We start from the raw sequence: 65,680 nt of genomic DNA, 5'->3' as shown, positions 1-65,680 counted from the left end.
CAAAATATATTTTAGATTTGAGATTCTTCAAAGTAGCCACCCTTTGCCTTGATGACAGCTTTGCACACTATTGGCATTCTCTCAACCAGGTTCACCTTGAATGCTTTTCCAACAGTCTTGAAGGAGATCCCACATATGCTGAGCTCTTGTTGGCTGCTTTTTCTTCACTCTGCGGTCCAACTCATCCCAAACCATTTCAATTGGATTGAGGTCGGGTGATTGTGGAGGCCAGATCATCTGATGCAGCACTCCATCATTCTCCTTCTTGGTCATATAGCCCTTACACAGTCTGGAGGTGTGTTGGGTCAATGTCCTGTTGAAAAACAAATGATAGTCCCACTAAGCGCAAAACGGATGGGATGGCGTATCGCTGAAGAATGCTGTAGTAGCCATGCTGGTTAAGTGTGCCTTGAATTCTAAATAAATAACAAACAGTGTCACCAGCAAAGCACCCCCACCCCATCACACCTCCTCCTCCATGCTTTACGGTGGGAACCACACATGCGGAGATAATCCGTTCACCTACTATGCGTCTCACAAAGGCACGGCAGTAGGAACCCAAAATGGATGTTGAGATGTGTCTGTTACTTGAACTCTGTGAAGCATTTATTTGGGCTGGAGTTTCTGAGGCTTGTAACTCTAATGAACTTATCCTCTGCAGCAGATGTAACTCTGGGTCTTCCTTTCCTGTGGCGGTCTTCATGAGAGCCAGTTTTATCATAGCGCCTGATGGTTTTTGTGACTGCACTTGAAGAAACTTCCGCATTGACTGACCTTCATGCCTTAAAGTAATGATGGACTGTCATTTCTCTTTGCTTATTTGAGCTGTTTTTGCCATAGTATGGACTTGGTATTTTACCAAATAGGGCTATCTTCTGAATACCACCCCTACCATGTCACAACACAACTGACTGGCTCAAATGCATTAAGAAGGAAAGAAATTCCACAAATTAACTTTTAACAAGGCACACCTGTTAATTGGAACATATTCCAGGTGACTACCTCATGAAGCTGGTTGAGAGAATGCCAAGAGTGTGCAAAGCTGTCATCAAGGCACAGGGCAGCTACTTTGAAAAAATCTCAAATTAAAATATATTTAGATTTGTTTAGCATTTTTTTGGGTTACTACATGATTCCTACATGTGTTATTTCATAGTTTTGATGTCTTCACTATTACTCTACAATGTAGAAAATAGTGAAAATAAAGAAAAACCCTTGAATGAGTTGGTGTGTGCAAACTTTTGACTGGTACTGTATATGTGTTTAATAATTGTACACACAAGTAAGGTGACTCAGCCCACAACAGACGCTTTTCTCTTTCTCTAAATCGTCCTTCTCTCTGTTTCTCCTCTGCTTTTCCAATTCTCTTATATTTCTCTTTCTGTCTCATCCTCCTCTTTAATCATCTACCTGTGTCTCCCTATCCATCTCTTCCTTCCATTAGCTCTCTGCCTGTTACCTTGTTTCCCTTTCCTAGGACCCTTCTCCAGTCCAGACAGATGGATGTGGTCAGGCAAAGGCTTTGTGTTTGATCATTTCTCCTCTTCATTAATCTACAGTGGCCTGCCATACTAGAAAAGCTACTGAGGCATTTCAACTGTAGCCATTGTGAGAGGATCCAAATCAAATCAAATGTATAGCCCTTCATACATCAGCTGATATCTCAAAGTGCTGCACAGAAACACAGCCTAAAACCCCAAACATCAAGCAATGCAGGTGTTGAAGCACGTTGGCGAGGAAAAATGCCCTAGAAAGGCCAAAACCTAGGAAGAAACCTAGAGAGGAACCAGGCTATGAGGGGTGGCCAGTCCTCTTCTGGCTGTGCCGGGTGGAGATTATAACAGAACATGGCCAAGATGTTCAAATGTTCATAAATGACCAGCATGGTCAAATAATAGTTCTGGGACAGGTAGCACATCCAGTGAACAGGTCAGGGTTCCATAGCCGCAGGCAGAACAGTTGGAACTGGAGCAGCAGCACGGCCAGGTGGACTGGGGAGAACAAGGAGTCATCATGCCAGGTAGTCCTGAGGCATGGTCCTAGGGCTCAGGTCCTCTGAGAGAGAGAAAGAAAGAGAGAAAGAGAGAATTAGAGAGAGCATACTTAAATTCACATAGGACACTGGATAAGACAGGAGAAGTACTCCAGATATGACAAACTGACCCTAGCCCCCCGACACATAAACTACTGCAGCATAAATAATGGAGGCTGAGACAGGAGGGGTCAGGAGACACTGTGGCCCCATCCAATGATACCCCCTGACATGGCCAAACAGGAAGGATATGACCCCACGCACTTTGCCAAAGCACAGCCCCCACACCACTAGAGGGATATCTTCAACCACCAACTTACCATCCTGAGACAAGGCCGAGTATAGCCCACAAAGATCTCCGCCACGGCACAACCCAAGGGGGAGCGCCAACCCAGACAGGAAGATCACATCAGTGACTCAACCCACTCAAGTGACACACCCCTCCTAGGGACGGCATGAAAGAGCACCAGTAAGCCAGTGACACAGCCCCTGTAATAGGGTTAGAGGCAGAGAATCCCAGTGGTTTAGGCTCTAGAAGACAAGTCAACATAGTTGCAAATGTGTCCATTCGGCTTGAATTTTTTTTGTTGAAAAAATCTTTTACTTCATGACCTGTACATAGCAGTAAAAAATTGCTGAACATTGAGAACCACAATTGCTACCCACTGGGCACACACTGGTTGAATCAATGTTGTTTCCACGTCATTTCAATTAAATTACGTTGAACCAATGTGTAATGGGAGTTGAATTGAATTGAATTGAATTGATGCACGGTTCTTCTAGCTTCTAGGTCCCAATGCTATCTTAGTACTCTTACCATAAAGCTTTGTGTCATGACTGACCTAATGAGAGAGGTATGTATCAGGTTAGTGGGAAATAACCATATGGTGTGGTCATTCCCATAAAAACATCCAGCATCTGGAAGCTGGTCTTTTAATAGACTCTTTCTAACTGAATTTAAGGAGTGTTGCGTAACAACTGTGACGCCCACTCTGTTGCCTCATCAAGCAGGCACCTCCTCTGTATTGTTGATGATGATGCAGCAACATTTTGGACTGAAAGAAACAGTTGTCTGACAAAACATTTGTAATATTTGGTCTAAACAGAAAAATATTATTTGTAGACTGCCTGTTTATATGCAAAATTATGTAATCCCTCAATCAAAGTTCTGGTGTGATTACATGGCTAGCAGCAGAAGTAAACCCCAATGGAATGAAATCACACAAACCATATGAAAATGAGTAAAATGTTGAGTCAATAGACACATTCTACTATCTATAGGCCATCTACTGTATATATCAGATCATTTTATATACTGTCTATAAACAGTGGTGTAAAGTATGTCATTAAAAATACTTTAAAGTACTACTTAAGTTGGTTTTTTGGGTATCTGTACTTTACTATTTATATATATTTTTATTTAAAAAATAAATAAAACATTTTACCCCCCTTTTCGTGGTATCCAATTGTTAGTAGTTACTGTCTTGTCTCATCGCTACAACTCCCGCATGGACTCGGGAGAGGCGAAGGTCGAGAGCCATGCGTCCTCCGAAACACAACATAACCAAGCTGCACTGCTTCTTAACACAGTTTGCATCCAACCCGGAAGACAGCTGCACCAATGTGTCGGAGGAAACACTGTACACCTAGCGACCTGGTCGCTAGTGCGCGATGAGACAAGGATATCCCTGCCGGCCAAACCCTCCCTAACCCGGACGACGCTAGGCCAATTGTGCGCCGCCCCATGGGCCTCCCGGGCGCGGCCGGATGCGACAGAGCCTGGGCTCGAACCCAGAGTCTCTGGTGGCACAGCTAGCACACTATTTATATTTTTGACAACTATTACTTTACTCCACTACATTCCTAAAGAAAATAATGTACTTTTTACCCCTTACATTTTCCCTGACACCCAAAAGTACTAGTTACATTTTGAATGCTTAGCAGGACAGGAAAATTGTTTAATTCACGCACTCATCAAGAGAACATCCCGGTCCCAAATGCCTCGTTTGTAAAGGATGTCTGAGTGTTGAAGTGTGCCCCTGGCTATCCGTAAATTTAAAAATCAAGAAAGTCATGTCATCTGGTTTGCTTAATATAAGGAATTTTAAATGATTTAAATGATTTATACTTTTGATATTTAAGTATATTTTAGCCAATACATTTACTTCTGATACTTAAATACATTTAAAACCAAATACTTTAGACTTTTACTCAAGTAGTATTTTACTGGGTGACTTTCACTTTTACTTGAGTCATTTTCTTTTAAAGTATGTTTACTTTTACTCAAGTATGACAATTGGGTACTTTTCCTCCACTGTCTATAAGTGTCTTTCAACCTCAAGTTCATGTGCAGTGTAGGCTCTGTTGTGTTGTCCATGGATACCGAATTCTAGCAACTTACCGTTAACTAATCTATTGTTTGCAAATGAGTGTCTGGCTCTAGTTTTAGCAGGTTCTTCTGCGTGTGTGCCCCGTACATGTGAGTGAATGTCACTTTGTGAGACACGTTTGAGCAACGTTTCTAGTTATTTCGTCAGACACAGGTCCTTGTGACTTCTGAGAGTTGCATCATTACAACACTGTAAAGTTTTTTGGCCCGAGACCCCATTTTGATATCAACATTGTTTTGTGATCCACCATGTAAAAAAAGTGATGGAATCAACGGCCAATGTTTACTTTTTTAATATGGGCTATGACAGTCTATTACAAATCAGTCGGACAGTACTTTTGAAAGTATTTCAATCTGAAGGAAGTATGGTTTGAAGTGACCGAAATGCATCCAAAAGGTATTGGAAAGTTCAGAAGATCTTCAGGCAATAATTTTGTATGATCTTCTGTATAGAAAAGTACATTACCATTGATGTTCTTTTCCCCCCAGTCTGATTTAGTGCCTGGTCTTGTCCACTCTGTGAGGCTTGTGGGCATTGTAGAGGGAAACAGAAGACATACATGTTCCTGAGAATCTTATCTTTCAGTGATTGTAGATCAAACGGTAAAGAAATAGTGCCACATCTGTAGGAAGAAAAACCGCTCTGTTTATTACAAGCACAATTTATTACAGTTTATTACGAGCACAATTTTTACATTTTATTTTAAAGTTTCTCACACGACCCCATTTTCAAGTCAGGCAATCCCAAATGGAAACGCTGCTGTAGCCTATGACCTAGCACCTCGTAGCCTACCTATGACCAACCGCATCACAGCTGTGCTAAAATCACAATAACCCCCCCCCACCATATATTATTGCTTATTAAGAGAGAATGATGGATGATTGTTATTTTTTCACAAGCTGAAGTTCAAAGCATACCCTGAAGCTTCCTACTTTGCCAGTTGGGCCACACATTTTGGCTGCTGTCACCTTCAGAAGCAAACTCAATCCAATTAGGTATTGGTGATACTTTAGGACCAGCAGGTGGCAGTATGATACATCTCATTTAAAACTGGAGAGTGAGACTAATCCAGTGAGGCATATGGGATGGAAGGTCACATCTCCAGAGGTTTTTTCTTTTGAGTGACACCAGAGAGGAGGATACGACAGAGGCAGAAGACCTCTCAAAGTGTCAGTCACAAATCCACTCAGCATGGGTGAATGAATAGAGCAGGGGCCAAAACACTCTTTGTTTTCTCTATTTCTAATCAGGAACTTATTTAGAACTGGGAGGCTAGGGGAGTGGACTCTGTGAAAACCAACAGCACTTTAGCCCTGGTGACCTAAAGTTGAATACCTCTGGGCTTCACTCTTTAAAAAAATGGTGCTACCTAGAACCATTTAGGGTTCTTCAGTTGTGCCTATACGAGAAACCTCTGCAAATAACAATTTTTGTCTCCAAGTGGAAACCTTTCACTAATACAAGGTTCTACGTGGAACCCTTTCACCTCTAAAAGGATCTAAGTGGAAGCTTTTTCACCACCAAATGTTCTACCTGGAACCAAAAAAGGCTTCTGCTATGGAGACAAACAACGAACCCTTATACCACTCTTATTTTGTGTCATAATAGCAATCAAAACTGATTTGAAAAGGACAACATAATCTATCAGGGGAGACAGATTGTTGGCAGCCTGATAGCTACAGTTACTGTACATCCTCCCTTTCAGTCTGTCTGTGGATCAGCGTGTGAATTCTGACACTGTCTGATGAGAATGTCTCACCCTTGTTGTTGACTGTTCTGGGTTCAGTCAAACTGAAATAAAATGGGATTAAGCCCTGGGATTAGAGTCTGTGGCTGCAGGGGAGAGTGGGGTTCGTTTGGGATTGCCTGGAGGTTGAATGTTAACCACCAGGCAACCACAGACCCAGGGTGGGCTGGGACCAGAAATTGGTCCAGGCATATCTAACACACCAGCCATTTTTTTCCTTTAGGCCCCCACACTGGCCCAATTTCTGTTGTTGAGGGCGCCACACCGGCCCATTTTTTCCTTTGAGGCCCTCATTATTTGCCAGATAATAATCATTTTGCACAAAATACCCAAGTGAGACAGACGAGCCCATCTGGCATTTGCCTGAAATGTCAGATGGCCAGTCCACCCCTGCATAGACCCCATACAGAGATTGTGCTCATACTGTGTTCTTTGCTGTGGAGAACATTAATCTGACATCTAATCAACTCAGAACCACTTTCTCACGCAGCTATATCCATACTGTATTGAATAGTCACGCACTCACTCTCTCTCGAACTGTCTTCCATGCACATACTTACCTATCCACGCAAACGCACACACTTTAATTGTGTAATTGTGTGTGTGTTTGTGCATGCACAAGCAGTGTGTATGTATGTGTTTGTGAGCTCTTTGTGTTGACCGCTCAAACTTGCTGAGCTTACACTGTCTCCGTGGCATGGTTGCCATGGTGAATTTCTACATGGGCGATCGAGGATTGCATGTTCCGCAGCCCTCCACTGTGTGTCAAGCAGCTTTCTGTGGAGAGACCCACAGAAATAAAGAACCAAGATAGAACTGTGAAAAATAGAAAAGAACAATCAGCATTCAGCTGTAAGCACCCCTTCAATCGATACACTCACACACGCACAGTGTTATTTAACATCAGCCTGTGAACTATGACTAATCTACACGTAGGGATTATTCAGTGTAGTGCAACCTGATAGAAATACAATGTATAAAGCTGACACAAATTCATTGTTGTATATGACAGAGAATAATGCATTTTCTACACAATACATTTCTATTTTAATGCTCCGCAACGATGCACTCTCCTGAATAGACCACGGGTATCGTGGTATAACACGGTGGGTTGGCTGGTGAAGAAATGAGAGGAGAGATTTCCTCATTGAAAAGCTGTTTCGGTGGATAATCTCGCTGTTGAATAGAATGTTGTTTCTACGTCAGAGGAGAAGACACAGGAGACATGATGCTATGCTTTGCTTTGCTATATGTTCTACAGTGCATTCGGAAAGTATTCAGACCCCTTGAATTTTTTCACATTTTGTTACGTTACAGCCTTATTCTAAAATGGATTAAATAGTTTTTTTCTCATCAATCTACACACAATACCCCATAATGACAAAGCAAAAACAGGTTTTTAGAAATGTTTGCAAATGTATAAAAAAAAGAAACGTAAATATCATATTTACATAAGAATTTAGACCCTTTACTCAGTACTACTCAGTACCTTTGGCAGCGATTTCAGCCTAGAGTCTTCTTGGGTATGATGCTACAAGCTTGGCACAATTCTCTGCAGATCCTCTTAAGCTCTGTCAGGTTGGATGGGAAGTGTTTCTGCACAGCTATTTTCAGGTCTCTCTAGAGATGTTCGATCGGGTTCAAGTCCGGGCTTGAACCTTTAGAGACTTGTCTCGAAGCCACTCCTGTGTTGTCTTGGCTGTGTGCTTAGGGTCATTATCCTGTTGGAAGGTGAACCGTCGCCCCCAGTCGTAGGTCCTGAGCTCTCTGGAACAGGTTTTCATCAAGGATCTCTCTGTACTTTGCTCCGTTCATCTTTCCCTCAAGCCTGACTAGTCTCCCAGTCCCTTCCTCTGAAAAACATCCCCACAGCATGATGCTGTCACCACCATACTTCACTGTAGGGATGGTGCCATGTTTCCTCCATACGTGACGCTTGGCATTCAGGCCAAAGAGTTCCATCTTGGATTCATCAGACCAGACAATCTTGTTTCTCATGGTCAGAGTCCTTTAGGTGCAATTTGGCAAACTCCAAGCGGGCTGTCATGTGCCTTTTTATTGAGGAGTGGCATCTGTCTGGCCACTCTACCATAAACACCTGATTGGTGGAGTGCTGCAGAGATGGTTGTCCTTCTGGAAGGTTCTCCCATCTCCACAGAGGAACTCTGGAGCTCTATCAAGTTCTTGGTCACCTCCCTGACGAAGGCCCTTCTCCCCTGGTATGCTCAGTTTGGCCAGGAGGCCAGCTCTAGGAAGAGTCTTGGTGGTTCCAAACTTCTTCCATTTAAGAATGAAGGAGGCCACTATGTTCTTGGGGACCTTCAATGCTGCAGACATTTTCCGGTACCATTTCCTTAGATCTGTGCCTTGACACAATCCTGTCTCAGAGCTCTACAGACAATTCCTTCGACCTCATGGCTTGGTTTTTGCTCTGACATGCACTGTCAACTGTGGGACATTATATAGACAGGTGTGTGCCATTCCAAATCATGTCCATTCAATTGAATTTACCACAGGTGGACTCCAATCAAGTTGTAGGAACATTTTAAGGATGATCAATGGAAATTCGGTGCCCCCTCACTTTCTTGGGCTCCCGAGTGGCGCAGCAGTCTAAGGCACTGGATCTCAGTGCAAGAGGCATCACTACAGTCCCTGGTTCAAATCCAGGCTGTATCACATCTGGCTGGGATTGAGAGTCCCGTAGGGCGGTGCACGATTTGCCCTGGTTTGGCCGGGGTAGGCCGTCATTGTAAATAATAATTTGTTCTTAACTGACTTGCCCAGTTAAATAAAACATCAATTTTGAGTCTCAGAGCAAAGGGTCTGTGTCACGCCCTGGCTATAGAGAGGCTTTTATTCTCTATTTTGGTTAGGCCAGGGTGTGACTAGGGTGGGCATTATAGTTTCTTTATTTCTATGTTTTCTATTTCTTTGTTTTTGGCCGAGTGTGGTTCCCAATCATCGTTGTCTCTGATTGGGAATCATACTTAGGTAGCCTTTTTCCCACCTGTGTTTTGTGGGTAGTTGTTTTCTGTATAGTTTAGTTGTCATACAGAACTGTTCGTTTTTTCACTTTGTTATTTTGTTAGAGTATTTTTGAGTAATAAAGAATCATGAACACTTACCACGCTGGACTTTGGTCCGATCCTCATTCTGACGAGAGACGTAACAGTCTGAATACTTATGTAAGTAAGGTGTTTCTGTTATATCCACACACACACAAAGAAAACTGTTTTCGCTTTGTCATGATGGGCTATTGTGTGTAGATTGATGAGGAAAACATGTAATTTAATCCATTTTTGAAAAAGGATGTATAACAAGATTTGGAAAAAGGGAAAGGGTCTGAATACTTTCTGAATTCACTGTATGTCAGAACATTGGAGGTACAGGCAGACATGCAATGTGTAGCTACTGCATTTGCTTTCATGTCTTAATCCCTAAGAGTCTAAGCCGGATTGGGGGTTATACTAAACTGACACATGGAATTGTTTTAAAATGGTCATGCCAAGGATAATTTAGGTGTTTGATTTAGAATTTTAGGACCCCTTTAGGTATAAATATATATGTATAAAACACATTTAATTGATGAGAATTTTAATTTGGATTTACTGCTATTAGCCCATAGAAATGCATTGAATAACCGATTCATACATGGAAAAATAAATACATTTGAATTAAGTTTGTTTTAAAGTGTCTGTCCTACATCTGAAAGATATTCTTCAGGATCGGTGGGTCCCCTGCGGGACTGTTGAGCTAATGGAGGCGTATGCGATTGGCATGAGGTTGTAAGTAACATGAAGTTTTACCAGGACATAGACATATCTGATATTGTTAGAAAGCTTAAATTCTTGTTAATATAACTACACTGTCCAATTTAGAGTAGCTATTACAGTGAAAGAATACCATGCTATTGTTTGAGGAGAGTGCACAATTTTGAACATGAAAAGATGTTAATAAACAAATTAGGCACATTTGGGCAGTCTTGATACACATTTTTTAACTGCAATGGTTCATTGGATCAGTCTAAAACTTTGCACATGCACTGCTGCCATCTAGTGGCCAAAACCTAAATTGCACCTTGGCTGGAATAATACATTATGGCCCTTCTCTTGCATTCCAAAGATGATGGTATTATCTTTTACCAAATCTAATGTGTTGTATTTTCCTACATTCCTTTCACATTTCCACAAACTTCAAAGTGTTTCCTTTTAAATGGTACCAATAATATGCATATCCTTGCTTCAGGGCCTGAGCTACAGGCAGTTAGATTTGGGTATGTCATTTTAGGCAAAAATTTTCAAAAAAGGGTCCGGTCCGATTCTTAAGAGGAGATATAAGAAAGATGAGAAAATTATTATTATTATTTTTTGCCCATATTTAACCAATTTGTTTTGGCACTAAACTACTTCCATATATACTTAAACTGATACCGACTACCTTCAGATGAGTCTTTTCATCTTTCCATAGATGGGTGATATTCGATTTGTAGGCCAAACCGTTCGGTCGCTACAAGCGTTTTTGTGAGAAGACCGATTCTCGGGATGTCAATGGTCTGACAAACACCACTGTAGCTTGGCCACCTTCCACTGCAGATGCGGAAGGCCATTGGCGGATGCGGTGGATTGAGACAAGATATGTCTAGTTTAACCCTACTTCTGTGTTCCAGTCGAATTGGACAAAGTTTTCTCAAAATGTAGTTAATTTAATCTGATTGTCATTAGGTTCCATGACTTTGTCCACACAGGGCATCTGAACACACAAAATGTTGATGATTTTTATTGATTTTCCCAGCATTTTTGGTGTTTTACTTAACTTTGTACACCTGTGGTGTTCCCGGTCATTAGAAATTAATGGGTGAGACTACAATTAGTGTATAAAATTGAGTTCAGGCACATGCCCATTCATCAGATGGACACACTTCCTCTCCCAGACCCCCACATGAATGTGTGTTTGAGCACACACACACATACACATACACACACACACACACACACACTCACTCCCCTTCTTGGCTTCCATGGCAACCCCAACGGGAACCTTTCCCCAATAGAATCTTTCCCCTACGGGAACCATACTTGTTGGCATTCTCATAAATAATCGCAACATTGTTTCAATAATATATAGAACTTTTCTCGCAACTCTGGTATATACGTTTTTTTTGAGGCCTTGCTTACAATTCATTCTGTGGCAGCACAATGACCAAATTATATACTGTATGTGAGCCTGTTGATCATATCTTTGATCATGACACTGGTGAGGAGGAGAGAGTCCTTGTTAAATGTTGACACAAAGTAGTCTGTGATAAATAGCACAATATGTTTAATCTGAGAATGTGTTATAGTCAAAATAATCCATACATTATGCTTTTTTAAACTCAAAAGCGATTTTTATGAGCTCAGGTCAATGAGGCCTACAGGCCATAAATAGCAAATAGAAGTTCAAAACGTGTAATTCTCAGGGAGAAGTACATTTTTTATTTAAAAACATATTCATATTTTTCCGTCATTGTCTTTTGATGAGTCATAGTAGCTCAAAATTGATCAGAAATTACTACTTTGCTTTGCTCTTTGCAATTTAGTTTTTTGTTCTTCCTCCTCCTTGTACCCCTATTTTTACAGTACTGTACCCTGCATCTCACAAACTTGTCCTTGTCTCTGTGATACTGTAATTCTTGTTCTTTGTTGATATGAACCTGCAACCAGTAAAAATCTATTGCGCAGTCAGTACTGTTAATAAATGGAAAGCACAATGTTCAGGGCCATACAATTTGTCCATTGTACAGTATACAGCCCACAATGCACTGTACTACAGTATACAATACTAAAAGGGACAAAAATCAAAGGAGTAAACATGTGATCAATGTGCTTCTTCTTGTCTTTGGGCTTGGTCAGGCCAGAGCACTTCGTCGACATCACAAGCAATATTGCCCCTCCTGAAGCAACGGGGGAAGAAGCCTCTTGTGTGCCGTATCCAGCCCTGACATGATTCCTCACCTATATCACCACAGGCTAAATCCATGGCTTGCAGCAGGTTTACTCTGTTGTAGGGTTGTCTACCATACACTTTCCATCTCCAAGAGGAGAAAAACTCCTCAATCGGATTCAGGAAAGGTGAGTATGGAGGGAGGTACAAGTTCATAAACTGCCCATTGATGTTAAACCATTCCCTTACCTGAGCAGCTCGGTGTAAACTGACATTGTCCCACACTATCACATAGGTGGGAATGGGATTCTCATTTAGCTCTTGACCCTGCTGCTCTTGAACCTGCTTCTCAAATAAAATATCTCTTAGATTGGCAATACATCTTAGAAGGTGCTGGGTGTTATATGGCCGAGTGTAACATGGTGAATTAAATCACCATGGTTGCTGATAGCAGCACAGATTGTGTCATTGCCACCTCGTTGACCAGGGACTTCAACAATGGCCCGCTGTCCAATCATGTTTCGGCCTCCCCTTCTCCTCTTTGTTAGATTGAAGCCTGCTTTATCGACAATGGAGGACATGGTCAATTGTGGAAATGCTCACACTGTCGATTCCCTGGAAGTGTGTGTTGTCTTGTATCACTCGTTCCTGGATTTCTCTGAGTCGTATTGCATTATCTTGAAGGACCATGCCAACTATAACGGCCTCTTGCTCCCGAGTGAATATAGCTGTCCTTCCACCTGTATGTGGCAGCCTTGCAATTCTACAAAAAGTAGTTGTGCAGTTACAAAACATATTCATGCAGTACAATACATACAGTGATTAACTTTACAAATGTCTATTGAAACAGCTGCATATAGTACAGTACATTTGCAATTACAAAAATACAGTAGTATACTGTACCTGTTCTCTTCTCTGAATGTCCTTACTATGGTGGACACATAAAATCGGCTCAAATTGGGTTGCACTCTAAGTCCTGCTTCCCTCATTGTCAGTCCGTGGACAAGAACATGGTCTATAACTGTTGCTCGAATTTCATCAGATATTTCCACTCTTTGTCTTCCTCTTCCTCTTCGTCCTCCTCTTCCTCTTTCTTGCCCTCCTCCTCCTCTTCCTCCCTGTCGCCCACCTCGCATACGCACTCGTCCTCGTCCTCTCACATTGTTTCTTCTATCCATTATCAGACTTTCTCCTTCCTACCTTCAACAACCTGTTTGCTCTCTGAACTGGCTTATATTGGTTGTGTCGTGTAATTTAAAACAGGTTAAATCAATTTTGAGTGGTTGTGTTCAATCAATGACAAGTATTCTCTATTTGTATTTGATTGTTGCCACTTGTGTTTACCAGTATGGATGACATGTGCATTAGAGTGCAGAATGTGTTTTGAGAATGAGAATGTGTTTAGAGTTTTGCAGAAAAGTCTAAGTGAGATCTGCAAATTGTGTTTTACCAGGTGAAATGGTTTAAGGTATTGACAACATATTGCATAATTAGCTAAATGAGTCCAGGCAACTGAGAACTTTGTTCAGCCAATGGGTTTTAGTGTTTTAGCAATTGAGAAAAACTGTAATCCATACCAAAAGTCTGATTTCAAAGTGAACATTTACGCAATTAGTGTTTGCACATATGAAGAGTGTAAGGGATCTATTGGTAATTGAGTTTAGCTTGTTGAACAGTGTTGCTTTTCACACACAATATATTTTAGTTGTGAAGGTTGTGCCAAAGGTAAATAATTGTGTCTTGTGTTTTGCCAAATGTTTGTTACAGAATTACAATCTGAGTGTAAAGTAAAACATGTGCCAGTACTGGTGCAGATTTGGTGTATGCTTCTACCAAATGAGTTACAGATTCAGGTCATTGTGCCTCATGGGCTAGTTTTAGTGTGTAAACCATTGGGAAAAACCGTAATAAAGCAGAAGTGTTTTTGTTCTTGTTACTATCGGGCTTGTATTAATAAAGTCTGATAGTAAGAGTGATGAGTTAGAATCAGGTCCCCCTTTGTCCATATAGCGTTAAAATGTTTTTATCTAGAAGATAAAACTGATCTTAGATAAGCACTCCTACTCTGAGACTCTAAAAGGCATAGGCTCTTTGAGCTTGAGAAAACTCTCTAGTACAGCAGGTCAATACATCTTTAAAACGCCCAAAATGTCAGTTTAGCACATCAGTGTTTCTATGTGTCATCTTTAACTCAGCCTCCAGACCTCCAAAAGACCCCACAATCAATTGATTAAAGAAATTAAAGTGACTCTCCCTCTGGAGGACTGTGTGTGTGTGTGTGTGTGTGTGTGTGTGTGGTAGTGAATAATGCAATAATGCCTGGCTGAGCTGACGGAGTCTTCAATCACATATGTAAATCGAGACACAAACTCTCTTTCTTTCTTTCTTTCTTTCTTTCTTTCTTTCTTTCTTTCTTTCTTTCTTTCTTTCTTTCTTTCTTTCTTTCTCGCTTTCTTTTATGTCACTTTTTCAAAACTCTCCACACAGTGAGCACAACAGCAGTCTATGTGGGAAAACCGTGGATATTTTTTCATTGCTTTGGCACAAAAAGCATTCAATGACTACATCTTACAAATTTCATGAATTATTTTCTCACTCAGACACAACCACCACCAAAACTCTATGTACCTACAGGCCAATTTACACATGTTTACATACTTTTTTCAAAACTGTTAAACTTAAGTTCACAACCTAACAAAACACATAATTGAATAAGACAGCAATTAGCTACATTTCTACAGTAATAATGTATTGAACTATATTCCAAATCTTAAAAATGAAATACTATCAAAACAATTAGACCAACCACAGCTGGTTCCCACTGTAGCTGAACACCTACCCAGGTGTTAGTCTTTCAATTTCATTACCATTTATACAAAAGGGGACATTTTAGGAATAATTCTGTGCTGTAATGTAAACATGGACCCAGCCAGAGATAGAGAAGTGGCTGACAGAGTAAGAGTGGCTGGGAGTGGAAGAGGGAAAGGAGTATGTACAGTATGCGTGGTGGAAGAAGACTTAGAGGAAGATCAAGAGCTGTAGTGTCAGATGAGATTAGCACTACTATAATAGACCATGATTTATTACATAATCAATCACTGAGAGAGGCTGGTCTGAGAGTGCAGCCAAATCTGCAATGCTCAACAGTGGCATCTATTGTGAGCAATTTCCGGCAAAACAACAGGTAAGATGTGCATTCTGCAGGGGCATCTGACTGAACTGCACATTACAGAAGTAAATTGAGCAAAGCCTCCAAACCCACTTGTGTAATGTGTGTAATTGTTTTTGTATTTCTGCTTATGAACAAACGGTTACCTCCCACAGACAGGAGAGGTAGGATTTTCACTGCCATGCAATCATTGATATGGTCATCAGAAACAATGGCATAATATTCACAGATTCGGGACAGAGTGTTTGCAGACAACATTACATTTGGAAATATTCACAATGTAAGCATAACAACTCTTTCTAGAATCCTGAAACAACATCAAGTCAGGATGAAGCAGTTGTACACTGGCCCCTTTGAGAGGAACTCTGAACGAGTCAAGCAACTCAATATGTCCAGGCAAGTTGACTATAAAATACAGATCTGGTTTTAAACAAAACCAAACAGGGCAGAGGCACACAATGGATGTTTTTAGGTATAATGTAAACTACCGTAATAGCCTAACTCTTATGTTGCCTTGTGGATTTATTTTAGAGAGATTGAAGCCAGGCAAACACCCCACATATTCATCTTTGTGGATGAGGCTGGTTTCATCTTGGCCAAAACATGGTGGCGAGGAATGTGATTGGGAAAAGAGCCACAGTGGATGTTCCGGGTCAGAGGGGACAACATCACAATGTATGCAGCAATATCCTCTGATGGATGGCTGTTACACAAACCTCTAATTGGGCCATACAACACCGAGCGCATTTCATTCCTGGATGACCTCTATGGAAGGGTTGTGCCAGGTGAGGAAAGGGTTGCAGTGAGGTGGAGGTGGAAGGTTTATGACCACCATCCACATGATCAAATGTCCTTCCTGGATGCAATGATCGCTGGATACCTGGACATATCTGCAGAAGATTGCCAGGGACGGACCAGGTATGCCAAAATATTATTTCCTAGGTGTATTGCCATAAGATGTGATGTGGAGGAGAACCTGTGGCCAAATGCAGAAGACAGGGTTGACTAGCATTGCTACTGTATCTGTATCGGTAGATGGTGTACATACAAATTATTGCATTTTGAAATCATTCAATGCCAAAAAATGACATAAAACATATTGAAGCATATTGCATCATGTCTGATTCATTCCTGTAACATAAACTGCAGTGGATTCTAAACAGTAGAGAGGTGTCATTCTTGTTTTGTAAAGACATTTCACAAAAGAAAATGTTGTGTAATGCTAACCTGTTGTTAGTGTTTTATGAGTGACAAGGTGTGCTTGTTGGGTGACAACCGTTGCTAGTGTTATGGAAGAATTAGTTGATTTGAGACATGTGTTTTGGTAGTTTTAGTGCATTTTGTATGTGAAATTAACCAAGCTGAAAGTTGGTTAGAATAACTGTGTGAAGAGTTTTGAAAAAGTTACCTAAGTATTGTGAAATGGGTTCTAGCAATTGTAAAAAACGAATGAATGAAGCCTATCAGTGAGTAAGAGCTCAGATCCTGTAGAACACCAAGGTCCTGCCCTGTTCAATCAATCCCCTGTCATCTCCATCACCTTCAGCCTCGGTTACCTGCCTTGGGGGGCCTCTCCATGGGGATTCCACCAATGCACCTCCCCCTGAGGAACTCCTGCTGTGGAGCTCATCCTGTGGAGATCACCTGATTACTGAACACAAATGCTGACCTGGCTGTTTATAGTCAGCCCATACGCCATTTCTTTAGTTTGACTCACTTTTCCTACTTCCAACCTGGCCATGCAGTTTGACTGGGACGAAACCAGGGTTAGTAGTAACGCCGACATACCTATTTATAGTGACAGTGTGGGAAACTGCTACTACTCACTTACCCCTATCACTTACATTCTCTTTTTCCTCTTACAGTATTATTCTAGCATTCCTGCATTGGGACAGAACTTCACTTTAACTTCAAACCGTCCCGATGCAACTTCGCCCCACAGATCCCCAGAAGCAGCTCTCCACAGGGTAGTGTTTGAATCTCTGCCAGCCTTATATGTAATGAAGCTAGAGCATCGAACCTTCATTTTGCCCTGTGGGATGAAATTCAGCTGAGGTATTAGTTTGTGAGGGGCTGTTGAGAAAGTCACGTTGCATTACTGCGGGCAGAAGGCATTCTATAGCCGTGGGAGCATTTGTGTTAATTTCATGTCTGCGGTAAAACCTGGCTGAGTGCTGAACCGTACATGAACCCGAGCGCATTATGTCGTCACTGGTGTCTTGTGACTGCTATCGGCAGAACATGTCACTCGATATACACAGTACATTTGACATTGATGTGTGGTCACATTTCACTTGTCACCTTTCCTAACCTGTATTGTCACCGATGATATTTGATATTGCTGTCAGTGGTGGAAAAAGTACTCAATTGTCCTACTTGAGTAAAGGTAAAGATACCTTAATAGAAAATGACTCAAGTAAAAGTGAAAGTCACCCAGTAAAACATTACTTGAGTAAAAGTCTAAAAGTATTTGGTTTTAAATATACTTTTAAGGATAAAAAGTAAATGGAATTGCTAAAATGTACTTATCAAAAGTAAAAGTATAAATCATTTAAAATTCCTTATATTAAGCAAACCACAGTTTTTTAAATTGATGGATAGCCAGGGGCACACTCGAACACTCAGACATAATTTACCAATGAAGCGCTTGTGTTTAGTGAGTCCACCAGATCAGAGGCAGTAGGGATGACCAGGGATGTTCTCTTGATAAGTGTGTGAATTGGACCATTTTCCTGTCAAAATGGAACAAGTACTTTTGGGTGTCAGGGAAAATGTATGGAGTAAAAAGTACATTGTTGTCTAGTAAAAGTAAAAGTTGTCAAAGATATAAATAGTAATGTAAAGTACAGATACCCCAAAAAAACGACTTAAGTAGTACTTGAAAGTATTTTTACTTAAGTATTTTACACCACTGATGGTTGTTAAACTATGTAGTAACAATGCTGTTTCATAGTTGTTGAGTTGTTTTATTGTATTACATAAGGGCAATAAAGTAAGGTCTTCCTGCTTCTGGGTAGCATGTATCATTGTACTGTGCTCAAAATCAAGATGGTTCACATTCTCTCTCTGTTCTCTGAGTGGATAACCAGTGGGAACAAGAACAGACAAACACTCAGTAATTTAACCCACAAAGGGACCAGGAAAAATGATTGTAATGGCTATATTAGCGGTAATTGAAGATCAGTTAACGGATGTGCAGATTTTTCCTTCTTTCTCTACTCATTCACAGGATCTCTCTCTCATGGCCTGACCTACATTCTCTAGACCAACCCTCTTCTTCGTTTCAGAGAGAATAAGCCCCCGTGAATTTCTCTGCCAGAATAAGACATGATAGCGCTATAATAGAGATCTCAATAGGAATAGTTTTCCATTTATTTTATGGAGAACTGAAGTCTACGGGGGGGGGTGCTTCAGGGCAATAGAAAATATGTTTGTCACAACAATTGCATATAACGATTGCTGTTTTATTCCACCAATACTGAATATAGACACCAGTAATACAACATCTTGGTTATAGCACCCATAACACCCCTACCTTTGACAAAATTAGGCTATAGCTCACAATGCAGCGATGATCTATCGTTTCTGTCTCAGTCTTTATTGGTAGAGAGCAACCCTTCTCTTTCTTTCTTTCTTTCTTTCTCTCTTTCTTTCTTTCTTTCTTTCTTTTTTCCCTTCTCTTTCTCGCTCTTTCTCTCCCTCGCTCTTTCTCTCCCTCGCTCTTTCTCTCTCTCTTTCTCTCTCTTTCTCTGTCTCTCTCTGTCTTTCTCTGTCTCTCTCTCTGTCTGTCTCTCTCTTTCTGTCTCTCTCTCTTTCTGTCTCTCTCTCTTTCTGTCTCTCTCTTTTTCTGTCTCTCTCTTTTTCAGTCTCTCATTTTTTCTGTCTCTCTCTTTTTCTGTCTCTCTCTTTTTCTGTCTCTCTCTTTTTCTGTCTCTCTCTTTCTGTCTCTCTCTCTTTCTGTCTCTCTCTCTTTCTGTCTCTCTCTTTTTCTGTCTCTCTCTTTTTCTGTCTCTCTCTTTTTTTGTCTCTCTCTTTTTCTGTCTCTCTCTCAATTCAATTCAAGGGGCTCCATTGGCATGGGAAACACATGTTAACATTTCCAAAGCAAGTGAAGTAGATAATATACAAAAGTGAAATAAACAATAAAAATGAACAGTAAACATTACACTCACAGAAGTTCCAAAAGAATAAAGACATTACAAATGTCCTATTATGTATATATACAGTGTTGTAACGATGTGCAAATGGTTAAAGTATAAAAGGGAAAATATATAAACATAAATATGGGTTGTATCTTCCCACAGGGCCGTGGGGTGATATAGGGATGCAGCTTAACCCCCACCCTCTCCAACATATGTATCAACGAATTGGCGAGGGCACTAGAAAACTCTGCAGCACGCGGCATCACCAAATGTCTACTGTTTGCTGATGATCTGGTGCTTCTGTCACCAACCAAGGAGGGCCTACAGCAGCACCTAGATCTTCTGCACTGATTCAGCCAGACATGGGCACTGACAGTAAATCTCAGTAAGACCAAAATAATGGTGTTCCAAAAAAGGTCCAGTCGCCAAGACCACAAATACAAATTCCATCTAGACACAGTTGCCTTAGAGCACACAAAAAACTATACATACTCTGCCCTAACCATCAGCACCACAGGTATCTTCCACAAAGCTGTGAACGATCTGAGAGACAAGGTAAGAAGGGTGTTTTATGCCATCGAAGGGAACATGTAATTCGACATATCAATTAGGATCTGGCTAAAAATACTTGAATCAGTTATAGAACCCATTGCCCTTTACGGTTGTGAGGTCTGGGGTCTGAGGTCTGCTCACCAACCAATAATTCACCAAATTGCAGAATATCCTCCGTGTACCACGTAAAACACCAAATACCAAATGCATGCAGAGCAGAATTAGGCAAATCCCCTCTAATTATCAACATCCAGAAAAGAGCCGTTAAATTCTACAACCACCTAAAAGTAAGCAATTCGCAAACCTTCCATAACAAAGCCATCACCTACAGAGAGATTAACATCGAGAAGAGTCCCCTAAGCAAGCTGGTCCTGGGGCTCTGTTCACAAACACAAACAGACCACACAGATCCCCAGCACAGCAACACAATTAGACCCAACCAAATCATGAGAAAACAAAAGGATAATTACTTAACACATTGGAAAGAATTAACAAAAAATCCCAGAGCGAACTAGAATGCTATTTGGCCCTAAACAGAGAGTACACAGTGGCAGAATACCTGCCCACTGTGACTGACCCAAACTTAAGGAAAGCTTTGACTATGTACAGACTCAGTGAGCATAGCCTTGCTATTGAGAAAGTAGGCAGATCTGGCTCTCAAGAGAAGACAGGATATGTGCCCACTGCCCACAAAATGAGGTGGAAACTGAGCTGCACTTCCTAACCTCCTGCCAAATGTATGACCATATTAGAGACACATATTTACCTCAGATTACACAGATCAACAAAGAATTCTAAAACAAATCGAATTTTGATAAACTCTACTGGGTGAAATACCATAGTGTGCCATCACAGCAGCAAGATTTGTGACCTGTTGCCACAAGAAAAGGGCAGCCAGAGAAGAACAAACACCATTTAGAAGAAATGTTTGTGCCTATTTTGCCTATTTTAACCACACAAATGTGTGTTTGTGTACAAGGATTTTATAATGTTGTATGTTTTTCCCCCAACACCACTTTCTATCAGTTTGTATAGCAGACCTTTCAATTTCTAACCAAATGTAAACTATTCCTGTTTTGATTAATTTAATGGATTGAGTTAGGTCTGCTCTATACCAAATTAGCATACCCCCTGAGTCTTTTCCCTGTTTCACACCTGATAGTTTGGTGGAAGGGACTACCAGCTCTCTGTAACCTAGAGGGTAGCCTGTGGGTCCGTCTCCTTTATACCATGTTTCTTGTAGGATGACAATGTCTGTATTTCCAATTTCTTTGATGACATCTGGGTTCCTGCTCTTTAGGCGAAAGGATGAGACAGTAAAAACATTGTGTTCCATAGTGTCTAGTGTTGTTTAGTGTCTAGTGTTGTTTTTGTGTGCTTTAGGCCTGGACCATCACAGTAGGTGTGAGCAGAGCATGTTGAGCATCTTATACATACCTCCTAGGTCGCAGGATAGGGCTTGGGTGGGTGTAATAGTGGGGGTTGGGCCTGTTGCTCTGCTCTCTCTCTCTCTCTCTCTCCAGCAAGTCAGAGATGAGCTTGATTGACGTCTGATAGAGTGTGCCACTTCATTACTGACTCAGTCTGAGGTTAAACAACAGAGGACTGGAGCTCACTGAAATTCTAAGTAAGAAGTAACAGTCAGTATCAGAATAGGTGATTAATAACAAACTGGTCTTAAATACATCTAAAATGAAAAGCATGTAGCCAAGAGCAGCAAAGAAAGCTCAAAACAGAGCAGCACATCTTGCCCTTAACTGCACATATAGAACTAACATCAACAACATGCCAGTCTTTCCTGGATGAGGATTGACGAGAGATTAACTGCTTCTCTTGTAGTTTTTATGATAAATATTACTGTGATAAAAATTCCAGATTGTCTGCATAATCAAATAACATTCACCCGTACATACCCCACCAGACATGCCACCAGGGGTCTCTTCACAGTCCCCAAATCCAAAACGAATTCACATCATGTCTTGGAAATTCTAACCAAAAGGAAGAGATACTGTAGATTCTTCAAATAACAACTTTATTATAAGATTTCCAAATCTGGAGCAGTTAACAATCACACAATAGTGCAGAATTAAAAGCCCAACGAACAGAGTTGATACATGGGATTTAAAGAGCCTTTCAAGAAACCCAAGGACACTCTACAGCAAGAGAGTAAAAACTAAAAAAGGATAAAACAATATAATAAAAATAAATAAAAGCTACATAGCTAAGCGATAGCTGAGTAAGGTCTGAGCTAAGTTAAGAGGAGAGACAGACTGAATGGATGATGCAGTGGTGCATCAAAGTTTTTCGCAGCATCCCAAAGAGGTTAAGAGGAGAGACAGACTGAATGGATGATGCAGTGGTGCATCAAAGTTGCAGCATAATTTAAAATTAGCAGTAAAAATCTAACAAGGACATGCATTACTTAAATACCGCTGTTAAAACCTATTCACAAAGACAACATGCTTTATCCTAACATATTGAATGACATTTGGACCATTTTGGGGTTCCTGGACTCATAAACCTAATCCTGGACCAAAAAGTGATTTCATTGGAGATTCTCCATTGGTTTTTAGTCAAGGGTAGGCTTAATCCAGTTCTTTAAGTTCAGAGCAACATGTGTGCTAACATAAAACTGTTGAAAGCGAGTGAGTAATTAACGACCATAGAGTTGAACCTAAAGACCTTCCAGTACAGTGTCTTCAACTCTCTGACAGGAAAATATATTTTAATGGTTCTGTGTTGCACCCAGGTCACACCCATAGAATGACCCCTGTTGCAGAACTCTGATGATTTCACTCAGCTGTTCAGCAGCTCATAAGTGCAAAGGCAAGGTCATAACTGCGTCTCCTACACTGAAGTAAACTGATTCCACTACAGTGTGTCATGTATGAGAGAGAAATATCACACTTGTGCACTGGCTTTAATAGAAAGATGGTTCTCACCATTTCCCTGTACATTTATATTCCTACTGATCACTTAGCAATGAAAAAAATGATCCATTATTCACAAGCATTAAGGAACAAGTAGTACGATACTGACAGTGAATGCTGAGATATTTTGTTAGGCTATGTTTTGTATGTTTGTGGCCGACCATCAAATTACCTTGAGGAGAACACTAGATATATTGGAAAATGATTTTGTCAGTGGAGCATAGTATTTCAATATTAGTGCCAACTCTCTACCTGGGAAGAGAAGTCTCATTGAGAAATGAGTGGCTAGATTTTCCTGACCACATTTGTTTGGCTCAGAGGTCGTGGGTGGCTAAATATAGGGATAAATAAATAAATATGTAAATAAATAAATATTAAGAGAAATAAATAAATAATTGGGTGCATTAGCAGACCCACCCACATTAGCAGACCCACCCACATTAGCAGTTCCAACATGTCGACTAATTGGAACATTTGCCTTAGTGCTCCATTTGGGAATACCCCAGAAAGGGATGAGAGATGGATTTAAATAAAGAGAGAGAGAGAGAGAGAGAGAGAGAGAGAGAGAGAGAGAGAGAGAGAGAGAGAGTAGCCCCGAGAAGAGAGATTAATTGAAATAAATCAATAAAAAGCTAGACAGAGAGAGGTAGATAGAAAGATAAAGTGAAACCCTGCAGTGTCGTATCAACCATTCATTCAACATTCAAAGGAATGCCCCAGACACATAAAAGCAGTGAATGAAACAAACTAATTAGAGTAGGTTGTCATATCGACGCCCCTGGCCTTGATCTAGCCATCACTATTATGCTTTTATGACTTGTCTACGCACCAATATCCTTCTGTTTATATACCTCCCTAGGCTCCAACATTATACAGTACTTTGTAGCGGCTTGTCAAAAATTCAGAAACGAAACAACATATCCCCTCAGGAGAGATATTGGACATGGGTTTTCATTTTGTTTTCCACCTCAGGGCCAGAGAGCACATTAGAGCTCTTGGGTTGTTTTTCTCTTTTCCCTCCCTTCCCTCCCTGCCTCTGATTTTGAAAACCACATAGATTTGGGGAATAATAAGCCACAGATGGATCAGGCTAATACAGGGATGAGTGTCTGGTTCTATTTCTTGGTGACATCAGCTCAAACACACATAGCAACACAGAGAGACTGACAGCTCCCCCATCTTGAACTACAAACAACAAGATAGTCTTGGTGTTTTAATACTGTGTGTTGACGGGCATCCAGCTTTAATCACAAGGATGTAATGAAACATGATCTACTGTCAGATTGTTTTGCTTTTGGATGTGTGTGTGTGTGTGGGACTGTCTAGTCCACAATGCTGAACACTCATCTTTTGACAAAAAGCATTGATTGGTAACGCTTACTCTCTTCTATCTGGAGAACAGGGACTAGAGCTCCCGCTCTCGCCTCTCCGGAATTACCATGGCAACGCGGGTGAGACAGCAAAGTTGCGGTACTTCTCTCTGCACAGATTCAGAGGCTGCTGGTGATGGTTAAATAGGACACCAGCATGTGTGTGTGTGTGTGTGTGTGTGTGTGTGTGTGTGTGTGCCTGTGTGCGTGTGTGCGTGTGTGTTTGTGTGTGTGTTTGTGTGTGTGTGTGTGTGCATGTGTGTGTGTGTGTGTGCGTGCGTGTGCTCTGCTAGGGAGAGAAAAAAGAAAGCACACAATGCGGTGAAGAAGAGTCCTGTCCAATGGAGCTCCATGTACTGTAGATTGGGTAGTAATGTTGTACATTATTACATTCATGGTTTTTCTTGTTCCTCTATGATGTAGACAGGACTAAATTGTTCCACACGGCTGATTCAGATACAGGAGCCAACTAATCATGTACTGGTCCTGACAGAATAACCCATTTGAAATCGATCTGAAATATGAATGCATGATTTAGACACAATACCCTCCCACTGGGGACACTGGTTGAATCAACGTTGTTCCAGTGTCATTTCATTGAAATTATGTTGAACCAATGTGGAATAGACGTTGAATTGACATCTGTGCCCAGTGGATTGTGTCTATTGCAATGTTGCTGCAATCCTGGAATCCCTACTGTCACGCCCTGACCTTAGAGAGCCTTTTTATGTCTCTATTTGGTTTGGTCAGGGTGTGATTTGGGTGGGCAGTCTATGTTCTTTATTTCTAGGTTTTGTGTTTCTATGTTTTGGCCGGGTATGGCTCTCAATAAGGGACAGCTGTCTATCGTTGTCTCTGATTGGGAATCATACTTAGGCAGCCTGTTTTGCCACCTTAGGTTGTGGGATGTTGTTTTTTGTTAGCTCTGTGTAGCCTTCAGAACGTGACGTTCGTTGGTCTTTTGTTGTTTTGTTTGGTGTTCGGATTAAATAAAGAATCATGAACACGTACCACGCTGCACCTTGGTCCACTTCTTCCGAAGGAACGTTGCACCTACAACAGATTTGAAATAATAAAGGATTCATCTATGTTATATGATGTTGATGTGTTGAGAGGACATACCGTATGCTCTTTGCAATTGTCCTGTTGCTACGCCATTTAATGTGCCTGAGGAAAAAAGATGGCAGAAATACAGAGAATTTGGACCTACTATTGCTCTGTCACAGAGTTCCATGAGAGGACATACTATTGCTCTATCACAGAGTTCCATGAGAGGACCTACTATTGCTCTATCACAGAGTTCCATGAGAGGACCTACTATTGCTCTGTCACAGAGTTCCATGAGAGGACCTACTATTGCTCTGTCACAGAGTTCCATGAGAGGACCTACTATTGCTCTATCACAGAGTTCCATGAGAGGACCTACTATTGCTCTATCACAGAGTTCCATGAGAGGACCTACTATTGCTCTATCACAGAGTTCCATGAGAGGACCTACTATTGCTCTGTCACAGAGTTCCATGAGAGGACCTACTATTGCTCTGTCACAGAGTTCCATGAGAGGACCTACTATTGCTCTATCACAGAGTTCCATGAGAGGACCTACTATTGCTCTATCACAGAGTTCCATGAGAGGACCTACTATTGCTCTATCACAGAGTTCCATGAGAGGACCTACTATTGCTCTATCACAGAGTTCCATGAGAGGACCTACTATTGCTCTGCCACAGAGTTCCATGAGAGGACCTACTATTGCTCTGTCACAGAGTTCCATGAGAGGACCTACTATTGCTCTATTACATAGTTCCATCACAAGGCATGCTATCGGGCCGACTCTTTTCTCTGTATATATCAATGATGTTTCTCTTGCTGCCGGTGATTCTCTGATCCACCTCTACGCAGACGACACTATTCTGTATACTCCTGGCCCTTCCTTGGACACTGTGCTAACTAACCTCCAAACGAGCTTCAATGCCATACACCCCCCCTCCATGGCCTCCAACTGCTCTGAATAGCTAGTAAAACAAAATGCATGCTTTTCAACCGTTCGCTGCCTGCCGGCCCGACTAGAATCACCATCCTGGGCGGTTCTGACCTAGAATATGTGGACAACTATAAATACCTAGGTGTCTGGTTAGACTGTAAACTCTCCTTCCAGACTCATATTAAACATCTCCAATCCAAAATCAAATCTAGAATTGGCTTTCTATTCGCAACAAAGCCTCCTTCACTCATGCCGCCAAACTTACCCAAGTAAAACTGACTATCCTACCGATCCTCGACTTTGGCGATGTCATCTACAAAATAGTCTATCACAGTGCCTTCCATTTTGTTACCAAATCACCTGATACCACACACCACTGCGACCTGTATGCTCTAGTCGGCTGGCCCTCGCTACAAATTCGTCGCCAGACCCACTGGCTCCAGGTCATCTATAAGTCTATGCTAGGTAAAGCTGCCTTATCTCAGTTCACTGGTCACGATAACAACACCCACCCGTAGCACACGTCCCAGCAGGTATATCTCACTGATCATCCCCAAAGCCAACACCTCATTTGGCCGCCTTTCCTTTCAGTTCTCTGCTGCCAGTGACTGGAATGAATTGCAAAAATCGCTGAAGCTGGAGACTTATATTTCCCTCACCAACTTTAAACATCAGCTATCTGAGCAGCTAACCGATCGCTGCAGCTGTACATAGTCCATCTGTAAATAGCCCACCCAATCTACCTACCTCATCCCCATACTGTTTTTATTTACTTTTCTGCTCTTTTGAACACCAGTATCTCTACTTGCACATCATCATCTGCTCATTTATCACTCCAGTGTTAATCTGCTAAATTGTAATTATTTGCTACTGTGGCCTATTTATTGCCTACCTTCCTCATGCCTTTTGCACACACTGTATATAGACTTTCTTTTTTCTACTGTCATTGACTTGTTTATTGTGTTATTGGCTTGTTTATTCCATGTTATTCCATGTGTAACTCTGTGTTGTTGTCTGTGTCATACTGCTTTGCTTCATCTTGGCCAGGTCGCAGTTGTTAATGAGAACTTGTTCTCAACTAGCCTACCTGGTTAAATAAAGGTGAAGTAATTTCATTTTATTGTTCCACCACAGAACCCACTCCTTGTTCCCAAGTGCCGTTTCAGAGCCCACTACCTGTCTTGAGAGGTGGACATTGATTTATGCTTCTCTTCTAAAGCTGTTGTGGCCAGTCTCTAATTCTTTTGATTTATGCATCTCTTTTGAAGTTGTAGTGGCCAGTCTCTAAATCGGTAGATTTCTGCATCTCTTCTAAAGCTGTAGTGGCCAGTCTCTAACTCAGTGTCAACTCTTGGACTCCTTAGTTCCCACCTAAAGCTTCTCAAATGCATGCGCATCTGTTTCACGCTGTCTCTCTTTTTCTCATAGTTGTCTATCACCAGGCTCTCTCTCTCTCTCCCTACCACGTTCTGACCTTAGTTCCTTTTTTATGTCTTTGTGTTAGGTTGGTCAGGGCGTGAGTTGGGGTGATTAGTCTATGTTCTTTTTTCTAGGTTGTTATATTTCTATGTGTTTGGCCTAGCATGGTTCTCAATCAGAGGCAGGTGTCGTCCGTTGTCTCTGATTGAGAACCATACTTAGGTAGCCTGTTTTCCCCATTTTGGTGGTGGGTGTTTATTTTCCGTTTTAGTGTTTTTCACCATTCAGGACTGTTTCGGTTTTTCTTTATTCGCGTGTTCGTTTGTTTCCTGTGTTCATTAAATAAATATGACCAACACTTACCACGCTGCATATTGGTCCGATATTTCCTACTCCTCCTCAGAAAAGGAAGCCGAAAACCGTTACACTCCCTCCCTCCCTCCCTCCCTCCCTCCCTCCCTCCCTCCCTCCCTCCCTCCCTCCCTCCCTCCCTCCCTCCCTCCCTCCCTCCCTCTCCCTTTCTCTTTCCTCTCTCCCTCAGCGCATTCCATTTGGTCTTCAGGGATGCTGTTTAAGCTGGAGACGAGCAGGATATCTCTCTTTCAATTTAGGTCAACTCCTTGCCCTACTTAAGACCTCCTGATGATTATTACTCCCTCTCTCTTTCTCTCTCTCTGTGCCGTGATAACAAGGCCCATTTCCACCATCACATGTCCGCACACGCATGTGTTTCATATATACAGCAATGCTATTAATTAGTCATTATAAAGAGTTGAAAATAGGATGTTAAGGGGTGAACAGTCAATATTGACTGTGGGGTCATGGAAATGCAGAGGCTTGAACAAGTCATGGCAGTGAAGAGGATCACCATTGTTTATGGATGAAGCAGTGTGAAACGGGGTCAAGAACAACGCATATAATTGTCACTGTCCAATCACAAAAGCTCCACTTTCTCTTAATTTTAATATGATTGTGATGCGTTCTGCAGCCATTTTGATAAGTAAATGTAGCTATACTATTTAATCTTTCCATCTGAGGACAAAAACCGGACAAAAAAACCACAATACTTTCATCTGTGCAAACTGAAGCCACAAACTCTACAGTTGGAAGGGCAGCAAAATAAGTGTCTATTTTCATTGCTTTTCTATTGCCATTTAATTAGATATAGCTATCCATGATAATAATATTGTTGCATGATTTTGTCTGGATCAGAAAAGTTTGTCTCGTCCGTGCACAGCATTCTCCGTAGATGGTCAAGACCGCATTTCAAAAGTGAGAAATTGTTTCTGAGGTCAGAAAGGCAGACAGCAAGGTTTACAAACCATTACTGTTGGATATCAAATGCTAGGCTAGAAGCAAGAGGACAGCATTTGTTAATAATGCCTTACTTATAACATTGGTCGCATGGCAGAGATAGATTGTCGATCGCATATTGTGTTTGTCCGTTAGCCCAGGGCTTTGGAATACAAGTGTGAATCCTTAGCCTAGGGCTAAAGCTTAGCGCCAGGTTAACAAATGCTTGTGTGAACACAGGATAAACTAGCCCAGGACCAGTCTTAGCCTGGGGCTAAGATAGCCTGGGGCTAAGATAGCCTGGGGCTAAGATAGCCTGGGGCTAAGAACAATGCAGTGTGAAAAGGCCTTACATGTCAACATACTGTCTGTGCTTCTGTGCCACAGGGACCTGAAAGTTTGAAATGCCTGTATGACAGAGATACATTACATTATGATGTGCCTCTGCGACACAGAGAAATCATATCACAATGTACCAATTCACAGTGATGTCATAATTCGGTCCTGCTGTTACACAGAGAAATCACATCACAAAGAATTTGATTCTGTGACACAGAAAATTTACATCACAAAATGTTACTGTGATGGAGAGATATACCATTACACCACAATGTATACCTGTGAGACAAAAGTATATTATATCACTATGCATCTCTGTGACACAGAGTGAGACAGAAAAATACATCACCATCAACAAACCTTTCTCTAGTTTGATATCAAACATTTATTTCAATATTTAGACATAGTCGACCTCATAGAATGGTGAAATACAGAGTGACTTCTGACTGAGACGTCTGTTTCGTTAGCAACCACGCTATCCACCAATCACCATGTCTATTCTGAATGCACACAGGCCAATCTTACAGATGTATAATAAAGCCAACTGACCTAGCAACCATGGAAATATAATGACTAGATTATATTTCTATAAATTATATTTCTATCCTCTCAACTCGTCACAAATACATCCTCTGCCTAAACGTCAAACATCTTCTTCTGCCAAACCTGATTTCTTTCTGTAGATATGTTGTCCTACCTACTCTACACTATAACAGCATTGTCTGCATGGCAAAGTTACAAAGATTGTATTTACAGTGATAGAAAGAATGAAGAGTTAATCAATTGGTTGATTGATTGATGAATTGAGTAGGTATAAATCAAGGTACCAGCCATAACTTTCAAAAGGTGTCATATACAGAAAATAAGCATTTAGATACAGTACATATAAAATTACCATGCAGATATGACCACAGTTTAAAGCCATCATGGAAGGTACAAGTATACAGGAAAATATACAACTTTTTCCCTTCAGTTGTCGCTGCTAATATACCCTTTGAGAAGTAAAAAATATGTGTAATATTTATATAATATCAATTCAGTTTCAATGAAAAAAAAGAAAACCTTGATTATTGATAGAAATGTTCAACAATATCTCAAATCTATACATCCAATCTTACTTTTGTATTATTGTGTACAAACCAGGAGTTGGAACCAGCTCAGGGAACAGAACCAAAAACTGGAAATAAACAACATTTTTCAAGGAACAGAATCAGAACCGGGAATGAAAGTGATTTATACTGTTCCGGAACATAACTCTTATTTTAAAAGGATGGGAACCATTTAATAACATTATTTTATGCTCCAGGCATGTTTTTTTCTGTCCCACAAAAAATTATACAAAGTGCCTATACAAAGCCCTCACTCTGTCACTCAGAAACATATTCCAGTGTCTGCCTGACTGCCAGCTGAAAGTCTTAAAAAAAATATATTTTTATTTTTTAACTTTGTGGTATCCAATTAGTAGTTACAGTCTTGTCTCATCGCTGCAACTCTTGTACGGACTCGAGAGAGGCGAAGGTCGAGAGCCGTGCGTCCTCCGAAACACAACCAAGCTGCACTGCTTCTTGACACAATGCCCACTTAACCCGGAAGCCAGCCGCACCAATGTGTCGGAGGAAACACCGTACACCTGGTGACTGTCACAGCGTGCACTGCGCCTGGCCCGACACAGGAGTTGCTAGTGCGTGATGGGACAAGGATATCCCGGCCAAACCCTCCCCTAACCTGGACGACGCTGGGCCAATTGTGCGCCGCCCCATGGGTCTCCCGGTCACGGCTGGCTGCAACAGAGCCTGGACTCAAACTCAGAATCTCTAGTGGCACAGCTAGCACTACAGTGCCTTAGACCACCATGCCACTTGGGAGACCCAGCTGAAAATCTTTGCCTGTGTGTGTACGTGTGTAGGCTACCTGTCCCTCCCATCTGAAGCATAGGCTACTGCAGCCTACTTACATTACTAGCGTGATTCATAAATTAGGGAGAAAATGTTTAATTGGAGAAGAATGGATTCACTATTTCAATGCTAGTTAAGGCTATAGTAATTACGTTTCACATTGGATTTATTAACTACAAAAAGGTAAGACGTGTTTGTTATTTAGTATTCTGGTGCCGTTCTGCACACACAAGCTTACAAGCTAGCTCTGGTCCAACGTTAAACCAACTCTCGGAAGTTCAGAGACATTCAATGTTCCTCCATAGAAGCCCCTCCTACGTAGGTACAATTCTGTAGGCCTAATTCAGATCATGCATGTCTTAACAAGATGCCCAGTGTTTCAAGCCAAGCCACCTCCACCCTCTCTTGTTCTCTCCCCACCCGCAAAATTTCTGTCACATCTCGCACCCTACAGTTGTCTGTCCAATGTAAACACCTATAGCTCCATAGCAGGCTGCTCTATCCACTGATTGATGAAGTCATTTAAATATATATATATTTTTAACTTTGATTTCAGAGGTTTAAAAAGGAACAGAAATTAACGATATTAACCATTTTTGGGGTTCGAACCGTTTCAGAACTTTATTTAGCTGGTCGGAACAGTGTAAAGGAACAAACAAAAAGAATGGTTGGTACTGTTCAGAACGAAACAATTGGAAAATAATTTCAGTTCCAACCTCTGGTACAAACACAAACAAGCTCAATACATGAATTATATTGGTAATCCAAATGCAACTGGCATATTATGACCACTGTAAAAATGAGTGTAAACACTATTGTAGCTATCTCAGGTGTCATGAGTAAAGCTAGTGTTCTATGCACATAGCACTGTATACCAGGGATCTCAAACTGACGGCCCGCAGGCCTCATTAAAGACAGAATGTGGACCCGGGTGAAATGTCTTTGAGACCCCTGATGTATATGAACAGTAAGCTCTTGGCAGTTTTATAAAGGTATCAGCGTATCAGAGGCTGGTGGGAGGAGCTATATGAGGACGGGCTCATTGTAATGGCTGGAATGAAAAAAATGGTTTCCATATGCTTCCGTATGTTTGATGTGTTTGATACCATTCCATTTATTCCATTCCAGTCATTACAATGAGCACATCTTCCTATAGCTCCTCCCACCAGCTTCCTCTGCAGCGTAGTATACTATATGTACTGTAAAAGCCACACTTTCATTCATGTATTGTTGATTGGCCCTACCTTTGCACAACAAACTGGATAAAAATCAATTATATTGTTCAATGGCAACATATAACACACATAGAGTAATGTTAGAATTACAGTGAACTAACCAATGGTAGTGTTTGTAATGTTATTTTTGCACTTATGTAGTTTGGATACTGAGTATGACTCACTTGTTTACTGTTCTCTTGTGGGAGGGAGAGGGATGCTATTGCCATTATACAACCTCTCCTCAGTCCTGAATCGTGCATGGTTCATTATCGCCCAAGGAACACTAATGTATGATTGATTTTAATCTAACAGCAAAACCAAAGTTCCCAGCACAGGCTCTGCTGCCACATTGTCCAATCAGGAAAATCAAACTGGACAATTAAATCAATTATTGTGCGCATATCAATGTACCAGGAAGAGCAGCCTCTACAGAGAGTGGTTTCCCTTTTATGTCACTCATCAATAGATACATTTACTTAAAAAATATTTGAGTGCACAGTAAGTAGCATTAACAACTTGTACAGCTGTTAAACATTTTGCTGAAAAAACTAACATTTTCTTAAACTACCATACAGGTTGCTAAAAGGAAAAAGGTCACTGTATCAAAAAACAGCGAATACTTCATCAAAGGCAATACAGGATGCAAAGTGTAAAGTCCCTCTTGAATTTCCAGTCTTTAAGCAAAACTAATTTGATTAAGGTACTGTATCCACTGCCCCTGGTAGTCTATTAACATACTTCATTTGCTGCCCTTGTAAGCTAAGAAAAGCATGTTATACTGTTCGAGGGATACAATGTGTGGCTAAAGCACAGGGAAAGACTGGTGTGTTCACAGCGATAATCAGGGTTGCAAAATGATGTTAATTTCCCCAAAATTCCCAGGTTTTACATTAATTCCAGTTGGAAGAACCCTGGAGTCGTGAGGGAATTCAACCAGGATTTCTGGACAATCCGGGAATTTGGGGAAAGTTAATGGAATTTTGCAACCCATGGATAATATTTGGTGTTTTCTTAAAACATTGCTCTGTTATAAATCACCTGCCAAACCAATTCATATCCCGCAAAAGTTCTAAAAACAACAACATTGAATAAACCCATATTTGTTAAAATAGACTATCAATAATAAGTAATAAGCCAATGAAGACATCTGAATATTGTTGCAGATCAATCGGGGGAACTATAAATATGTACATAGCAAAAAATATAAAAATGTATTTTCACAATTGTCATGGTACTGTATGTCGTCTTATGAAAAGCCCCTCCAGCGTTGCTATGCAGTGCAACACCCAATCACGGTCACATTACACAAGGACATTTATATGTTGCTGAGAAAGCGCACAGTACATCAATGGAAAAGGCCTGCAAAACATCATGTCCATCAACTTAATACATAACCTACATGGTTCATTGCCATCAAAGCCTCTTGCAAGTTGATAACAAATAGTATCAAATTCGAAGTTAAAACCACTATAGCCATTGTATTAAAAGAGTTAGTACTTGTGCTTGTCAAATGGAAGTTTATGTAATGAAATAAGGGTTGAAAGGTGTGCGCAAAATGACTTTGTGGCGATTATTCCAGCATCTCCTGCATTCTTAAAGGACCATTGTGTGTGATAGTGTTTCATTTTCAAATCAAAAAAGAACCATGGTGCTTGGCTGGGGCGTAAAAAACGCAAATTCAGACAAACAAAGAGGTGTAATGGGTCTGCACTCAAAAATCTGTCACATAAATCTTACTTCATTATTTAATGTTTAAAATATATATATTTTTACTGCATTTCTCAAAGAACACACACCAATACATTTAATCCGGTCCTATCAAACCAAGTCTAACAATAAACTGCTGAAAACAAAAAAACAAACAGATTTTTGCAGAATGGAAAAACACTGTAGTGGCCTTCCTGTACTAGACACACTGAGCTAGCTAATGAATTTTGACATTTAGAATGGCACTGGAAAAGGTAAGCCAGCCCAGTTAACACCACTGAATCCATGATGGGTTTGATAATATACAGTCGTAGCTGAATGTGTTCAATGGTCCTATTGTGGGTTCCAGACTAGACCCAGTGTAGAAGGCCACTCATGGGGGGACAGATAGGCCACCACATGGGCGGTAAGGGGGAATGGTAAGGGTAAGGGATGACTGGGGCAGCTGTTCACTCTCTATAGGCCAGTCCCAGGGTGGGGGGCGGTGTGGGGGAGGTCCCTTTGAAATAGTTCCTGGAGTTGTCTGGACTCTGACCTCTATCCGGGAGCAGGATGATGTTGCCTTTTCTCCGCAGGGTGGACTCCCTGCTGGAGGCGATGGAGAGGGTCTCGGAGGCGGCCTCGCTTCCTCCTCCTAGTCCCTCCACAGGGGTCACACGGATGGTGGTGATGCCTTGGTGGGGGTGGTGGTGGTGGTGGTAGTGAGGGTGGTGCACGTGTGGGTGACCGCCTCCCCCACTGCCACCGCCATGCTCGCTGCCGGTGTCGGTGCCTGTCTGGCTCCTCCTGCCATCGAAGGAGCCGTAGCCGTCCTTGAGCGAGTCGCAGCTCTCCGTGTCGCGGTTGAGGTCGTTGAGCTCGAAGGCCTGGCGGATGCTGCCACGCTGCTCCTGGGGCTTCCACCTCCAGGAGCCACTGCCGTCCGGAGGCTTGATCACAGGCTTGTTCTCTGGATGGGCCTCCACCCTCACGATCCCCTGGCCGGCCTCCTGGTCCATCAGGGCCTTGTACTGGATGGAGCCTGTGCAGCTGACCACGCTGCCGTCCTCGGAGCTCTTGGGGCTGCCGTGCTGGAGCAGACCCTGCTGCTTGGACATAGTGATGACCTGCATGATGCGTGGCTGGTTAGTTAGACTGTTAGTCCTGCAGGGGGCGCCCTCCTTCAGCCACTTGGAGCGAACCGAGCCTCCCCCACCAGGAATCCCACCTCCGCCATAGTTATCCTCCCTGTCGTCATCATCCTCGTCCTCCCTACTGGAGGTGCCGCTGTTGACGTGCTCCTGCGTCTCCTCTGGGATGTGGACGAGCTGGGAGGAGCCTGGCCGGGACTGGATGGACACGCGGGCCCCCCCTGCCAGGCCGCTGCTGCCCCCGTTGTGGGGGAGGTGGTTGGACAGTGGCACGGTGCTGGCTGCCAGCTTCATGTACTGGGCGGGGATGTGTCCCTGAGCACGGAGCTCTGCCTCCAGGCCCATGGCGGATGGCTCAGAGCTGCACCTCAGCTCCATGGTCCTCTGAGGCGAGGAGGAGGAGGATGTTGAATGGTGGCGTCCCACAACCACCCCGCTGTCCATCACCTGAAGAGAGAGCTTCCGGTTCTCGTTCTTGCTCTTCCACTGAGACAGCAGCTGCTTGGAGCGCGTGGAGTCCATGGAGGAGTGGATGCTGGCGTGGCGGCGAGGGACGCGGTGCTCCTCGGGTAGTGAGCCACCATGTGACCTGGGTAACGTGCTACTGTTAAAGGTCACCAGACAGTCCTGTTTACCCATGGGACTCGGCGGGGTGATGCACTCCAAATCGGCGCTGGCCCTCTTTAGATTATTCAGGGAGCTGGACTCGCGGTAGGAGGGCACCCGGGTCAGGATGGTCTCGGGGTGGGCCGCGGTGAGGCCGTCCGCGGTGCTCACGCTATTTAGGCTGTTCATGCTGTTGAGGCTGTTGGGCTGCAGGTGGCGACCTGCATTCTGGCTGACGTTGGGCACAGTGTTGCTCCTGGGGGGCTCTCGGAGCGGGGGAGGCTGGGGTTGCTGTCTGGATGTGTCCTCACTGGGCTGGAAGTTACCCACTGCATACAGACCCTGAGAAGAGGAGAGACCATGACAGCATTCATATTGGTTCAACTTATCTATAACCTAAATCTACCTCTACCTACTGTATCTATCTACCTACAACTGTCTAAAATAAGTCTCTTTTGGGAAGACAGCATTCATTATAGGTTGAATGACCTATCCTGAACTACCTCTACCTACCTTTCCATTCCTACTATGTCTATATCTACCTATAACAAAATGGTCTTAGGCGTCTCAAGACAGACATTAGTATAAAATTCCAGGATTCCATTACGTTTTTTCAAGCACTATCGAAGCACAGTGAATATACAGTATCTGACACAATAAGACATAAATAGCCTAACCAAGAGCCAAGAGACATTTGTTCAACAGGAGGACTGCAAGACTGTGACAGTGGATTTGTCTTGGTCATTGAGTCAGATAGAATGCAGCAGTCCAAACTAAACTGCATTACTGTTGGGGTAAATTACCAGTAGCACGATCATAGCCTCAAGCACCTCTGATTGAAGAATATTAAATGTGAGGATATTGCATGGGTTTGTGTAGGCGGTGTGTGTGTGTGGGATGTGCATATGTGATATTTATAACTTGCTATGATTCAGTACAGTCAAAGATGGAAGTGGATTTTACAGCACATTGCTGAAATGGACAGTATCTTTCCCAATCGTAATCATGTTATGTATCTGCACATTAAGCTAATTCAATGCACATTTCATTTTCTCACATATCCATTACCGTATTTCCTACTTACCATATAGCCTACAATATTGACAATATTCACAGATCTTCATTATAAAGGGTTTGTTATAAAGGGTTTCCCGTGGTTGTTCAATGAACCATAAACAATTAATGAACATGCACCTGTGGAACGGTCATTAAGACCCTAACAGCTTACAGACGGTAGGCAAATAAGGTCACAGTTATGAAAACTTAGGACACTAAAGAGGCCTTTCTACTGACTCCGAAAAACACAGAAAGAAAGATGCCCAGGGTCCCTTCTCACCTGCCTGAACGTGCCTTAGACATGCTGCGAGGCATGAGGACTGCAGATGTGGCCAGGGCAATAAATTACAATGTGTGTACTGTGAGACGCCTAAGACAGCGCTACAGGCAGACAGGGCGGACAACTGATCGTCCTCGCAGTGGCAGACCACGTGTAACAACACCTGCCCAGGATCGGTACATCCAAATATCACGCCTGCGGGACAGGTACAGGAGGGCAACAACAACTGCCCGAGTTACACCAGGAATGCACAATCCCTTCATCACTGCTCACACTGTCCGCATTAGGCTGACAGAGGCTGGACTGAGGGCTTGTAGGCCTGTTGTAAGGCAGGTCCTCACCAGACATCCCCGGCAACATAGTTGCCTATGGGCACAAACCCACCATCGCTGGACTGGCAAACCTCACTGAAGAGTTGCGGTTTGTCTCACCAGGGGTGATGGTTGGATTTGCGTTTATTGTCACCGAGCGGGATCGATTTGGAGGTGGAGGGTCCATCATGGTCTGGGGTGGTGTGTCACAGCATCATCGGATGGAGCTTGTTGTCATTGCCGGCAATCTCAACGCTGTGCGTTACAGGGAAGACATCCTCCTCCCTCATGTGGTACCCTTCCTGCAGGCTCATCCTGACATGACCCTCCAGCATGACAATGCCACCAGCCATACTGCTCGTTCTGTATGTGATTTCCTGCAAGACAGGAATGTCAGTGTTCTGCCACTGAGAGAGCCCAGATCTCAATCCCATTGAGTACGTCTGGGACCTGTTGGATCGGAGGGTGAGGGCCAGGGCCATTCCCCCCAGAAATGTCCAGGAACTTGCAGGTGCCTTGGTGGAAGTGTGGGGTAACATCGCACAGCAAAACTGGCAAATCTGGTGCAGTCCATGAGGAGGAGATCCACTGCAGTACTTAATGCAGCTGGTGGCCACACCAGATACTGACTGTTACTTTTGATTTTGAACCCCCCTTTTTTCAGGGACACATTATTTCATTTCTGTTAGTCACATGTCTGTGGAACTTGTTCAGTTTGTCTCAGTTGTTGAATATTGTTATGTTCATACAAATTTTACACATGTTAAGTTTGCTGAAAATAAATGCAGTTGACTTTTACTGAGTTTATAATAGCATGAAACATATTGCTCAAAACTAGAGCATCCTGTTCTCATTCATACAGATAATTGAATATCTCTAACACCCTATACAAAAGTGCAACAGGACTCAACAAACAAGATAGCGAAACATGTCACTATTCATTACATCCATCAATATACAGACAGACAATTTTATATCACCTTATATCAGAGAATAATCAAATCAAATCAAATGTAATTTAGCAGATGCTTGTGTTCCTAGCTCCGACATTGCAGTAATACCTAACAATTCACAACAATACACACAAATGGAATTAAGAAATATATATAATATTAGGACAAGCAATGTCGGAGTCCGGAGTATAAATACAGTATATACAGTTGAAGTCGGAAGTTTACATACACTTAGGTTGGAGTCATTAAAACTATTTTTTCAACCACTCCACAACCTCTTTGTTAACAAACTATAGTTTTTGCAAGTTGGATAGGACATCTACTTTGTGCATGACACAAGTAATTTTTCCAACAATTGTTTACAGACAGATTATTTCACTTATCCACTGTATCACAATTCCAGTGGGTCAGAAGTTTACTACATACAGTAAGTTGACTGTGCCTTTAAAAAGTTTAGACAATTCCAGAAAATTAGGTAATGGCTTTAGAAGCTTCTGAAAGGCTAATTGACAATATTTGAGTCAATTGGAGGTGTACCTGTGGATGTATTTCAAGGCCTACTGTCACGCCCTGACCATAGAGAGCCCTTGGTGTTGTAGGTCAGGGCGTGACTAGGGGGTGTCAATTATTTCTATGTTTGGGTTTTAGTATGGTTCCCAATTAGAGGCAGCTGATTATCGTTGTCTCTAATTGGGGATCATACTTAAGGTCTCCCTGTAACGGTTTTCTAGTGGTGATGAAGGAGAGTCGGACCAAACTGCAGCGTGTCGATTGCAATCCATGTTTAATACAACAAAGAAACACGAACACTACACAAAACAATAAACGAAACCGAAACAGCCTATCTGGTGCAAACTAACAGAGAGTACAGAGAGTACACATAGGACACTAAGGACAATCACCCACGACAAACTCAAAGAATATGGCTGCCTAAATATGGTTCCCAATCAGAGACAACGATAAGCACCTGCCTCTGATTGAGAACCACTCCAGACAGCCATAGACTTTGCTAGACAACCCACTAAGCTACAATCCCAATACCACCACCAAAACCCCAAGACAAACACACCACAATTACAAAAACCCCATGCCACACCTGGCCTGACCAAATACATAAAGATAAACACAAAATACTTTGACCAGGGCGTGACAGAACCCCCTAAGGTGCGGACTCCCGAACGCACCTAAAAACAATAGGGAGGGTCCGGGTGGGCGTCTGTCCATGGTGGCGGCTCCGGCGCGGGACGTGGACCCCACTTTTAATGTCTTAGTCCCCTCTCCCTTCGTCCCTGGATAGTCCACCCTCGCCGCCGACCATGGCCTAGTAGTCCTCACCCAGAACCCCACTGGACTGAGGAGCAGATCGGGACTGAAGGACAGCTCGGGACCGAGGCAGCTCGGGACTGAGGGGAAGCTCGGGAGTGAGAGAAAGCTCAGGAGTGAGAGAAAGCTCAGGAGTGAGAGAAAGCTCAGGAGTGAGAGAAAGCTCAGGAGTGAGAGGAAGCTCAGGAGTGAGAGGAAGCTCAGGAGTGAGAGAAAGCTCAGGAGTGAGAGAAAGCTCAGGAGTGAGAGAAAGCTCAGGAGTGAGAGGAAGCTCAGGAGTGAGAGAAAGCTCAGGAGTGAGAGGAAGCTCAGGCAGGTAGATAGATCTACCAGCTCCTGGCTGGCTGGTGGTTCCGGCAGATCCTGGCTGACTGGCACTTCTGGCGGATCCTGGCAGACTGGCGGATCCTGGCTGACTGGTGGATCCTGGCAGACTGGCGGATCCTGGCAGACTGGCGGATCCTGGCTGAATGGCGGATCTAACTGATCCTGGCAGACTGGCAGATCCTGGCCGACTGGCAGATCCTGGCCGACTGGCAGATCCTGGCCGACTGGCAGATCCTGGCCGACTGGCAGTTCTGGCGAATCCTGGCAGACTGGCGGATCCTGGCAGACTGGCGGATCCTGGCAGACTGGCGGATCCTGGCAGACTGGCAGTTCTGGCGGATCCTGGCAGACTGGCGGATCCTGGCAGACTGGCGGATCCTGGCAGACTGGCACTTCTGGCGGATCCTGGCAGACTGGCGGATCCTGGCAGACTGGCGGATCCTGGCAGACTGGCGGATCCTGGCAGACTGGCGGATCCTGGCAGACTGGCGGATCCTGGCTGAATGGCGGATCTAACTGATCCTGCCAGACTGGCGGATCCTGGCAGATCCTGGCCGACTGGCAGTTCTGGCGGATCCTGGCCGACTGGCGGATCCTGGCCGACTGGCGGATCCTGGTCGACTGGCGGATCCCGGTCGACTGGCAGTTCTGGCAGATCCCGGCTGACTGGCGGATCTGGAAGAGTCTGATTGACTGGCAGATCTGGAAGAGTCTGGTTGACTGGCAGATCTGGAAGAGTCTGGTTGACTGGCAGATCTGGAAGAGTCTGGTTGACTGGCAGATCTGGAAGAGTCTGGTTGACTGGCAGATCTGGAAGAGTCTGGTTGACTGGCAGATCTGGAAGAGTCTGGTTGACTGGCAGATCTGGAAGAGTCTGGTTGACTGGCAGATCTGGAAGAGTCTGGCTGACTGGCAGATCTGGAAGAGTCTGGCTGACTGGCAGATCTGGAAGAGTCTGGCTGACTGGCAGATCTGGAAGAGTCTGGCTGACTGGCAGATCTGGAAGAGTCTGGCTGACTGGCAGATCTGGAAGAGTCTGGCTGACTGGCAGATCTGGAAGAGTCTGGCTGACTGGCAGATCTGGCGGCGCTGGGCAGACTGGCGAACGCTGGGCAGACTGGCGGTGCTGGGCAGACTGGCGGTGCTGGGCAGACTGGCGGTGCTGGGCAGACTGACGGCGCTGGGCAGACTGGTGACGCTGGGCAGACGGGGGGCACTGACGGCGCTGGGCAGACTGGCAGCACTAGCTGCTCCATATAGGCTGACAGCTCTGGCGGCTTCTTACAGACTGACAGCTCTGGCGGCTCCGTGCTGACTGGCTGCTCCTTGCAGCCTGGCAGCTCCTTGCAGACTGACAGCTCCGTGCAGACTGACAGCTCCGTGCAGACTGACAGCTCCTTGCAGACTGACAGCTCCTTGCAGACTGGCTGCTCCATGCAGACTGGCTGCTCCATGCAGACTGGCTGCTCCATGCAGACTGACATCTCTGGCTGCTTCATGCAGACTGACAGCTCTGGCTGCTCCATGTAGGCTGGTAGCTCCGTGCAGACTGACAGCTCCTTACAGACTGGCAGCTCCTTGTAGACTGGCTGCGCTGAACAGGCGGGAGACTCCGGCTGCGCAGGAGAGGAGAAAGGCTCTGGCTGCGCTGAACAGGCGGGAGACTCCAGCAGCGCTGTAGAGGAGAAAAGCTCCGGCAGCGCTGAACAGGTGGGACGCACTGTAGGCCTGATGCGTAGTGCTGGCACTGGTATGCCGTGCATGCTATGCCAAGCCCACACCTTTCTTTCTACTCTGTCCAATACATCCTCCACACTCTCAGACTCAGCACTCAGCTTCGCCGACAGCTCCAATTCCATCCATGGCTCTGCCCATGGTCCTTGTCCGTCAAGGATCTCCTCCCAAGTCCATTTATCCAAAGAGTGCAGCCTCTCCCAATGCTGCTGCTGCCTCTGTTGCTTCTCCTGCTGCTGCCTTTGCTCCTGCTGCTGCCTTTGCTGCTGCTGCTGTTGCTCCTGCTGCACCTGTCGCTTCTCCTGCTGCTGCTGTTGCTGCTGCCTCTGTTTACCACGCCGCTTGGTCCTTGGTTGGTGGGTGATTCTGTAACGGTTTTCTAGTGGTGATGAAGGAGAGTCGGACCAAACTGCAGCGTGTCGATTGCAATCCATGTTTAATACAACAAAGAAACACGAACACTACACAAAACAATAAACGAAACCGAAACAGCCTATCTGGTGCAAACTAACAGCGAGTACACATAGGACACTAAGGACAATCACCCAGACAAACTCAAAGAATATGGCTGCCTAAATATGGTTCCCAATCAGAGACAACGATAAGCACCTGCCTCTGATTGAGAACCACTCCAGACAGCCATAGACTTTGCTAGACAACCCACTAAGCTACAATCCCAATACCACCACCAAAACCCCAAGACAAACACACCACAATTACAAAAACCCCATGCCACACCCTGGCCTGACCAAATACATAAAGATAAACACAAAATACTTTGACCAGGGCGTGACACTCCCTGTACCTACCTGCATTTGTGGGATATTGTTTGTGTTTGTGCTTGTTGCACCACATGAGTCACGATTCGTTGTTTGTTTATTGTTTTGTTAAGTTTGACTGCAAATAAAATATGTGGAACTCAAATCACGCTGCGCCTTGGTCCGTCTCTTCTAACAACCGTGACACCTACCTTCAAACTCAGTGCCTCTTTGATTGACATCATGGGAAAATCTAAAGAAATCAGCCAAGACCTCAGAAAAAATATTGTAGACCTCCACAAGTCTGGTTCATCCTTGGGAGCAATTTCCCAACACCTGGAGGTACTATGTTCATCAGTACAAACAATAGTATGTAAGTATAAACACCATGGGACCACGCAGCAGTCATACCACTCAGGAAGGAGAATGGTTCTGATGTCTATTTAACAATCTGATGGCCTTGAGATATAAGCTGTTTTTCAGTCTCTCGGTCCCAACATTGATGGACCTGTACTGACCTCGCCTTCTGGATGATGACGGGGTGAACAGGCAGTGACTCGGGTGGTTGATGTCCTTGATGATCTTTTTGACCTTCCTGTGACATCGGGTGCTGTAGATGTCCTGGAGGGTAGGTAGTGTGCCCCCGGTGATGCGTTGGGAAGACCGTACCACCCTCTGGAGAGCCCAGCACTTGCAGGCTGTGCAGCTGCCGTACCAGGCAGTGATTCAACCTGACAGGATGTTCTCAATGGTGCATCAGTAGAAGTTTGTGAGGGTCTTAGGGGCCAAGCCGAATTTCTTCAGCCTCCTGAGGTTGAAGAGCCGCTGTTGTGCCTTCTTCACCACACTGTCTTTGTGGGTGGACCATTTAAGATTGTCAGTGAAGTGTACACAGAGTAACTTGAAGCTTTTCACCTACTGCCCTGTGGCCCCGTGGATGTATATAGGGGTGTTCTCCCTCTGCTGTCTCCCGAAGTCCATGATCAGCTCCTTCGCTTGAATGGTTTCAATAAGATTAATCTTTAGATTAGTGCTCTCCAATCCTGGTCCTAGTAACCTATCGGGTATACAGGCTTTTGTTCTATCCCAGTACTAACACACCTAATTCAATTAATCAATTTGACCTGTTATTTCATTGACTAGATGAATCAGCGAGGTATGTTACAACATGGACTAGAACAAAAACCTGCACCTCCTGTCGGTCTCCAGGACCAGGACTGAAGAGCCTAGGGATGTGTCCGAAATGGCACCATTTCCCCTATATATTGCACTTCTTTTGACCAGAAAACATAGTGCCCTTTATAGGGGCTACGGTGCTACTGGCAGAGCAGCCTATATCTACAATAGTACAATAGTATCACCAGGTAGTGTCCATGGACCAAGACCTAGAAGATCAGTGATCTAATAGAGATACTGTATGCTAGATTTACTTGAGATGTACTGCAGATGCTGTACCTTAATTTGACCCAGTTTCTCACAAAAGGAAAATAATCCTGTAGATTATAAATAAATTATAATTAATGGACATTTTTTGGGGGGGGTTGATAAAATATTTGTTAGGGCTAATCATTTTAATTTTTAAATTCATTTTCTGGTATCCAATTGTTAGTAGTTACTGTCTTGTCTCATCACTACAACAGGTCAAGAGTCCTCTGAAACACAACCCAACCAAGCCGCACTGCTTCTTAACACAGCGCGCATCCAACCCGGAAGCCAGCCGCACCAATGTGTAGGAGGAAACACTGTACACCTGGCGACCTGGTCAGTGTGCACTGCGCCCGGTCCGCCACAGGAGTCGCTAGTGCGCTATGAGAAAAGGATGTCCCTACCGGCCAAACCCTCCCTAACCCGGACAACGCTAGGCCGTGCGTCGCCCCATGGACCTCCCGGTCGCGGCCGACTGCGACTGGGCTCGAACCCAGAGTCTCTGGTGGCACAGCTAGCACTGCAATGCAGTGCCTTAGACCACTGCGCCACCCGGGAGGCCAAGTCTGACATTTTTAAGGGGAAATTAGCCTTTTTATACCTCAAGTGGACTACAAATGTGCATTTCCTGCCGTGCAGGTAAATTCCTGTAACAACAGCATGATCAAATTAAGATACGACATCTGTAGCTCTACTAGAGCTCTACTGGAGCATCTCACCAGGTAGACGGCGATCCCTCCTCCGATGAGGAAGCCACAGTAGACGTCGATGGCGTGGTTCTTGAACTGGATGATGCGGGTCAGCCCACAGATGATGCCACCCATGATGAAGGAGAAGACCAACAGGGGCTTCAGCAGCTTGGAGGATTCTGTCAACGTCGCGTTGAAGTACATCTGGAGAAGAGAGGAGCGATACACTCCGGCATCCATATCAGGAAGTCACCAACTAACTAACTAAAGACTTCCTAGTATGGATTGCATACAGCTAATAATTCAGCTGTCTTCTACACAGTTATCTATAGATACTGTATATCCAGTTTAATTAAGGATTCTACTCTGAACAAATTGTTCTTGTCTGTAGAGAGGCCTGGAATCAATATACTATAAACAAAGGACTTTTAACTTCAAACGGAGGTAGCCCTTGTTCAAAACTTGATTTGCATTGTGACTGCAGTCCAATTCAATCATTACAAGGATGACTCATGTTTTGGAGAACATTACAACCTTTTACTGCAGTGGGCTGAATCAGCGTCACATGGAGTGTTTCTTGGTAGTCTTAAACCAATCTACTTTGAAAAAAAGTATAGACCTCACACACATGGTTATGGGCTTGTACCATGTCATATATCGAGTTGAAATGTACTCCATTTTGAGTTTGCATCCCAATATTACACTTTATATACACCATATATATAAAATGTATGTATGTAGACACCCCTTCAAATAAGTGGATTTGGCTATTTCAGCCACACCCATTGCTGACAAGCGAGCACACTGCCATGCAATCTCCATAGACAAACATTGGCAGTAGAATGGCCTTACTGAAGAGCTCAGTGACTTTCAACGTGGCACCGTCATAGGATGCCACCTTTCCAGCAAGTCAGTTTCTCAAATTTCTGCCCTGCTAGAGCTGCCCCTGTCAACTCTAAGTGCTGTTATTGTGAAGTGGAAACCTCTCAAAGCAACATGGGCTCAGCCGGAGAGTGCTACCTGCCTCAATGCATAGTGCCAACTGTAACGTTTGGTGGAGGAGGAACAATGCTCTTGAGCTGTTTTCCATTGATCGGGCTAGGCCCCTTCATTCAAGCGAAGAGAAATCTTAACGCTACAGCATACAATTACATCCTAGATAATTCTGTGCTTCCAATTTTGTGGCAACAGTTTGGGGAAGGTGCTTTGCTGTTTCAGCATGACAATGCGCAAAGAGAGGTCCATATAGAAATGGTTTGTTGAGATCGGTGTGGAAGAACTTGACTGGCCTCTACAGAGTCCTGACCTCAACCGCATCGAACACCTTCGGGATGAATTGGAACGCTGACTGTGAGCCAGGTCTAATCGGCCAACATCAGTGCCCGACCTCACTATTGCTCTTGTGGCTGAATGGAAGCAAGTCCCTGCAGCAATGTTCCAACATCTAGAGGAAAGCCTTCCCAGAAGCGTGGAAGCTGTTAAAGCAGCAAAATGGGGACCAACTCCATATTAATGCCCATGATTTTGGAATGAGACGAGCAGGTGTCCACATACTTTTGGTCATGTAGTGTACATCACAGAATAATTAAATATAACAAAACCATTTGACATAAACACCAGATTTTCTGCGTTTCCTTATTTTTATGTTATTTAATTATGAAATTACGCCCATGAGGCCTCTAGAGGGTGATTTTGTTATTTAACTGAAGCACAGTGAAAATCATCATAGAGCAGCCAGCATCCAGTGCACTTGATGAGAACCAGTTATACCAGATTGCTGTGAGGCAGTAGACAGAGGAGGTATGTGTGTGTATGTTTCTGTGTGTGTGTATGCGTGTGTACCCCTACAGTATGTGTGTGTATGTGTGCTTGTAGCTGGATTACTTACAGAGATATAGACAGCAGCGAAGGCAGCCAGAGTAGCATGCTGCGAGGGAAAGGACTTCCTAGAACGACAGGGGAGGGAGACAGACATTTTAATCTTCTGCTTGAGAGATAGTGAGACAGACTCTGAAAGGAAATCCACCGTAAAGGGTACAACCCATGATCGCATTGCCACAGCAGTGAGTTGGTTTTATTTGCCCCTCAAATCACTGACCATATTATAAGCAGTTTGAGCACACGCATAGCAGGCTTTTGTTATATACCAAGCATGAGCTAGCTTTCCAGCAAGGACTAAAGTCAACAAATAGCCCTTTATGTACTTTAATAATAAAATGACAGCCAATCTGATTTCAGGGCTGTGCTGTAGCCACCATTTGTCTATGGTCCAGACCCACTTGTCTACTAGAGTTTTCCAAACCCTACATCATCTGTACAATACAAAAACAGCACCCTTAAAGGACTTAAAAGCGAGTTTTGTCTGACAACTGAGGGACTTTCTAATATCGATGCCGTAGTTAGGGCAAATTTTAACAGGCCAACTTCCCTTCATGAGAGGCTGGACAGAACAGAAGACACACAGTATACATTCCGCATATTGATGAGTAACAGGAAGTGACAGCCGTGGTAAGATCTGAAAATGATAGCTGTGAAACTCTCAGCTGCCTGGGCTGTGTGTGGGTGCAGGCAGGTCTGCCACAACATTCCCTGTTTCGTAAGTGCACGGGGGATGAACTGAGTGGGTTGTAGAAACACCATCTTCAGTTTTCCTCGCTCTCTTCTCATTGCGGTACCAGCAGACCGTAGCTAGGACTGCTACATTGTTCAGTGAGTCAGACACAGTATTCATTAGGTTAAGCCAGTGACTTGGTAGAGAGTGGAGACATTAAGTGCCTTTAATAAACTAATGTCTCTGAGACTGGTAGTGAGTCACTCCTGAGGTAGAGGCTACTATGGGTGTTTTTCTGCAAGCTAGCGCTGTTATTAACATGACACTGTTGTTAACATTACGCTGTTATTAACATTACGCTGCTGTTAACATTACACTGTTATTAACATTACGCTGTTATTAACATTACACTGTTATTAACATTACGCTGTTATTAACATTACGCTGTTATTAACATTACACTGTTATTAACATTACACTGTTATTAACATTACACTGTTATTAACATTACACTGTTATTAACATTACGCTGTTATTAACATTACACTGTTATTAACATTACGCTGTTATTAACATTAAACTGTTTTTAACATTACGCTGTTATTAACATTACACTGCTATTAACATTACACTGTTATTAACATTATGCTGCTATTAACATTACGCTGTTGTTAACATTACACTGTTATTAATAGTACACTGTTATTAACATTACGCTGTTATTAACATTACGCAGTTGTTAACATTACACTGTTATTAACATTACACTGTTATTAACATTACGCTGTTGTTAACATTACACTGTTTTTAACATTACGCTGTTATTAACATTACACTGTTATTAACATTACGCTGTTATTAACATTACACTGTTTTTAACATTACGCTGTTATTAACATTACACTGTTATTGACATTACACTGTTATTAACATTACACTGTTATTGACATTACACTGTTATTAACATTACACTGTTATTAACATTACACTGTTATTAACACTACGCTGTTATTAACATTACACTGCTATTAACATTACACTGTTATTAACATTATGCTGCTATTAACATTACGCTGTTGTTAACATTACACTGTTATTAATAGTACACTGTTATTAACATTACGCTGTTATTAACATTACGCAGTTGTTAACATTACACTGTTATTAACATTACACTGTTATTAACATTACGCTGTTGTTAACATTACACTGTTATTAACATTACGCTGTTATTAATATTACACTGTTATTAACATTGCTAATGAGCGTTTTGTAACATCCCACTGGGCAAAAATTGGTTGAATCAACATCATTTCCACGTCACCCCTCATGCTTTAGTATTCACTTTAGTTTTTTTTGCAGACTGAAGTCTACAATATTTACTGTAGTATACTGTAGTATTACAGTTTACTATAGTATAAGTACTGTAGTTAAAGAAATTGTAGTGTATACTATAGAAATGACTGTCATGTTTTTGCACACTGTAGTATACTGTAATATTTACTCTAGTGTTTTTGCGGAATGTAGTACAGTATACTGTGCTATTTACTTTAGTGTTTTTGGGGACATTACTGTAGTATTTACTAGTGTTTTTGTTTTATTATCTTCGGCATAGAGGTGAGGGGGGTGCTTTCTCCTTGAGGAAACCTAGTGAAGAAATACAAAAAGAGCAAATCTTCCATAAACAGTAGGTCTGAATGGATAGTTCATAGCTTCTGCTATTTTCTATATCCTGTAGGGAACACAATATATTGTCCATACTTGGCATGCAGGCTTCTCATCTACGGATGGCACAAATTGGGATATGGGAGAGTGGAATGAGCATGGTATATGCAAATTAAATACTAGTATTTACTATAGTCTTTCAGTGTTTTTGTGGACTGTAGTGTTTTTGCAGATATTTTATTTTGTGGATAGTGTAGTGTTTAGTATTTTACAGTATAATACAACATTCTATAATGAGTACAACACTTGATCGAGGGATACTACAGTATGTAGTAAAGTATCCTACCGTATACTACAGTTTCTGTATACTACTACAATATTTTTTACTTTCTGAAGGCACTGTATACTGTTTCAAACTTTACTACATTACAGAGGTATGCTAATGACCATATGTGGTAACCCACTAGAGATGACCTTGCAGGCCAAGCTCCAAGGTTAAGTTTGTTCATCAAAAGCAATTTGCGTGCCAGAAAAAGGGCAGTTATTTTAAAATACACAGGTCCATTATAATTTCTGTCAAGTGTAAGACATTAAAGAGTGGCCTGGAGTGTTTTTCTAATAATACCTCCCCCTTCAAATAAAAATAGTGATACTTCCCGCGGGCCGTATTTTGCTCACCCCTGGTCTAGGTGCAACTTCACCATACACCTGTTTCCACAGACACAGTGGAGATTATTCATAAATGCTGACTGCCATGGTCAACCACATGTTCCACCAACCATCTAGTTTCTCCTGAGGGTGATGGTGCATGCGTCATTCAAACCTCTATGCATATTTTAAATACATTTTCAGAACAGTCTGGTTTACTGGGCCCGTATCCATAAACTGTCCAAGGGTAGGAATTCTGATCTAGGATCAGATTTTCCCTGTCCATATAACCTTATTTATTATTACTTGTTTATTAACGCAAAAATGATCCTAGATCAGCACTCTAACCTGCCAGAGTTGATGACGGCTGGGTCTGCTCCATCAGAACAGATGTCCTCTATGATGAAGGAGCTGTCGTCACAGGTCATGTTGAGTATGGTGTAGTTGGGTTTACACACTGTCAGGAAGTAGGGGGCGTGGTAACCCGTCGACAGCTGGATGATGTCAGTGATGAGAGCCGTGATGCATAAGCCAAATACATGGACCCCTGGTAGAGAGAGATGGGAGGAAGAGGTGAGAGACAACCCGCAAAGGTGGGGACAGAAAGAGGGAGAGCAAGGGAGATATTACTCAGCTAATCACCAAAAGACAAGACAAAACACTATACAAAACATGTGGCTGCTCACTACACAGCTAGGTCCCACAGAGTTTATGTTTTGTGAAGTGAGATACACCATATGTTTTCAAAATGTCATGATTGAGAAAATATCAGAACTTACCAACAAACCGAACAGCTCGCCGTATATACGAGTTGAAATTGCAGCCGGCTGCGTTGATATTGGCCTCTGTTTTGACCCCACTCTTTTTCCTGGACAGACAGCAATACAGGATACCTTCTCCTATCATTATCTAGGGAGAGATTTGACAGAAAGAACAGACAGAGTGAGGGTTTAATTCCTGTATGTTGAATAATTGGACCAAATAATTTATTAATAGGAGTGCAATTCCATTCCTGAATTGACTGGAATTTAAATGGCAATGACACTAACTGACAGATAAGTTATTCATAATCTCAGTTATGAGTTGCCTGTGGATAGCAGCAGCTGTTAGGGACGGAGAGATAGCTAAAGTCAATGCAGGGCTGCTCCACCACCTAAGCCTTCTGTTGTGAATCAGCTAAAACAACTACAGTATGTGCCTATGACTGCCTGACAATGAGGCAGCTACACTAACTGCCTGCCTGTGGGGCAGCTACACTAACTGTCTGCCTGTGGGGCAGCTACACTAACTGTCAGCCTGTGGGGCAGCTACGCTAACTGTCTGCATGTGGGGCAGCTACGCTAACTGCCTGCCTGTGGGGCAGCTACACTAACTGTCTGCCTGTGACACCTGACGCCATGCTGAGGTAGAGATCTGTTACAACAGGACGGCAGCTGCGACAAACCTTAGACAGCTAGCACATACCATCTCACCTGCTGGGGAGAAACAACTGACCTGTGTGGAAACACTAAACATCTCGGTCGAACCATCTAACCAGCGTGTGAGATTTCCCTTGGCACATTTTTTTATATATATCTTTTTTAATTTCACCTTTATTTAACCAGAAAGGCGGCCAAATGAGGTGTTGGCTTTGGGGATGATCAGTGAGATATACCTGCTGGAACGTGTGCTACGGGTGGGTGTTGTTTTCATGACCAGTGAACTGAGATAAGGCAGAGCTTTACCTAGCATTGACTTTTTTAAATATATATTTTTTAAATGTTTTACCCCTTTTTCTCCCCAATTTCGTGGTATCCAATTGTTTAGTAGCTGCTGTCTTGTCTCATCGCTACAACTCCCGTACGGGCTCGGGAGAGACAAAGGTTGAAATTCATCCGTCCTCTGATACACAACCCAACCCAACCAAACCGCACTGCTTCTTAACACAGCGCCATCCAACCCGGAAGCCAGCCGCACCAATGTGTCGGAGGAAACACCGTGCACCTGGCAACCTTGGTTAGCGTGCACTGCGCCCGGCCCGCCACAGGAGTCCTTGGTGCACGATGAGACAAGGATTTCCCTACTGGCCAAACCCTCCCTAACCCGGACAACGCTAGGCCAATTGTGCGTCACCGCACGGACCTCCCGGTCGCGGCCGGTTACGACAGAGCCTGGGCGCAAGCCCAGAGTCTCTGGTGGCACAGCTGGCGCTGCAGTACAGCACCCTTAACCACTGCGCCACCCGGGAGGCTACCTAGCATAGACTTATAGATGACCTGGAGCCAGTGAGTCTGGCGACGAATATGTAGCGAGGGCCAGCCGACTAGAGCATACAGGTCGCAGTGGTGGGTGGTATAAGGTGATTTGGTAACAAAACAGATGACACTGTGATAGACTGCATCCAGTTTGCTGAGTAGAGTGTTGGAAGCTATTTTGTAGATGACATCGCCGAAGTCGAGGATCGGTAGGATAGTCAGTTTTACGAGGGTAAGTTTGGCGGAGTGAGTGAAGGAGGCTTTGTTGCGAAATAGAATGCTGATTCTAGATTTGATTTTTGATTGTAGATGTTTAATATGAGTCTGGAAGGACAGTTTACAGTCTAGCCAGACACCTAGGTACTGTATTTATAGTTGTCCACATATTCTAGGTCGGAACCGTCCATGGGTGGTGATGCTAGTCGGGCGGGCGCAGGCAGCGAACGTTTGAAAAGCATGCATTTGGTTTTAATAGCGTTTTCCAAGAGCAGTTGGAGGCCACGGAAGGAGTATTGTATGGCATTGAAGCTTGTTTGGAGGTTAGTTAACACAGTGTCCAAGAAAGGGCCAGAAGTATACAGAAGGTACACATAGGCACGCCCTTGCTGAACAACTTAGTATTCATTGTCAAATTTTGTTACTGTTCTTTAACAGCTGATGTTTTTTTATTTTGATTCTAGGATCAATTACTACTGTATAGCCTATACTGTACAGAAAAACATGTGCGTTCGGCACAGTAGGAGGCACATGACATTTAATAGGGCATTGCCTGCATTTACATTAATGATGAGAGGATCAGTGAGTGGGAACAAATTAAACAGGCAGTATATATAGTCAAAGCAATCATATCTCCTGCTGCAGTGTAGTGATGTTATATAGATCATACTGCATTTCTTAAAGAAGTTAATGACTCAAAGAGAGCGATAGGAGTTGCATTAACCATCATAGAACATGTTGCTAGAGGCAAAGCCATTATACTGAAAGGTTTTTTAGTACGGCTTTGTATTATATGGCTGTCTGTAGTTTTTGTGTGTAATACTAAAGATGACCTAGTGACCTATTTCTTCTCAACAAAAGGAATTTGATTACAAGTCGCAGCTAAATATCTGAACCGTAACCAAGTTGCCTGCGAAGCCAGTGTCATACTGCGATAACGTTGTCATAGCTAAAGTCAAAGAAAGCAACATAGAGAAACCAATTGTAATCTGTGTGTTTCGACCAAACATCAAAACCAAGTCATTCAAGCATAAACAAAAACAAGAAAACCCTTCACTGGGAAGCTGTTTTATAAGTCATAAAATCTGTCTGTCTGTCTTTCTGTCTGTCTGTCCCTCTGTCTGCCTGTGTTGATGTTCTGACAGTCGCCCTAGGTGTGCGGCAGTCCAATTGAAGCTGACAGCGCCAGCCAAACTGTACGGGCCTGAAAGACAAGGCATGACACTGCAAGAAGCACCACCCCGCAAGTTGCCTAGGTGATAACAGTCGAAGGAGAGAAAGAGAATGTGTCGCCGAGCGAGACGCAGTCAGGGGAATATTTGCTGAGGAGCATTGAGAGAGAGCAGCAGCAGAGTGATGCTAAGAATTGTACAAATATAGCATGTCCAATTAATGGATAATTGTATGAATATAACACGTCAAATTAATGGAGATTTGGGGTGATCATCAACCAGCAAAATCAGGACATTATATTTTAGGCCAATACTTTTCATAAAAGTTCATGGGAAACTGTCTAACAGACACCTTAAGGTTTGCTGTTTTCTCACATCACTAGTGTATAGAATACAGAAGACACCATAGACAGAACAACATAGAGATGTTATCTTTATAGAAGATACTATTACAAAACCATGACCTTTAGCAAAATGATGACACTTGACCCCTACACCCAAGAGCAGAACACTTCTGGAAGAATGAGATATTAAATATTAAAACAATGAAAACCTATTCTTAACTAGACCCTAAAAGCGGAACCACTCTACAAGAAAAACCTCTAGGGAGCATACACTTCCCTCAGAAGTGATCCCATTGCCTATGAGTGAATTCATCTGCATGAGTAAACACATCTGAGCATACTTTAGGGAGAAAACCCTTCTGATTAATCCAGGAAAATGAGAATGCTAAATTATTAAATGTGATACTTTTTGGAATGAACCCCAGACATTGTAAGCAAACCCTTTGGATTCTCCCTGGACCCTTAGGAGTGAACTCTCATTCAGCATGAATAAACCATAAGATGTGAGCACTGATAAGTGGATGAACCCTTTGGAAGGAACACACTGAGTATAAGGACATGCTGGCCGTGAGTAACCCTTAGAAGTGAAATATGAAGAGTGAATTTTGCTGGTACACTAAATATAGAACCCTTAGAGGGGGACTATCCTCACTCACAGAGAGTAAACCAGGACTGAGTGAGTTTGCCAGCAAACAGGCCCCTAAAGCCTTAGATGTGATCCCTTGGTAGTGCAATTAGGGTCCCTTGAGAGTAAGAGTACACTGCTGTTATGAATTTAAGATGTTGACACTATTCTCAGCATGCTCTGGTGAATGGAGAGGGTGAACTCTGATCCGGAGAGTAAAACTGATCCTAATCTATTTGATCTATTGGAATCATGATGCTTGTCTTGGGTCATGTTCATTTGGCACCAACGGAATACATTTGACTTAAACCAGGAGTCACTATCTGGATTTGTCCAACAAGATATGCTAATTTCTGTTTCTGGGATGGAAATAGCTATTTCCACCATGCTGATCCATTGGAGTGTGCTAGATAACTAAAGCTTATTTTATTAAACTCCATTGTTGCATGTACTGCATTATGCATTAAAGATGTGCTTTTCATGAAGATATAGCTTTGAACCTCATAATCTGTATGCATCTTATGTTTTTCTTCATGGGTTCATGCAGGTGACTGTGCATCATGACCTCCCCAGACAAATTGGTAGAATAGTTAGAATATGTGTTGGAGGTTGAAATGGGAGACAGTGCTAAGTTTCTTGGGAGGAGGCTGAGCCAGTGCTATAGCAGCTGGTCACGTGCAGGAACACATGCAATGAGTTATTGTTTTATGCTTCTTGTTTTATGAAGAATGTATGCATTTTCTACATGTGAGTTAAAATTCTTAAATTAATTCCATACATCTGTTGTTTGTCCAGAACATCCAGGAGGATGGATTTTGCTATAAAATGCTGTGGCTCAAATCCCCTCGTTGAGTTCTCAGTGATCACCTCCAGGGGTGTTTACCGACCAGATCCATTACTGCACTAATTAAATAATAAAGTTGGATTGTTTTGAAGAAATCTAAAAGACTCTCCTTTTGATTACAATAATTCCACCACAGGAACGAGGTTTGTGGTTACACTGACCGTGGCTGCAGGTCCAGCGAAGGCCAGACTGAAGAGAATGAGGAAGGGGATGGCCTCCTGAGCGGGCTCGATGTAGGGCATGCTCAGACTTCGGTCATTGCAGCTGTAACCTGACCGCACCGGTTTGAACACATCTGTCAGCTCCAGAAAATACAGACTGACCACAGAGGAGGCCAGGATGGGAAGCTAGAGAGAGAGAGAGAGAGAGAGATGAGAGACAAAGAGGGGGAAAGGTTAGAAGCTGTCTTAAGAACATATGGCAAGCAGCAGACCGAAAACAGACTAACATTAGAGCACTGTCAGAGAAGCCATCCAAAAGACAACCCACTATTCTTCAAAATTACATCCTTCCTGAGTAACTCTCATCCTTCCTGAGTGATCCTCATCCTCCCTTAGTGATCCTCATCCTCCCTGGGTGATCCTCATTCTTCCTGAGTAATCCTCATCCTTCCTAAGTAATCTTCATCCTTCCTGATTGATCCTTATCTTGACCTGAGTAATCCTAATCCTTCCAGAATGATACTCACCCTTCCTGAGTAATTCTCATCCTTCCTGAGTAATCCTCATCCTTCCTCAGTAATCCTCATCCTTCCTGAGTGATCCTCATCCTTCCTGAGTGCTGAGGACTTTTAAACTATAATTCTCTTTCCAGACAGGGCCACAAAGGATCAGAAAATGCTTCCATTCAGTGACTTAATAACTTGAACTACAATTTAATTTGGCAAACTAAAAAACATAAAGGATACAATAGGAATAAGTGGTTCTATATTATACACAATTGTGGTAAGAGTGATTGGACCCCAATTATACTTGTATTGGCTAACATAACAGAATGGAAGTCTCTATATAAAAGATTTACCCCTAGCACCTGTTGATGACCAACTGAGTTACTTAATGTTTGTACTCTTATCTTTTCTTATTGTTGCATTGTCGAGAAGGAACCTGCAAGTAAGCATTTCATTGGACGGTGTATACCATGTGTATCAAGTACATACCACTAATAAAACTTGAAACTTGAAACTGTTACCCAAGCACAAAAACACTGTGTATCGCAGAACATGACCTGAACATAGAGAACATACAATGGCTTACAGTGGCTTATGAAAGCACAGGATGGTAAGTTGGTGGTTGAAGATATCCCTCTAGTGGTGTGGAGGCTGTGCTTTGGCAAAGTGGGTGGGGTTATATCCTTCCTGTTTGGCCCTGTCCGGGGGTGTCCTCGGATGGGGCCACAGTGTCTCCTGACCCCTCCTGTCTCAGCCTCCAGTATTTATGCTGCAGTAGTTTATGTGTCGGGGGGCTAGGGTCAGTTTGTTATATCTGGAGTTCTTCTCCTGTCCTATTCGGTGTCCTGTGTGAATCTAAGTGTGCGTTCTCTAATTCTCTCCTTCTCTCTTTCTTTCTCTCTCTCGGAGGACCTGAGCCCTAGGACCATGCCCCAGGACTACCTGACATGATGACTCCTTGCTGTCCCCAGTCCACCTGGCCGTGCTGCTGCTCCAGTTTGAACTGTTCTGCCTTATTATTATTCGACCATGCTGGTCATTTATGAACATTTGAACATCTTGGCCATGTTCTGTTAAAATCTCCACCCGGCACAGCCAGAAGAGGACTGGCCACCCCACATAGCCTGGTTCCTCTCTAGGTTTTTTCCTAGGTTTTGGCCTTTCTAGGGAGTTTTTCCTAGCCACCGTGCTTCTACACCTGCATTGCTTGCTGTTTGGGGTTTTAGGCCGGGTTTCTGTACAGCACTTTGAGATATCAGCTGATGTACGAAGGGCTATATAAATCAATTTGATTTGATTTGATTTGGATTTGATTTGACAGTGGTTACACAGGGTGGATTTTCCATTCATTCTCCATTTATAGTTATCTCTACCTCAGCAAAGAAAAGCAATTATCTGAGTGTTCTGTGAGAACTGAATTTCTACAGCAATTACACAGACAGTTTCCATATGCCTCTTGCCAATGGTGATTACAAATGATTACAACAGCAACAGAATGGGATAGCATACGATCTGTTGAGGATCAGTATAGGCAAGCGATCAAAAACGATGGAAATGTAACCTTTGAAGGGAAATGTTATCTTACTACAGCTGACCAAAGGCATCTTCAGGAGCTACATTTACAGATCTTACATGAGTGAGATCAATGTTCTCTGTTGGGGACGGGGGTTACAGTACGGAACTCTTTAAAGTAAATGTACACAAATGGGACTTTCTCGCACCAGGTCACAAGGTAAGGAAAAACTCCTGGCCCTACACAACTCCTCCCTCCTGAGGCTTTCTCCATCATGCACTGGAGACTAAGGGTTCAATTCAATCAGATCTGCTTTAGCCGATATCCACATGTCGGAGGTGGAACTGCGTTAGAGATGTCAAATCCACAAGGGGCTAGAATTTGAGATGTATTCTACACTTCCAATAGGCTGATAGAAATCCTAATTATTTCATTGAATGATTTGATCTTTGTTATTAGGGCTCCCGAGTGGCGTACCAGTGTAAGGCACTGCATCTCATGCATCTCAGTGCAAGAGGTGTCACTACAGTCCCTGGTTTGAATCCAGGCTGTATCACATCCCATCGTGATTGGAAGTCCCATAGGGCAGCGCACAATTGGCCCAGCATCGTCCGGGTTTGGCCGGAGTAGGTCATCATTGTAAATAAGAATTTGTTCTTAACTGACTTGCCTAGTTAAATAACAACACAACAGCTGACAATGCTACTACTACTATACTACTACTAGTACTATTAATACTATACTACTACAACTACTATACTACTACTAATACTACTACTGATGCTAATAATGCTACTACTATACTACTACTACTATACTACTACTAGTACTATTAATACTATACTACTACAACTACTATACTACTACTAATACTACTACTGATGCTAATAATGCTACTGCTATACTACTACTACTATACTAGTACTAGTACTATTAATACTATACTACTACAACTACTATACTACTACTAATACTACTACTGATGCTAATAATGCTACTACTATACTACTACTACTATACTAACTACTATACTACTACTAATACTACTACTGATGCTAATAATGCTACTGCTATACTACTACTACTATACTAGTACTAGTACTATTAATACTATACTACTACAACTACTATACTACTACTAATACTACTACTGATGCTAATAATGCTACTACTATACTACTACTACTACTACTACTATACTATTCTACTGCTACTACTATACCACTACTACCACTACTACTACTACTACTACTACTAAAACAACCAAAAACAGAATTTTGACCTACTATTTATGAGCAAAAGAATAAACGGACATAAACAATGGCATCAAAATAATGCCTAGCAAACTATTGGTATGAACCTAATCACAAACAAACACCTTAGAAGCTGTGCTACATGGATGCTGCCTGGTTGCCCACCACACTGATAGCACTTTGCAACCTTGTGCTTGTTTAATAAGAGCTTATCATGCAAGTCTGTTCCTGCATCTGTTTGATTACTGACATCCAGGTTATGTGTAGGCTTTCTGCTTGTTGTGATGACACCAGTTAATTTACTATATAATTGAGCTCCATGAAGCAAATAACTGAATGATGATCTGCACGACCATCTTGCCTGTCACTAAGCAGTTGTAAAGGAACATCCATCTGAATAGGCTGAAGGTAAGGAGGAACCGTAGGTTGTCCCCCACCAAAGGGCAAATTACAAAAATGCAATTCCAGTAAATCTGGAAGGCTCTGTTTGAGCAACCATTGTTTTTAGCCACTTCTGCTGTAGTTATGTATCAAAAGTCGAATACTAACCATAACCATAGAAATAGGAAACCCCATTCAAGTCAATAACGCCATGATGGATGGCATTCTAGCGATACTATTTCTATGACCATACACTATTTTTAAGTTATTCAACATAACTTGAGTTCATGGTTTCCAGAGATAATGTTTTGTATTTCATTGCAATCCTATGATAGAAGAGACTGGGCCACCAGGGCAGCTCGCAAGATCAAGTGGCTAGCGAGGCCAGTGATTTAGGTCCCAGGGTTTGACACTTTTATAATCCAATGATCCCTCATACTCTCCCTAGATGGAGTCTCTCTCTCTCTCTCTCTCTCTCTCTCTCTCTCTCTCTCTCTCAGGGAGCAGATCCATTGTCTACCAAGGGCTATCCTTCTTGTTGATGTCACACTTAGACAGAGAGTTAGCCTGCATTCATGTCCTGTTGAGGTTCTTTATGTTTACTGAAGCATAGCAAACACAGTCGACATATTCAGCTAAAGAAGGTAGAGGAAGAAGTAGAGGATGGAGCAGAGAACGCTGCTTGGTGCTCAAATTAGACATTGTGCACCACTTTGTTGTTTCTCCATTTTCACTACTCGTATCTTGTTTTCCTCTCACTCACAAGTTAGCAGGACATTTGTGTTGTTATCGCGCAGCACTGACCTTGCTGATAGCTGCTTTATTGATGAACAGTTCTACTTACTATGACTGATATCTTGTTGTCTTACCTAGCTACAGTTGAAGTGGGAAGTTTACATACACTTAGGTTGGAGTTATATATACTCGTTTTTCAACCACTCCACAAGTTCCTTGTTAACAAACAATAGTTTTGGCAAGTCGGGTTAGGACATCTACTTTATGCATGACACAAGTAATTTTTCCAACAATTGTTATTAACATACAAATTATTTCACTTATAATTCACTGTATCACAATTCCAGTGGGTCAGAAGTTAACATACACTAAGTTGACTGTGCCTTTAAACAGCTTGGAAAATTCCAGAAAATGATGTCATGGCTTTAGAAGCTTCTGATAGGCTAATTGACATAATTTGAGTTAATTGGAGGTGTACCTATGGATGTATTTCAAGGACTACCTTCAGACTCAGTGCCTCTTTGCTTGACATAATAAGACAATCAAAAGAAATCAGCCAAGACCTCTGAAAAATAATTGTAGACCTCCACAAGTCTGGTTCATCCTTGGGAGCAATTTCCAAACGCCTGAAGGTACTACGTTCATCTGTACAAACAATAGTACGCAAGTATAAACACCATGGGACCACGCAGCCGTCATACCGCTCCAGAAAGGAGACGCATTCTGTCTCCTAGAGATTAACGTACTTTGGTGCGAAAAGTGCAAATCAATCCCAGAACAACAGCAAAGGACCTTGTGAGGAAACAAGTACAAAAGTATCTATATCCACAGTAACACGAGTCCTATATCGACATAACCTGAAAGGCCGCTCAGCAAGGAAGAAGCCACTGCTCCAAAACCGCCATAAAAAGCCAGACTACGGTTTGCAACTGCACATGGGGACAAATATCGTACTTTTTGGAGAAATGTCCTCTGGTCTGATGAAACAAAAATAGAACTGTTTGGCCATAATGACCATCAATATGTTTGGAGGAAAAGGGGGAGGCTTGTGTAACCAATGTGAAATGGCTAGCTAGTTAGCGGGGTGCGCACTAATAGCGTTTCAATCTGTGATGACACTCGCTCTGAGACCTTGAAGTAGTTGTTCCCCTTGCTCTGCAAGGGCCGCAGCTATTGTGGAGTGATGGGTAACGATGCTTCGTGGGTGTCAGTTGTTGATGTGTGCAGAGGGTCCCTGGTTCGAGCCCAGGTAGGGGTGAGGAAAGGGACAGAAGCTAAAGCTGTTACATTAATGCTGTTGACCCAGATCACTGGCTGCTGCAGAAAAGGAGGAGGTCAAAAGGGGGTGAGTGTAACCGATGTGAAATGGCTAGGTAGTTAGCTGGGTGTGCGCTAATAGCATTTCAATCGGTGACGTCACTTGCTCTGAGGCCTTGAAGTAGCTGTTCCCCTTGCTCTGCCACGGCTTTTGTGGAGCGATTGGTAACGATGCTTTGTGGGTGTCAGTTGTTGATGTGTGCGGAGGGTCCCTGGTTTGAGGCCAGGTAGGGGTGAGGAGAGGGACAGAAATTATACTGTTACACTTGCAAGCCGAATAACACCTTCCCAACCATGAAGCACGGGGGTGGCAGCATCATGTTCTGGGGGTGCTTTGCTGCAAGAGGGACCGGTGCACTTCACAAAATAGATCGCTTCATGAGGAGGAAAATAATGTGGATAAATTGAAGCTTCAGTCAGGAAGTTAAAGCTTGGTCGCAAATGGGTCTTCCAAATGGACAGTGTGCCCAAGCATACTTCCAAAGTCATGGAAAATGGCTGAAGGACAAGAAAGTCAAGGTATTGGAGTGGCCATCACAAAGCCTTGACCTCAATCCTATAGAAAATTTGTGGGCAGAACTGAAAAAGCAGGTGCGAGCAAGGAGGCCTACAAACCTGACATTTCACATTCTTAAAATAGAGTGGTGATCCTAACTGACCTAAGACAGGGAATTTTTACTAGGATCAAATGTCAGGAATTGTGAAAAACTGAGTTTAAATGTATTTGGCTAAGGTGTATGTAAACTTCTGACCTCAACTGTACCGTAAAATGAATGCACAAACTGTAAGTCTCTCTGAATAAGAGAGTCTGCTAAATGACAAAAAATGTAAATGTAAAACCAAAAGAGTCAGCGTTAACAGACAAAGAAGAGAGGACCTCTGCTTGTCAATGACATAGGTTTGCATTGCAACCCTCCTTACCTGCACTATAGAAGCCCCCTGAGAATGCTTGTCCTACTTAATATGGGCATCGTGCCCCTCTCCCATGTGTACATCCAAGAACCAGGCCATATAGCCTTCAATGGCTGCATTTACACAGGAAGCCCAATTCAGATCTTTTTCAGAGCTGATTGGTCAAAAGATCAATTTGTGTAAAAAAATATCAGAATTGGGCTGCCTGTGTAAATGCAGCCTATGTAGGGGAAAACATTAGACCCACCCGATGCTCTTTCAGGTAATCATCTATGGTTAATCTTCACTTGATCTATAATGAATGGTAAAACCTACATATTTGTTGGAGCATCATCAAACTCATAATAATGCATTGAAACCACGCAGCAGTCTTCAGTACTATGGAGAGCTCCCAGATTCAGCAGATGACATTACTGTCTTTGTCAGTTAGGCCTCTAGTCACAAAAAATGCTAATGCATGTATTAATCCATTGGCTGTATAGGCTTATGTCATTTTACATAGGCGTCACATGCTGTATAACAGAGTAATCCTGCATAAACTAGCATGGCATATCAATATTCATGATTTGCAGTTTCATTATAATCACTGCGTGGGAGAAAACTAACAGGGCTAAATATGTTTCCTTCCTGTTTTTTCTTGAACGCACCCTTGGGAGTCATTTTTGCATAATCCAACTAGTTTTGTACGAACATTCTCTAAATTATGTGGGTGTTGAGTTATATGATCAATAAAATAGAGATTAAACAAGAGAGATGTGACTATTCGAGTCACAACATTAAAATGATTTATTCTCTATCATGTTCACCACTTTACATCATCGCTACTGTATGAATCTGTGATATGACACAAATGACAGAAAGACATGAGGAGAGCTCGTTAACCTTGAATAAGTAGCTTTATGGCAACCTCATCATTAATCCTAGCTTTGATCGTGACTGCCATACCAATGCACAGCGCCGTGACTGAAAATTACACACATTTTGCGCGGCTACCTGTAGGCAATGAGATGCATACAATATGATACAGCTGCATTTTGTTGCATTTCCGCTGTCAATGACCGCATATTCATTCAAAACCATATATATTCTATTAAATTATATTATTATTATAGTATTCTAATTCCTAATTGTATTAACTCACCTACCTCAACGAAATAGAAACATGGCAGTAAGGTAACGCTGTCTTTGGTCACCTTCCCTTTTAATCTCTCTTTTGCAGACATGATGAACCTCCTGTCTCTCCTTTGAGAGGCCGGAGACAGAGAGTTGTATTTAATTCCGCCCGTAATTTTGGCAATGTAAGAAATTATGCTTCTGTAGCTGGTGGTTTCTGCTCCATCGCCAAGTGTCGCGCTTGTGTTGAAGGAATCGCTCCACTGCAGTCAGTCACTCGCGCAAAAAAAATCACTGTATCAAAACCAGCCACAAAACCAAATGATACAATTCAAAACATTGTGCGTATTTAGATATCTAGAGGGCAGAAACATGTTCCAAATATTGCATTACATTCCTTGTGAGTATTTAGTATTTGCAGGTGACAACGATGTGGAACGACTCGAGAAGGAAAACGCTAAAAAGATCGATACAAGTGACGTCAGAACAAATGTACTTAAAACCTATTTTTCGCACGGGTGGCGCGCATTAGAGTACGCGCATACCCGAATGAATACTGGGTGCATGACAAGTGTTTGTATGTGTTACACATATAACTATTGTAGAGTCGACCCTCTAGTGTTGCACCACTAATTGTTAATTTTCATGTCAACACAAAATCCATTTTGCCTTTGTAGCCTAAGTGTCTAGATCAGAGAGCTGGATGCAGAGGACACACACACACACACACACACAAATACCCACCTCCAACTTCATTGCTGTACAACACAAACACATCCTCAACTTCCCTCTGGTTTTCCCCTTTTTACAGAATGCTTTCCAATCCAGTTTTGCTGGTTTTCTCTTGCTCTCTGTGTTATTCCACACATGTCTTTAAGTGTGAGAATCCTGCCATCTTCCACCTCTTCTTATGACAACCTAGTGAATACTGAGACAGTTAGTTGAAATGTGTCACCCCATCTGGGATTGAAACTCTCAGCTCAACCACAGTGTCTGTTAACTCCTTCATGTGGTCAGTGAGTTCACTTCATGTTCTTATGTGGTGGTGGCAGTTGCATCACCATGGTATTGTGACTGTCATTTCAGCTTTATTCATTATCTGGAAGGCATTTGGGAATTTCAGAGCACACCATCAGTTGCCTTCTCCTTCCAATAAACACTGGACAATTAGCTTATTTATAACCCACAGTAGCTTCATGCAGACAGAAATGGAAACCCCCCACAGGTTCATCTCCAGTTTAACGCTCTCTTGAATTACTTCAGATATGAGATAAAAAGCGCTTGGGGATTAACCATTGCTGTAGTGTAGGCTGCAGAAAAGTTTGATGAGATGTGTTTCACCTCAGGTGTCCAGAAGTCAAAGCAGATAACTGCTGCCATCTAATGGTAGAGCTTTAATATTACAATAGAAGGGAAGACAGCATCCCAATTGGTTTGAAAAGCTTCCTTTCCTTTCTACCTTAGTACTGTACCTTGACGACCAATTATCTTCAAGGACCTGCTAAAACAATGCCCTGAGTTCTTCTGAGACATGTGAGCTTACCAGACAAACTGTCCTTGTGATAGAGTACAACTACTGCATAACACAGAGTTTTTCCTGGTCAAGTAACATGGTCAGGAAGAATCCAGGGGCTCTAACTGAAAGTATTATTGAAAAGATTCATTCCAGACATTTCAACTGTCAGTGATTAACTAGGAAATAGTGCTATTATATAGTACTGGAGTATTGCTAATGGTGTGCTATAAAACATGTAAGGTCCTTAAAACCCACCAATTCATAGTTCAGAATAACCACATCAGGCAGGCAGGCAGGCAGGCAGGCAGGCAGTCGCACGTCTTTTCAACTCCCTCTGTTAGGGGAGAATCTCAATTGCATTTCCTTGATTATTTGCATCAAGGGGAGGGACCCCTGACCTTCTCATCCAATGGGTTATGAGAAGAAGAAGAGGAGATGAGGATGCAACGAATCAAGGAAATGTAATTGAGATAATCTTCCAAGGACAGAATAAGCAAGTATTTGACAGCTATTACATTTTTTTGGTCTGTGCCCAGACTGCCTGACTGGCTGAGCAATCACAATACACATGGCCTGTCCAGAAACAACCCCTAGTCCTTAGTGCCAAGAGTATAGACATTTGTGGAGATCTGAGAGGAATTGATGGGTGGTGACATGGTGGGAGCTCCACCTTACCCTCTAATTCTCCGTGTACACTAGCACACGAAGCCACGCAGTGAAACACCGCTTCCCATTCATTTTCAATGGAAGGATAGAGGTGAGGAGCGGAGAGGGCGTGGGACCGTTGGGCGGTGCGAACGTGGGACGGCACTTGTATCGATCTCTTTTTTTAATTTTTTAATTTTTTAATTTCACCTTTATTTAACCAGGTAGGCCAGTTGAGAGCAAGTCCTCATTTACAACTGCAACCTGGCCAAGATAAAGCAAAACATTGCGACACAAACAACACAGAGTTACACATGAGATAAACAAACGTACAGTCAATAACACAATGGAGAAATCAACTCGTAGCACTCACATCTGTAGCCATGAAGTGCTTTGAAAGGCTGGTCATGGCTCACATCAACACCATTATCCCAGAAACCCTAGACCCACTCCAATTCGCATACCACCCTAACAGATCCACAGATGATGCAATCTCTATTGCACTCCACACTGCCCTTTCCCACCTGGACAAAAGTAACACCTATGTGAGAATGATATTCAGTGACTACAGCTCAGCGTTCAACAACATAGTGCCCTCAAAGCTCATCGATAAGCTAAGGACCCTGGGA

The 65,680-nt window shown here is 42.8% G+C and overlaps 1 protein-coding gene across 2 annotated transcripts; it reads right to left on the bottom strand.

The window, feature by feature from the left end:
• Positions 1-34,132: 34,132 nt before the first annotated feature.
• Positions 34,133-63,784, bottom strand: plppr4a (phospholipid phosphatase related 4a). Of its 2 annotated transcripts, none has more exons than XM_042308165.1 (7): positions 63,635-63,784; positions 55,161-55,346; positions 50,344-50,473; positions 49,913-50,111; positions 46,589-46,646; positions 44,731-44,904; positions 34,133-36,186 (listed from the first exon to the last, which is right to left on the bottom strand). In XM_042308165.1, exons 1-7 carry the CDS (start codon positions 63,665-63,667, stop codon positions 34,558-34,560), a joined length of 2,409 nt encoding a protein of 802 aa, XP_042164099.1. In that variant the 5' UTR covers positions 63,668-63,784; the 3' UTR covers positions 34,133-34,557. The 2 variants fall into 2 exon arrangements, with proteins under 2 accessions (XP_042164099.1, XP_024247617.1); XM_024391849.2 differs by lacking the exon at positions 63,635-63,784 and adding an exon at positions 62,923-63,425.
• Between the last annotated feature and the right edge of the window lie 1,896 nt (positions 63,785-65,680).

Source organism: Oncorhynchus tshawytscha, linkage group LG28, assembly GCF_018296145.1.
Source record: "Oncorhynchus tshawytscha isolate Ot180627B linkage group LG28, Otsh_v2.0, whole genome shotgun sequence".
Lineage (NCBI taxonomy): Eukaryota > Metazoa > Chordata > Actinopteri > Salmoniformes > Salmonidae > Oncorhynchus > Oncorhynchus tshawytscha.
This window is presented reverse-complemented; position numbering and strand designations above follow the sequence as displayed.

Excerpts from the sequence above, each read along its gene's own strand:
- plppr4a (XM_024391849.2), bottom strand. The coding sequence starts at position 63,000 with ATGTCTGCAAAAGAGAGATTAAAAGGGAAGGTGACCAAAGACAGCGTT. Across the intron at positions 50,474-55,160 it reads TCGCTGGACCTGCAGCCACG|ATAATGATAGGAGAAGGTAT; the intron begins GTCAGTGTAACC and ends ATCTCTCCCTAG. Across the intron at positions 44,905-46,588 it reads TCGCTGCTGTCTATATCTCT|ATGTACTTCAACGCGACGTT; the intron begins GTAAGTAATCCA and ends TCTCTTCTCCAG.